General features: G+C 41.9%; 1 protein-coding gene and 1 pseudogene across 1 annotated transcript; one reads left to right on the top strand and one right to left on the bottom strand.

Annotated features, from left to right (window-relative positions):
* The first annotated feature begins 1,143 nt into the window (after positions 1–1,143).
* LOC118836163 (zinc finger protein 585B-like) lies at positions 1,144–24,753 on the top strand. The gene is made up of 6 exons (XM_036743526.1): positions 1,144–1,221; positions 1,332–1,400; positions 8,996–9,151; positions 13,653–13,779; positions 14,803–14,898; positions 21,669–24,753. Exons 1-6 carry the CDS (start codon positions 1,144–1,146, stop codon positions 23,915–23,917), a joined length of 2,775 nt encoding a protein of 924 aa, XP_036599421.1. The 3' UTR covers positions 23,918–24,753.
* A 6,928-nt stretch (positions 24,754–31,681) lies between these two features.
* LOC118836161 lies at positions 31,682–32,490 on the bottom strand (annotated as a pseudogene).
* Between the last annotated feature and the right edge of the window lie 28,458 nt (positions 32,491–60,948).

The raw sequence follows: 60,948 nt of genomic DNA, 5'->3' as shown, positions 1-60,948 counted from the left end.
TGCAGGTTCGTGCCTCCGGCCCCTCAGACTCTCCCGGCTCGGAAATTTGCCCCACGCAGACTGCTCGCGGTTTCTGACTCTCAGATCTGCTCAAATTCACTTTTTTATAGGAATCTGACAGACCTTGTGAGAGAGCTCCGGTAAGACGAGGCCTTCACGCGGCCATCTTGGCTCCGCCCCCGAAGAGGATTTTCCTTGATGGAATAGGGTTGTAAAGAATGTTGACAAAGGTCAGTTAATATTAAGCGAGGTTAGGGGTTAAGGGGGTTAGGGTCTCATCCTTTAATGGCTAACAGGGGTCAGAATGTCCTTAGGTCAGTCTAATCCGGTCTTGTTGACAGAGGTAAGCTTTGACAGAGCAAACTTTTAGAGAGAACAAAGAAGCCCAGGTCCTGGATCTTCATCCAGTTACTCATTAATTCAGGCTCTGGGTCTACTTGAAATTAAAGATGATATAAAATAGTTTAATATTTTCCACAGGGAGGAGGGAGGAAAGTGTGAGAAGCCTGGAAAGGAGCTTGGGGCTGGTCATGCAGCGTCTGCTGGGGGCAGGGAGCCCCAGACATATTGTCTTATTTGAGCCTGTTGTGACAATCGTCAGGGTCCTAGCTCAGGAGAGCCAGAATAAGGGAGCACAGGGTGTGTCTGAGGCCACATTTGAACACAGATCTTGGAGGTTCCAGGCCCTGATTCTGTCCCCTGAGTCACCAGACTCCTCCAAGTAGGAACAGGTTTTCCCCTCCTGGAGGGGGGGGGTCCCCCTGCTCCCCCAAAGGGGTCGCTGGAGTATTTTCCCAGGAGCCCAGAAGGAAAGAACTGATCCTATGCCTTCTGCCGGTCAGCTGCTAGCCTCTGCCTCAGTTTCCTTATCTTTAAGAATGGGATAACAGCAGCACCTCTCACTGTTGTTTGGGGGATCAATGGAGCAAGAACTTATTAGGCACCTGCTGTGTTCCATGCACCAGCTTGGGGAGTCAAACCCAGAAAGACAGGCCCTGCCCTCCAGGCGCTTACACTCTAAATAATGACCGCCCAGGACAAAAAGCAGAATAGGGGGTGGGGGAAGAACGCCCCTCCCCCACCCGGTCCCAGTCTCGGCCCCTCCTCCTCCTCTGCCCCCCCCAACCCCAGGGCATTCTGGGAATGTCGGGGTGCGCAGGCGCAGCTTCTCCGGCGGTTCCCGGTTGCCGGTTCGGCTCTTTGTTCTGGAGCCGCCTCTGGGTGAGTCGGGGGAGGGAAGGAGGGAGTGACTGCGCAGGCGCGGCCACAGGTCCCAGAGCGGCGCGGAGGTGCGGAGAGAGTGAGTGCGCACGCGCGGCCGCGGCTCCCAGCGTAGCTGGGGTGCCCCTCCTCCTCCTCTATACCGGGGTACCCCGAAGACACCCGCGGACCCGGCTCGGGTTAGTGGGTGTGGGAGCGGCCGGGCAAGCGTGGGCACGGCCTATAGTGTGGGAGTGGGTGTGCACGGGTGCCGTCGTGCTTGTCCTGGAGGGGGAGGGGCAGGGCCCGGGGGGGGGGTGGTGCTTGGGTGTAAGAGCCGGCTGAGGGGCTGTGGGCGGGTGAGCGCGTGCTTGTAACTGGGGCGGGGGGGAGTGCACGTGCGTGAGTGCGTGTGCTGCGGTGGGGGAGGGGCTGGGTCCGCAGCGGGGGGAGCTCCCCGTTTGCGTGGGCTTCTCCCTTGGGCCCCGGGCCGCCCCGTGCACCTGGGGGGAGGGGCGAGGATTCCGGGGAGCCCCTTCCTCGTAGCAGCTGCTTCTGGGGTGGGACAGGGTGGGCCTTTGGGGTGATTCCACTCCTTGGGGAGCCCCTTCCCGCCCCTGCCCCAGCCCCAGCTTTCTTTATCGTAAGAGGAGGGGGAGCAGCCCCCCTCCCCCCCGTGTTGTCCTGGGGTGTCCCAGGGCCCTGAAGTCCTGCTGGAGTCAGAAGACCTTGGGCCGGGGCCTCAGGCTTGTCCAGTGTGGCCCCTGGGGGAGGGGTCCCCAGGGCCCCCACTGCAGTCTGGGAGAGGGGGAGGGCTCAGGATGACGTCATTAGGACGCCTTTTCTGAGGGACCCTGGGGAGAGGCTTTCGTACTGGCAGAGAAATACAGTCACTTTGACATGGCTGCTGACCTCCAGAGGGCCGAAGGGAGTGGCTTTGACCTCAGTCTGAGCATTTATGAAGTGCCTACTGTGTGCCAGTCACTGTGCCAAGCACTAAGGATGCATACGCCAGGAAAAAGAAATGGACTCTCCTCACTTTGGTTTGTTTTTGAGTTGTTTTTCAGGCGTGTCTAGCTCTCTCTGACCCCCATTTGAGGGTTTTCTGGGCAAAGATACTGGAATGATTTGTCATTTCTGTCTCCAGCTCATTTTACAGATGAGGAAACTGAGGCAAAAGTGAAGTGACTTGCCCAGGGTCACAGCTAGTAAAGGTCTAAAGCCAGACTTGAATTTGGAAATGTGGTTCTTCCTCACTCCTGGCCTGGCACTTTATCTGCTGTGTCACCCTCTGTCCTCAAGGCACATGCCTTCTAAAGTGTGCAAGGGAGGGGAAGAGAACACCTGGAAGGACAGGTGAACAGGGGAAGACAAGGAAGAGCCCTTGTAAGGCCTGGTGGCTCTGGGGAATGAGGCCCTTCCCCAAATGAGAGAATGGGCCACCAGGACTGGGGTCAGGAGGCAGCTGAGGGGTGCAGATGTAGTCAGAGGAGGGCTGGGTTACGCCCTTCCCCAGAGTGGATGCTCGGGTCAGAAGCCACCAATGGGAGAAAGCAGCCACCTTGAGCAGTCAGGAGGCAGCTGTGGGACGCAAGTGAACACATACCTTGTCACTGGCTCAGATCTTGGGCACAAAAGAAAGGTGATCACACTTCCCCAACCCCAGCTTGATGCCTGTCTTCACCTCCAGATTCTCCTACCACCATTACCAGTGTACTCCTGGGAGTTGAATTCAGTCCACATTTTTTTGCCCAGTCCCATTTCTGGTAGCTGTGATCTGCTAACCTCAGTGGTATTCTCCTTTCTTTCTCAGTTACTTCAGTTCCAGGCCCAGAATCTTTCTCTGTACCCCAATTCTAGGTGGGAGAGCTGGATGAGGGTAGGATGAAACTTTGGGGCGGTAGGGTTGAGAGGACAGGAATGAGGAATCAGGTGTTGGGCGTGTGGAAAGGGGTTTGTACCTCTCCTCTTTCTGAATGGCAGTAATTTCTGACCTGTTTTCTTGTGCTGGAGGTTGGTGGAAAGGAAGACACAAATACCCAGGATACACAAATAGAGAAGTGAAGATATTCTCTGTGCTCCAGGACCTTACCTCCCAAAGAAGAATGTTGGGGAGGGGGCTTGGGGCAGAATGGTTACTGGTTTGGGGAGTAGGGCCTCAGGGCATAGATTGATGGGAGTCTTGGAGGAACAGGAACAAAGCTGACTTGCTCTTGGTTGTTGTAAGCTGAATTGGAGGTGGAAGGGTGAAGGTTTGGGGTGCCAAATGAAGCCGGAACAATGGGTGGTGAAAGTAGCAAAATGAATGTTACCTCGAGTTTCTTCTGAATGACTTTAACTGGTTTTGTGCTGTATTAATCCTATAATTGTGTAAGCTTTCAGTTACAGATCACTTGTTATCCTCCCCGAAAGGTATGTTGGCCATCCTTGCATGACCTTGGGTCTTACTTCCTTAACACTAGGTACCAGACCTGGGACCTGCTAACCCAACCAAGTCTGCAAGATGCTGATGGGTCGTATAAACCAGTGAACATTCCTTAACTGTCAGGGAGGGGTGGTCACTAGTCCCATGTGGGTGTGCTACCCTGCCTTCTTTAAAAAAAAAACCAGTCATATCTGTGTAACCAGTTGTATTGTCTTCCTTAACTATGCAACTCTGTATTCCCCCAAACCGCATTAAGGGTGGTGAGCCCTACATCAGGGTTTTTGGTCATTGAGAGAGACCATTGACCCAATTCATTGGTTACTGTTACTCTAATTAATAAATTGATCATGCTAATACAGTTGTCTCTCAGTTTACCTTAATGTTGAGACTTAACAGTGGTCAGGTCAGGTTAGGTTGGGTGGAAGAAGTCTCCTGAGTGCAAGGTGAAGTGATGCTTGGGGGCTGAGGCTTTCCCTCTACCAAAGGTCTACCAGGAGGAGCGTAGAGCCTCAAGGAGGGAAGGGCATGGGCAGGGCTTTACTCCACCTCTATTGGCTGGCCTCAGTCTCCTTTTGCAGCATGGTCCCTTCTGACTTCAGTTCCCAATGACCTTTCTCTTCACAGCTTTTAAGGACTCCATAAATGCTACTTATAACAAATGACAGGTTAACTCTGTGTGATACCACATAACACCATGTTGCATGAATTTTCCAGGTCCTTGGTAGCCACTGCATGACTAAGCTAGAACAGGTAAAAGATAGGTCCCCAGTGGTTTATTCACTCCACACTGTGACACGTCCTCAGTAGACGATGAACATGTGTGTCTTCCAATTCCACAAATGACAAAAAGACAGTCTTTCCTTCTGAGCTACATGACACAGAGTTAGGATAGGGTCTTGTAGGCAGGCTTACAAAGAAGTTTTGGGTAAGATCAGATTAGGGCACATAGATAACAAAAGAAAAGAGATGTGAATCTAGTGTTAGGGTTAGAAAGGTCTGTTACAAAGGACAGCTACTTACACCAGTCCAAAGAAAACAGTATCTGCATGCTTAGTTAATATTTGCTAAGCTTTTTGTACCTTATTAGACAGAATAACAGGATAATAAGTGAGTCATACGAGTTTTCTTAAAGTGATTGGGCGGGGGGTGGGGGAGGAAGGTTCTGAAGGGGACATTTAGTACGTTGATATAAGAATAGCCAGTATAGCATCAAATGGAGTCAGTTATTTTCTCAAAAATTCACTTTTGACAACCATTATCCACTTACTTTATGAGAGCCTCAGTGGTAACTTAGGAATATGGATGCAAAAGTTGTCATTGTGCTTCCCAGAGGAGGAAAAAGATTAGGAGGCAGTGGCATAAAGATGACCAGAAAGCGGCAGGCAGGGGATAAAGGTTGGGCTGGTTAAGGAGAACTGTCTCCAATCAGGAGACCAGGGCTTCTGGGTGAGAGCTAGAGAGCTGAATAAGGCAGGAAGCATGGCATGAAGGTGGCTCCAAAAACCACTTCTTGCTCTGAGAAGGCTAGTCAGTTAGAGTACAGGGAGGCCATCTAACCTCTGACTTCCTGGCTCAGACCTGCCTGAGATCTGCAAGCACACAATTTCTAGGAGATACTTCTCTTAACTAAAAGGGCTACTGCTTCTAGCCAGGGGGTCTGCCAGGAGGAGGAGTCCAAGGCAGAGTTTGTGTAGAAAGGTGGGCCATGTACAAAGCAGAAGAGGCTGTAGGAGCCTCAGTGGGCCAAGCCATTCCTGGAAGGGTCCATTGCCCTCTCTGCCTGTGACCTGAGGGCCCAGGATCTTGCTTTTCCTCTGTTCACACTCAGGGCCAGGAACTCAGGCCTATGTCTTTTTTCTCTGCCTCTGTTCCTGGCCCCCATCAGCCCAATGCTGTGGCCATGGGAATGGCCCCTCTTCTGCCTTGTCCTTGTCCTAACCCACCAACTTCCACCACAGGGCTTGAATTTCACATGAGCCACCACCCACCATGCTCCTTCTGCCTCACCTGTCCATTGCCTCCCACTCTCCCTCCTTCTTCCTGCCCTTGGCTTCAGGCCTTCCTCCTGAGCAGAAAGACTGCCACAGTAACATTTTGTCATTAGACTAACCCGAAGGAGTGGGCCCTAGAATTTGAGCTCCCGCCAGCAAATGGCCCTTGGGAAAATTGAGATTCTGTATGATATCATTTGTAAATGTAAATCCAGTTCTGATGAGACTGAGTTTGTTCTGAACTAAATTATAATGTGGTCTCATTTAAAATCTCATGTATTCTCCTCTTAGGACAATTGTGATATTTTATCCTTGCACCTTAACGTAAAATATGCTTAAAACTTGGCATTGAGGCTATATGTTTAGAAATTATAAAGATAGGAATTAAAAGCATCATTGGAGCAAAATGACTGTGCCCTGGTATCAGAATGCAACCAGTCTAGAATGTCAAATAATAAATGGATGAAGTGACTTTCCATGTAAGATAATTCAGAAATGCATAAGTTTTGTTTCAGATCTGTTTCATGAAATCATCAAGATTTTTTTTAAATCTGTAGCATTGTTTATATTACTATTATGTTTCTAATTTTTCTTTCTTTGTGATTTTTGAGAAACCATTGTATAAGAAGTGCTGTTCATTTGCAAAATAATTTCTAGAGGCTGGTCCAGTTGTTTCCTAAGAAATTAACTCTTCTTTTGACCTAAATAGTTCAGAGTGATGAATTAAGTTGTTAGAAAATGTAATAGCAATGTTTAAAGACTGTTATGTATTCAGTTAGGTTTGTTATGCTTTAAAAAGAATAACATTTGGGAAAAGTGCAGAAAACCTTGTAAATTCTACTTCTGTGGGAATGGCTTTGGAAGGACTTAAGCAGCTGCCTTTAGACCTCTCTGGGCACGGTCATAAAATCTTGTCATCTGGAGAAAGAGGTTGCTGAAAAAAAGCAGTGAAATGGTTTATGAAAATTATAAAACTCCACTTAGAATATCATGCACTTGAGTTATTTGTTTGAGCCAACTCAGTCTCAGCACACTCTGCCTTGATTTAAAATGGGACCCCTTTCTTGAATACGGTTGATAGTGTCAGATCTTGGAATGCAGAAAATAAGAGAATGGCTCCAGGCCCCAAGATCCGAAGACTCACTCATGGTAAGTCAACAAGCATTGATTATGTGCCAGGCACTGTGTTAAGTGCTGGGGGTACAAAGCAAGATGAAACAGCCCATGCTCCCAAGGAGCTCAGCGTTCCTATTTGTTTAGTCGAGTGAAAAAGTCAACATGCTTTTATTCTGGTATGGACCAAGCACTTTATTGGCTGTTGGGATACCAAGAATGGAAAAAGATAACAGTAGACAATTTGCAGATAACTACATACATACCTACACACACAGTCAGAAGCCAGGAGGTCCAGTGGTTAGAGTCCTGGGCCTGGATTCAGGAAAAGCTGAGTTCAGATCTGGCCTCAGATACTTCCTGGAGAGCTGGTCACAGTTTTCTGTACTATAAAATGGTGGTAGCAGGACCTACATGACAGTTATTGTTAGGACCTAATGAAATAGTATTTGCAAAGTGCTCGTAACAAGTGTTTGTTTCTTTGTTTCCTACATATCAAATATACATATGGTAAATCTCAGGAAATCAAACAGTGAAGGTAGGGAAGAAAGGTTTCTTGTAGAAGATGGGATTTTAGTCCAGACTTGAAGGAAACTAGTGAAACCAGTAGGCAGAGATGGGGGAGGGGGAGAAACAGTATTCATGGCATGGGATGAGTGGGAGGAGCCAGAGTCAGGAGGTGGGAAGTCACCTATGAAGAATAGCAAGGAGGCTAGTGTCCCTGGATCCTGAGAATGTGGAGGGGAATGAGAGGGGAGAGAGGGGGATAGTGGAGGAATGGGGGAGGAGGAGCTCTCAGGGGTGACTAGACTTGGGTAGCCCAGGTGTAATTCAAGTCTTGAGGTACAATTTGGAAGCTTGAGACGAGTCTAGGACAGAAGAGGCTTCGTTGCTGTGGCAATGGCCAGATGATGGCAGGCAGGCTTCGGGGAGAGAGGCAGTAAAAGGTCCTGAGGTCTTGGCCCCCTGTGCCATTGGAGGAAAGGAGGGCTTAGAGGCAGGGCAGGGTGTGGCTCTTAGCAGTAGGAGGACCCATCCAGAGCAGGCTGGTTCAAAACCAAAGCCCTTGGACCTGAGAGGCCTTAGCTTTCTTTGCTTGGAGTGGGGATTACTCTGCCTTCCCTCTCTCTCTCTGCCTTCTTTTGGAGCTGAGATCTCTCTCTTTCCTTGGACATGAGATTTCTGCCTTCTGGAAGCCAGCTCTGTATGTGCAGGTCCCAGGTAAATCTTAGCCAGGAGCCCTTCCTGCCCCCAGCCCCTGCTGACTGGGACTCAGTTTCTTTGTTAGACCTCTTGGTGAGTGCCCTCTGGGTATTGCAGGAGCAGGCTTCCCTCCCAGCTCCCTGGTCACATCCCAAAGGTCCTGGGCTCCTATCCCCACCTTTACCTTTGGGTGGCCATTAAGTGCCTTTTGTATCTCACCCTTAAGTTCAGATGGAGGGAGAGCTCTGATTTAGGAGTCCCTGAGGCTCTGACTGGTCTCATCCCTTCGGGGATCCCCAGTCCTTTCTGCCTGTTGGGTTTCTGTAAGAGGATGGGGGAGGGGAGCGGGACATAAGAGAAGGAGTTAGAGAGGGTGGAAAGTGGTTGGTGGTTGTCCTTTGTTCTTGAAGAGGACCAAAATGACATCACTATGCTAGTCAGGTTTCAGTGTGTTTGATTGTGGCTGATCAGACCAATACAAGCTCGGAATGCTCTGCCACAGGTCAGGCACAAATAGTCCGTGTGAACATTTGGGTTGGATACTCTAAATTTGAGCATCCTGCATTTCCTTGGAGCTGTTTCAATTCTGCTTTGGTCACAGAGCACAGCTCCTTGTCTGATGTGGGCATGCCATGGTGAGTGGTTATATGCTAGTGTCTCCCCTGTCACACAATCAGTTCCAAAGTTCGTAAGAGACACCTTATTTTGAGCCCTCCTAGGCCAGACCTGCCCAACTTGGCAGTAGGTAGGGACCAAATTTAAAATGGGATAAACTTCTTCGGCCTGCAGATAGGTTAGACTAGAGATAGACTGCCAATGGTTGGTTGCCTCGGGTCCTATGACAAAGAGGAGAGAGTGTGCAGTGGCAACCCTACATTTTTTGAGGGCAGCCCGAAATCCTTTGGCAGGCTACAGGTGGTCTGTGGGCTGTGTATTGTACTGACCTGTACTAGCCTGACCCTACCTGCTGCCTTCTTTTTTTTCTTTTGGTATCTATCTTCTGAGGACAAGGCCAGGGGCTTGGTAATTCCTCTCAGACCTCACTCTTTGTAAATCCTTGTAGGCCAGCCTCCTGCCTAGGAAGAGCAAAAAGAGACGTCTCCCTCTCCGTGATCTTTGTCCTGCCTCAGCCCAGCCTGCAGAGGATCAAGGCCTGGCCCAAGCAGGAAGCCTGGAGGCAGAGGAAATGGCCCCTGGGACCCAGAGACCCTCAGCCCAGGTGAGTGCAGCCCATCCCCAAACCTTACCAGCATCAGCCAGTGTGGCCAATTCTATCAACATGGAGGAATATCTTTGAGGCTGGCCATTTCTGTTACCTGTGGATCATTTCTTTACAAAAATTGCTATAAAATTGAATACAGTAGTAACCACACTGCTCTGCTGCTCTGCTGTCTTCTTCTCTATTTTAAAGTATATCAGTGGCATTAACCAGCCCCCCCCCCGCCCCAATTGCTGCCCTCTGTGTGTGTTTTTTACCTTCTCCCTCATTACAGCTGACTGACAAGGGCGACCACTTCACTCATTAGTCCCTTTCTGTAGGCATCATGTCTTTTCTCTTGCCCGCCTAGCCCACTCCCCCTACACACACATCCCCCCCCTCCTCTGCACCTTGTGGCCAAGCTCTCCCCTGTAGCAACTGAAGGTCAAGAAAAACCCCTTCACACTGAATCTTGTCCAGATAGGCCTGGTGCAGAGTCCTGAAGGCTTCCCCACCCTTGTCCTTGACTGCGTTGTCTTCAGAGCCAAAATTGTCCTCCTGGTCCTGGGCATAAACTCTGCCTCGGCTCACACAAGTCTTCCCAGGAATCTCTGAATCCCCCCATTTACCATTTCTTAGGTCAAGTCAATAAGCATTAGAAAGTGGCTCCTCTGTGCCTGGCCCTGTTCTACATCTTGAGAATCAGTCAGTGCCACAAGTCAAGGCTTGATTTTCTAGACAGAAGAAAGTGACGACCATGATGAACACAAACCTTAGACGTTTTATAGTTGTTTTATAGTTGTTTCTTCTCAGAAAGCTGGGTGTTCAGTCTTTACTAGCATACTGCTGCCTGGTTCCCTCCTACTTTGGAGGCACCTACCTTATGTTTGTGTGCTATAGGGATCCCAACAGACCCCCTTCCTCCCTCATGTGAGGGCATCAGGAAAGCTGTTCCTCTCTTGTGGAGATAGGAGGCGAAGCATGGAAGAAGTGGAGAGAAGGGGACTGGTAGCCCACTAGTGGAAACAAAAGGGGGAAGGGGCAAATGGCAGGGATGGGGGGGAGAGAGTGGCCACGTACAGATTTAGGCCCCAGGCCCAAGGTCAGCTTTGGAGAATAATTGAGAATGAAAAATGAGGAAAAGGTCTGATAAAATGACCCAGTCCATCATCCATTATATCTGATGGGACTCCTCTGTGCCAGCACCAGACTAGTTGTGAGGGAGAAAGCTACAGATAATGGAGGGGACTGCAAGTACCCTCAAAGATAGAGCACTCTCAGGAGAGTGAGGAGGAAAGCCAGTTTGTAAGGGGTTAAGGAGCAGATGCCAGACAGCAGTAGAGAGTTCAGACAGATTTTCAAGGAGTTCGGCCAAGACAAGGAGGTGAGATAGGATGATAGCTGGAGGGGTGCTGAGGGTTTAGGGAAGGTTTCCTTAAGAATGGGGGCATGGGTACGTTTGAAGTCAGTAGGAAGGGGACCAGGTGATAGAGAAAGGTCAAAAATTTGAGACAAGGTGAGGGGAGGTAGGGATGATTCAGGGTGCAGACTATTGGAGAAGACATCAAGGGGTGGAGACACCAAATGCCCTTGTAGATGGTTGGCCTTTATGATGACAAGACTCCCACTCTTACAGAATGGAGGAAAGAAGCCAGTATAAGGTCATATGAAGAGGTTTTGAGGAGAAAATGCCAGCTCTTATTCAATAAACACTTATTAAGTGCCTACTGTGTGCAGGGCACTGTGCTTAGTGGTGGGTGTGCAAAAAGAGGTAAACAGCAGTGTCTGCCCTCAAGGAGCTCACAGTCTATTGGGGGAGACAACAGGCACACAAATATGTACATATAAGCTATAGAGAGGTCAATGGGATAGAATTAATAGAATGATGTATCAGCAAGGCCATAATCGCAATATAGATGATAATTGTCATAATGCCTATGTGGTTCTGTATCACAAAAAATATGAGACTCCACATAGAAGGTAGAACAAGTAAACCATTTATTCAGAAACCAAATAACCGTATCCCATAATCAATAAGTTCAGTCCATTACAGCAGCAAAGAACTCCATACACAGTACCACAGCAGAGAATCATTCCATCCCAAAACCATCCGCCCCCTTGCTGGGACCTTCCCAAAAACTTACAGCCACCACATGTCTGCTCTCTTTCCCTCAGCTCTAACTGTCATAACTGCGCTCTCAGCATTTTCCGTGATGCCACTTCCTTTTCCTCTCAGCAAGCTCCTCCTACCATGTGTGACTTAGGCTTCCTGTGACATAAGCAGGTCATGTGGCCTGTTAATGGATGGGAAAGATCTTCAAGTCTAAATTGTTATTACAAAGGAAGGTACCTGAGGAAGAGGAGCTGGGAAGGGCTTCCTGTTGAAGGGAAGATTTTAGTTGAGACTTGAAGGACCCCAGGAGGCTGAAATGAGAAGGCAGAGAATTCCAGCCATTCTGGAGAGCCAGAGAAAATGCTCTGAGCTGGATATGTGGTGTCTTCTTGGCATAACGAGGCCTGTGTCGTTGGATCCAAGAATAGGTACTGGGAAGTAAGGTGTTCAGCCAGAAGACTGAAAAAGTAGATGATGTTTAGTTCATGGAGGGCTGTTAAAGTAAAATTAGAAGCAAGATACTCAGATGAGAGTGTTTGGGTAGTCAGTGGTCAACAAGTATTTATTATGCACCTACTATGTGCCCAGCACTGTGCTAAGACCTACTTGGAGGTTAGCATTTCTTGACCCTACAGTCTAACTGGAGCTCCAGAGGGTAGCGATGAGGTAGATACCAAGGCTGATGAGATGTTACATGTTTTTGAGGTTATTCCAGTAATAAGCTTCCTTTGGCATGGTAGAGAAGAGTGACAGAGACGTCCCAAAGTGGTGGAGCTGGGTAGCAAATCAGAAGATGTTTAAGCTGAACTCTCTCCTTAAATGGAGATTTGGAATACGTGACCTCACCCTATAGTGGTGAGTGAAGTATGTGGGATGATGGAGAAGGAAAGAGGTTTAGAAGAGCTTCTCTCCTAAACTAGTTCAGGACTCAGTTACAGATGATGATCCATAAAAAATCAGCCTTCCTATAGATATTACTCCCACTGAGTAGGTACAATGCAATGAAGAATCATGACTCAGGAGACTCTAGTGAAGAGGAAAGTTCCTTAAATCCTTGGGATTCTCAAAAAGTTAGTAAATAGTAATAAGTTCTTTTAATTGCTCAGAAAGTCAACAATACGAGTAAAGGAAGCCAATAGTGAAATTTGTATTGCAAGTAGAACGTAAATCAGATGTTTTATGGAACAAATCAAAATGATGAAAATGCAAAGGATTTTATCCACATGAAAGGGAATTACTCCAAAACAATAGAATGTCTGAAAAGGGAGTCATATTCTACTAGAAATGGAAGAAAATGAAATGAAAGAGCCTGAAATACCAAATGCATTGGCCAAACATGAGTTCTACATGTTGGCAAAATAGATGCCCGCCTCCAGGTATCAGGGTGTTTGCAGATCTCGCCACTCTCTTGTATGTTATCCATTAGTGTGCGTCTTAACTCATTCTCTTGACTTTTTTTTCCTTTAAATAAGTTTATTTTTATTGATATCTTGTTTCCACCATTCTCTTGATTGTTGATCCCCCATGCCCTAGGGTTTTGGGGTATGTTTATATAGTTTTTTTTCATAAATAATATCAATGTCTGTCTTACGAATCAGCTAAATCTCTAACCCCAGTTAATAAAAAATTACATTTTTCATAAATGAAGGAACCCTTTTCCTATCATAGTTACTCTTATTTCTATATAAATATGAAAATTAATTAACATATTCCATTAACAAGTGAGAACAATCATAAAGCTAAGATATAACATGGTTTGACTATGACAGAACGTACCCAGCATCATCCCCAGGCCTCAGTATAGCAATAGATAATTCTTCACTTTGCTGGAAACAGAGAACCATATCATTCAGTTCAGGCCAAATGGTGAGTAATGTCTCTCTTAAGAATTCTTTTCATGCTTTCATCTAGGTAAGACTTTATTTCAGTCTTTTAATGAATTAATCCTTTTTCTTCACTCTTTCTTCAGTGATAGCCAGTGATATTCGTTCCCCAGAAAACACCGTACCTGTCAGCTTCTCACAAACTCTTCATAGAATTTTCTTAACATATCACTTGTGATATTCTTGATGAGGAGGAATTTCACATCACCATTTCTCTATCTCCACAAGTGCTCATACATCAGTGACAGCACGTACCTTCTCCCCGATTTCATAGAGAGAAGCATTTCATAATAAGACATTTCTCCAACTTTTATATTCTCATTTCAAATAGAAAATTCTTTTCTCAACATTCCATTGGGCTGTTTTTGATTATGGTTCACATGTTGGCTCTAACACTCTTAAAACTTAGGAGTTTTGGACAAATCCCTTCTGTGCTTGAGTTTCTTCCTATAAGTTGATGAGGGTTGAGCTAGATGAATTCTGAAGTCTCTTTCAGCTCTGAATCATGTGACTTTTAATGGTTTAGGAGTCGGTGACATTCCAGGATGTGGCTGTGGATTTCACTCTGGAGGAGTGGGGCCTTTTGGACCATTCTCAGAAAGAACTGTACAAAGAGGTCATGCTGGAAACCTCCCAGAACCTGCTTTCCCTGGGTAAGGAGCATTTCCTCAGGTAACTGAATCTGCCATCAAAGGAATGTCTTCATTCCTTACCTATTGTGCAAGGTATGACCTTTATTAATTATTCAAAAGGCAAAAGTGCTGGTCTCTCCACAGGGTCCTCCTGGTGCCTGGTTTTCCTGTGAAAGGTCCTTGAGTTACATTATTGGAAGCTGGGAAAGTGACTCTTTCCTATTTTAGGGAACTTGAGGTCAAAACTCAAACCAATGTTACAGAACCTCAGACTTGGAGCAAATCTCAGAGGTTTCCTAGGCTGTCTTCTATTTGGATATGAATTTTGTCTTTGAAGATCACTCATGCAGCTTTTCCTTGACCTGGGCAGTGAAGGGAACCCTCTGCCTTTCAAAGCAACCCCTTTCTCTTTGGGATAGGTCTAGACTTTAGAACAGTCTTCTTGTTAACAGGCATCAATCTGTAGCTCCTTGCTGTCAATCCTGCCTGGTTCTTCCTTCATTGTTCCCTCAAACTCCAGCCCAGATGGTGGGAGACAAAGGGAAAGGAATCAGCATTTATATGTACATCCCAAACTGGGCAAAGTGCTTTATAATTATTATCATTTGATGCTCTGTGAGTTTGGTACTATTATTATCATCCCATTTCATAGTTGATGGAGCCGAGGCCAACAGAGGTTACATAGCCTTCCAGGGGCACACAGCTGCCATGTGGCTGAGGCTGGTTTGGACTCTTCCTTTTGATTCCAGGTTCAGACCTCTTAACACTGTAGTAAGAGCTGCCTCTAATTTCTAGATAATGGAAGCTATGGAATATGTCCATCCTTCTGCAAAAGGGGTGAATAAAGGTGGAATTTTCTGATTCCAAATAAGCTGCATGATCTGTGCCCCCTCCCAGGATCCCAATGATCAATACCATGGGAACCATCTTTGAGGTGTGCTGGGAATCATGTTGTGGTCCCTGCTTGCACATCTCCTTTCCCTAAAGAGGACTAAATCGTATATTTCTCTCTATTCTTATCTCTTTTTTATTCTATATTCTCAGGGCTTCCAGTTCTTAGAGAAGATCTGATCTCCCCTTTGCACCAAGGGGAAGCACCAGGGATGCCAGAGCAAAAAGGCCCGAGGAAGTCCTGGCCAGGTGAGTGAGATGAAGCAGGTGTATGAGAGCTGTTATCACAAGACACATCATTGTGTAGTAATGAAGGAAGTGCTAGGCTTGGGAGCAGGCAGACCTGACTTGGAATTTGTTTTTAGACACATTTCAGCAGTGGGATCCTAGGCAAGTAACTGAACCTGTGAGCCCCAGTTTCCTCATCTACAATAGAGGAGAGGGGGTCAGACTCCTCGGCCTTTCAGTTCCCTTCCAGTGATAAGTGTGTGATCTTCTAAGAAGTCATTGTTTAGAGCTTTGGGGCATGGTACTTTCCTGAAAGCATCTAAGAAGGGCTGAAGCTGAACTCTTTCCTAGGCTTTATTCAAATCATCAAATCAGTAAGGACTTATTAAGCACCTACCTGTGTTCCAGGTCCTGTGTTAAGCACTAGGAATACAAAGAAAGGCAGGAAAGAAGGCCTGCTCTCAAGGACTTCACAGTCTAGTGTGGAAGACAGCATGCAAACAGCTACATCGAGAATAAACTGGAGCTAATCAAGAGAGGGAAGACACTAAGACTAAGAAGGACTAGAAAAGGCTTATTGTAGAATGAGGGGTTTTAGGTGGGATGTCCGGGAAGCCGAGCGAGCAGGAGGGGCAGCCAGAGGAAACATGGAGTCAGGAGATGGAGTGTCCTGGTCAAGGAACAAAGAGGAGGCCTGAAGCACTGATTATTGCACGTGTGGAGAGGGAGGGAGTAAGGTGAAAGAAGACTGGGGAGGTGGGAGAGAGGCTGATGATGAAAGGCTTTAACAGCCAAGCAGAGGATTCTGTATTTGATCCTGGGAATAGGGAACCAAGGGAGTTGATTGAGTAGGAAGTGACATGAAGAGAAGAGCATTTTGGGAAGATGAATTTGACAGCTGGGTGGGGCATTGAATGAACTGGAAAGATACTTGACCACGCAGCAGGATCTAGTTGTGAGGTGCTTGGGGCCTGATAAGAAAAGTGGCAATGCATGGGAGAGATGTTAAAGAAGAATCAACATGACTTTCCACAATGTTGAATATGCATGGATGTGTGTGAGAGATGATGATGAGTGGATGACGCCTACATTATGAGCCTGGATGATTGGAGGGTGGTGTCTTGGATAACAAATAAGAATAAAAAGTAATACGCTTCTTACAAGCAATAAGACAAGCAATAAGAAAGTAAGATGATGGGAATTTTGGGAAAAGATAATAAGTTTAATTTTGGACCTTGTAGGAGGGGAACCAGGACTGAGTATTGCCACCAAAACCTAAAAAGAAATGTGTATCAAGCAACAGGGCACAACTATTTCGGAAGCTGCAGAGAGGTCAAGAAGTATGAAGATTGAGAAAAATCCAGTAACTTTTCTGAGAGCAGTTTCAGTTGAGCTGGTGTTGAAACCTGGAGTGCAGAGAGTTTTGAAGACAGGAAGATGAAAGGAGTGTGGAACAGTAATTGTAGGTGGCCCTCTCTAGGTATTTAGCCATGAAAGGAAGAAAGGATGCAGGTCAACGTTTGATGGGGATGAATGGTTCATATGAGTCTTTTTTCAGGGTTGGGGACACATCATTTTATTTCTGCCAAGAGGGCAGGGAAGAACCAGTATAAGGAGAGATTGAACATTTGTGACAAAATTGGGACGGTACAGGAGGTAATATACTGGCTGGGAGCTGAGATAGACTGGGATCATTTATGCATGTGATGGGGTTTGCCTTGGTAACCATGATAGCCACCTCTCCATGGGAGACAAAGGCAATGGAGGAACAAGAAGACACCTTATTTATTTGAGATGAGGATTTAAGAGAGCTTTTGGTAAGTGTACAATTTTTTTTTGTAAAATATGAGATAAGCCAAAGGTTCAGCTGAGAGTATTGGGGGAAGTAAATCAAATGAGAGAATTGAAGAGGAATGAAAAGATCTGGAAAAGCTGTGTGGTAAGTGGGATAGGGTGTCAGTCAGGGGGATGTCGGAGGACTGCTTTGACACACTGAGGGTCCAGCAACCTAAATTTGGAGTGGATGCAGACAGCCCAGTTTCACAATTTTCTGTCTCCCTGCAGTACCTTGTGGGAGGCAATAGGAGCTGCTGCCTCATTAGAAGTAGTGATCCAAGGCTGAGGCTTGCACAAGTTATCAACCTACAGTCCCTCTCCTGATCTTTCTGGTCCAATCTTTGTCTCCATTTTCAAAAAATTTTTTGCTATATTCCTGTGGGTGACCACTCTAAGGTTAGGCAGTCAGGAGGTAGATACTTCCAGGCATTCCATAGAAAGCAGACCCTCTGGGATCTTAGTACCCTTTGTGATCTCCAGTATTTGTTCTGGTCAGGACCCATTGGATTTAGAGCCAGACAAAGGTAACTCCTTGTTGGTGATAAGGGACAAGAAAGAGACACAAATAGAGTTGAGGCCAAAACCTGCATTCGAAGATGAAGAGAGAGATTAGAATCCAGGGAATGGGGTAGTGCCTGTGGCCTGGTATCAGCCCTGAGCCCAGTGTGTCAGTCAGTAAAAATTGATTAAGCACCTACTATGTATTAGGCACTTTACTGAGCCCTGGGCTAGAAAGGAAGGCCAAAGATAATCCCTGTTGTCCAGGAGCTCCCTTGTCTAGTCTACAGACATGGGAGGGCAGGTGAAGAAGCCACAGGTCATGAACTTCATTCTTGGCTGAACCAGGCAGGAGAGAGTGTCTTTGAATGGAAATAAAGTAAGTTCAAGAGGGAAATAAATAGGAGAGAGAAGAATAGCAGTTTAAGGAGAGTAGAGTTGGTGAGGAAATAGTCAGAAGTACAGTAATGATGGTCCTAATAACAGCTGATATTTCTGTAGGGCCTGCTGAGTGCCAAGTCTCATTTCATCCTCACGATGAGCCTAGGGGGTAGATGCCTCCTTTTATAGATAAGGCAACTGAGGCAGAAAGAGGAAATGTGACTTGCTGTGTGGATTTGAACTCAGGTCTTCCTGACTCTAGATGGAGTTGTCTGTCCATTGTGCCAGCTAGCTGTCTCACAGCGGAAAGTGACTTGGCACCATAGAGGAAGCTTCAGACGAGGGAGAAAAGAGGACAAGAGACTTAAGGTGGTGTTCCAGCCAGTCATTTGGGACTGGGATGGATGGAAGACAAGGTGGAGGGAGGAGTGGGGATCAGGCCAATTACATAGTCACTTGTATTGATCCCTTTCCCTCCCCACACCTACTTTTTTTTTTTTTAAAGGATTGAGGCAAAAGTAAAGAAGAAAAATAATTAGAGTATATCAGGGAGAAAGCATAATTAATTGTCATAACAAAATATGCTTGGGATGAATCTACTTACAAAAACAGAAGCGTAGCAGAACGCATCAGAAAGCAGACCAGGGAACGCCTCATGTATAAGAAAGAGGCTTGTCACAAAAACTCAACAAAGCTTTGCGATCAAAGGTTGGCTTTCTTCACTGCCTCTTGGTGCTACAGCCCATCTGCCCTTTGACTCGGTGATAACCACTAGATGTATAAAGAGGAAGCAAGACCCATTTATACAATGAAAAATTATAGCTGCTGTTTTTTGTTGTTGCAAAGATCTGGAAACAGAGGTGATGCTGCTATGTGGGGAAATGACTGAGCAAATAATATAGTGGAAGATAATGGCACCATAAGAAATGATAAAAGGCACAGTGTCAGAGAAACTTGGGAAGAGTTGTCTGAACTGATGCAGGGAGGAGTGAGCAGAATAGGGAGAAGTGTTTATGCCAAAGCCACATAGGTCAGTGTAATGAACAGCTGTGACTCCAGAGCACTCGTTCCCCAAAACTTTTGGTCTTAGATCTTGTTTCAGAAACACAAATAAAGTGTGTTGTGATGCTGCCCTCTCCCCCCGCAAGTGTTTATTCTGCTCATATAATATTTTAAATGTATATTTCAGATGCTTATTATAATATCTTGCCTGTCTTTTACCCCACAAAGATACAAATTAATACTTCCATTCCTCTTTGTAGTTATAAAATATAAAATTTGATTCTACTTTAAATTATGGAAATATACTGTGAGGTTTCCTGTAAGAATTTCTTTTTAAATCCTGTGAGACCTTGTGCCTGCTGTTATCTACAAGACTTCAATTCAAATTCATTTAACAGATTTTGTTGAATAGGAATAGCATTTTTAATCAAATGTTACCACTTGGAAGATATTGAACATAACGTAATATATGACATTAATTTCAAAGTTGCCCTTTTCTCTATGGCCAGAAGTTTGCAGTATTTGGTTCAACACCTGACAAAGCCAGTCTTCAGTTGGTTCTGCATCAGGTTAGTTAATAATAATAACAAAAAGGACGATTATAACTAACATTTACATAGTGCTGCTGGTTATTGTGCTAAGTGCTTTCCAGAGATGATCTCACTGGATCTTCACAGCTGTGTGGGGAGGTAGATGCTGTTATTTCTGTTTTACATTTGAGGAGATGGAGGCAGTTAAGTGACTTGCCCAGGGTCACAGTGCTGGTAGGTGTCTGAGGTGGGATTTGAACTCGACTTTTGCAGACTGCTCGGCCCAGGTCTGTGTCCACCATGTTACCAGATGCACAGATGGTCCTTGCTTTATGGAAATTCACATCATGCAAATTTGACTCCCATGGGGCTGCCTGGGCCCAGGCAGTAGCAACAAGGATCCTCTGCTCTAGGCCCTGGGGCCACAGAGTAGCAAGCCCCTCGGGGGAGGGGAAGGTCTGCTGAACAGTCCACTTATGTTAAGTGAGAACTGGCCGTATTTTGATTTATAACCTAATTATAGTGAAAATGTTCCTTTGTATGTACATGAGGTAGAAAATAGTTGGAGAATTTTATAAGCTCTCTTGTTAAGAGACAGAAATGCATTTTGTTTTGTTTTGTTTTTAGCCCCGAGTCAACAAAATGGTTGGCTCGTTACCATATCAGATAATTTTCTATTGGCTATTGACAAGTGGTAAATGTAGTTGAAACTGATTTTCATATATTGCTTTGGTTTTTGTTCGGTTGTTTCTGTCATGTCTGACTCTTCATGATGCCATTTAGCGTTTTCTTGGCAGAGATACTGGAGAGGTTTGCCATTTCCTTCTCCAGCTTATTTAACAGATGAGGAAACTGAGGCAAACAGGGTTAAGTGACTCACTTAGGGTCACACAGCTAGTAAGTGTCTGAGGACAGATTTGGACTCTTGAAGATGAGTCTTCCTGACTCCAGGCCTGACACTTTATCTACTGAGCCACCTAGATGCCTGTCGTTTTTCATTTTTTCTTTCCTACTTTTTTATATACCAGGTTTTTGTATCTTTCTTTCTATATACACACCCTTTGTTAGGAAAGAATTCTTCAGCCATAAATTTCTTCTTTCTACCACTGGCCCACTGACCACACTCTCACAGAAAGTCTATGGAGTGACTCGGTTGCCAAACCGTTCCCTTGAAAATCTGCCAGATAGAAGAACACCATAAGCAGGAGATAAGTTCAAATTCAGAAAGTAGCCTTAACCCTGCAATGAGAGGCAATGGAAGGAATGTTTCCGTAGAATGTGTATGATGGTCCGTGATGGTTTCAAGATGGTGTGTAATATGTAAGCTGCACTGGAAGAACGTAAACATTTGTTACCCCTTGATGTGGTGATTGCAGTGCTGATGAGATGAGATGACGAGGCAGCTTCTCAGGTACGATGTATAGAAAGCAAACGAGGGTATGTGCACACCTGTGACCATCCATTGGGAGCTGATTGGTGCTGGGATGTCAGACTTTGATGGCCGTGTAGAAACAATTTGAGGACAGGTTCAGAAACCAAAACAAGATACTGCACTTAGTCAGAAGTGGTCAGTGATTGATGGAATCAGTGCATGGACACCAGATTCATTTTATGCCCAGTCATGATGATTTGGAATCACTGCACAAAGAAACCTGATGCACGTGCTTATTGTCCCAGGGGAAAAATATATTGGTAACAAAAGTGGGCAGTTCTTTGCTGTGTAAGATGCCATCAGAGAGTTTTTTAGCTAAAACCCCTTGGACATCATCAGGAACCACTAAATGGGCCATGGTGCTAGAGGACCAGTAGTGAATCATGCTGTTTACTTCCTGACAGAAGGATAATGGACTCAAGATACAGTATGAGACATAACATATGATAGATAATGAACTAATACGAATATTTAGTATATGTGCAATAAATGGCATACTGTCTTTGGATCTGAATAGAAAAGAAGAAAAGTTGGACATAACACCGAAAATTATTACATGACATTTAAGAAGAGTAAAGTCAACTTAGCACATGAAATTTACCAAGAATGACCCAGTGATAGGGCATCTAGACTGGTCAGTACAAAATAGCAGGAAGATGACCCAAGATTGACAAAATAATAAGTATAATCAACAACGGCATTAGAAGAAAAGGTAGAAAGTGCATTGGAGAAAGGCCATCTACTACCATGGACGGGGCATGCTCAGTCACAAGGTTTGAATTCTAGTGTCAGCTGCAAGGATGTTCAGGTCAGTCAGCCATTATGAGCTCATGGCCTGAGTTGTGAAGGGTAATGAGAATGCTTGGCCTGCCTGTGTCACAGGTTTGTTGTAAGGATCCAGTGTTACTGTATGTGAAGATCTTTGCAGCCAAATGGCATTTCCAGCTATTAATTCTGCCCGTGTAAGTTTTAAAACTTTTTTTTTAACTAGGGAAATAGAATATAAATCGGTTTATTTTCTGCCATCAGAGAAAAGAACATATGATTGTGTGTGTGTGTGTTTGTGTGTGTGCGCGCGCCTTTCTGTATATATGATTGTTTGTTTTCTTTAGATGTAGAGACCAGGTTTGAAGTAAATGAGAAGACTCCAAAGCAGAGAATTTTTGTGGAAGAATCTGGCCAGCAAGGATTCATGACTGACGGTGCCTGTGACTTCAATTTGAGAGAAATCTGTGACTCTAGTATCATGGAAGATAAAAATCCAAAGAGTAACTGTGAAGTTGATGAAATTGGAAAGAAACTCAGACAGTCTTCAGTCTTAAATCACTCTAACAAAGTGACCTCAGGGAATGACGGTTTTCAGGATAGAGAATATAGCAAATGTTTTACTGAAGAGGTAGAGCTTTTTCATTCCCGTGAGAAACCTCCTGAAATGCAAATGAATCAAGGTAATCAAGAAGAAATGGCCATTACCTGGAGTTCAGACCTCATTAGACATCAGAAAAGTGTTACTGCAGAAATGCTTTATGTAGGTAATAAAGGTGGCAAGGCCTTCAAACCAAACTCTAAGCTCATTAATCATCAGAAAATTGACACTACAAAGGTGCCTTATGAAAATAATAAATGTGAAGCAACCTCATGCCATCACTCATCCCTTCCTTACCATCCTAGATTCCACCCTGGAATGCAAAGATGTGCATGTCCTCAGTGTGGGAAGGCCTGTGGTTGGAACTCAGATCTTATATGCCAGAAGATTCATCCTGGAGAAAAGTTTTATAAATGCAGTGAGTGTGGGAAGGGTTTCTGCTACAGATCACTTCTTACTGGCCATCAAAAAATTTACACTGAAGAGAAAGCTTTTGAATGTAACGAATATAGAAAGGATTCTGATTCAGCTTTCCATCAGAAAACCTACACTGGAGAGAAATCCTATAAATGTAATCAGTGTGGAAGAGCCTTCAGATACAGCTCCAGTCTTGTTTTACATGAGATAATCCATAATGGAGAGAAACCTTTTGAATATAATCAGCCTGGAAAGGCTATCACAGAGAGGGCCAATTTTGCTAAACATCAGAGAATCCACACTGGAGAGAAACCTTTTAAATGTAATCAGTGTGGAAATGCTTTCACACATAAGGGCCATCTTACTTTACATCAGAGAATCCACATTGGAGAGAAACCTTATGAACGTAATCAACTTGAAAAGATTTTCACACCGAGGGCTCATCATGCTTTACAAACAAGAAGCCACACTGGAGAGAAACTTTATGAATGTAAACAATGTGCAAAGGCTTTCAGATGCCGCTCCCGTCTTACTGATCATGAGAAAACCCACACTGGAGAGAAACCTTATGAATGTAATCAATGTGGAAAGGCTTTTACACAGAGCTCCAATCTTGCTGTACATCAGAGAATCCACACTGGAGAGAAACCTTTTGACTGTAAACAATGTGGAAAGGCTTTCAGATACAGCTCCAGTCTTGCTAAACATCAGGGAATCCATACTGGGGAGAAACCTCATGAATGTCATCAGTGTGGAAAGGCTTTCAGAATCAGCTCAAGTCTTGCTACCCATCAGAGAATCCACACTGGAGAGAAACCTTATGAATGTAATCATTGTGGAAAGGCTTTCAGAATTGGTTCCAGTCTTGCTAAGCATCAGAGAATCCATACTGGAGAGAAAGTTTATGAATGTAATCAGTGTGGAAAGGCTTTCACACAGAATTCACATCTTGCTGCACATCAGAGAATTCACACTGGAGAGAAACCTTATGAATGTAAACTATGTGGAAAGGCTTTCAGATCCAACTCCAGTCTTACTGATCACCAAAAAATCCATAATAGGGACAAACTTTTTGAATGTAATGAATGTGGAAAGCTTTTCACAAAGAGCTCCAGTCTTGCTGTACATCAGAGAATCCACACTGGAGAGAAACCTTATGAATGTAATCAGTGTGGAAAGGCTTTCACACAGAGGAACCATCTTTCTGTACATCAGAGAATCCACACTGGAGAGAAACCTTATGAATGTAATCAGTGTGGAAAGGCTTTCAGAATCAGCTGCAGTCTTGCTAAACATCAGAGGATCCATACTGGGGAGAAACCTTATGAATGCAGTCAGTGTGGAAAGGCTTTCACACAGAGGGCCAATTTTGCTAAACATCAGAGAATCCACACTGGAGAGAAACCTTATGAATGTAATCAGTGTGGGAAGGCTTTCACAAAGAGCTCCAGTCTAGCAATACATCAAATAATCCACACTGGGGAGAAACCCTATAAATGCGGTCTGTGTGGAAAGGCTTTCGCAAAGAACTCCAGTCTTGCTGCACATCAGAGAATCCACTCTGGACAGAAACCTTAGGAATACAATTAATGTGGTAATGTTTTCAGGCAACAATCATCTCGTTTCCCATTTGGAAGTTTATATTGGATAGAAATCTTATCAATGTCATGAATGAGGAATGGCACTCAAAGTTTGTTCAATATTAAATTCATTTCGATAAGCAGCTATGTATGGATTCCATGTGGGAAGACTTTCAGCCAGAGCATATCTCTATTTGTGTCATAGGATTGTGGAGAGAAGCCTTATGAATGTACTCAGGGGGATGTACATTTTTTTTCTGGAAGAGGGTGATCAGTAGACAATAACATGCAAAATGGAATGACAGCATATAAAAGCAGTAGTTATAAGAAGGGCTTCACCTAGTGGTCATACTTGAGTGTACTTTCTACAAATCATGCTAGATATAAAACTTCTGAATCTAATTAACAAGGGAAGGCCTCTTGCTGCAGAACAGACTTAGAATTCTCAACAGAAGAGACCTCATTAAACATAACAAATTTCATACTGTGTATAGAACCCTAAAAGTGCAATGAATTTTTCTCTAAAATCCTACTATTTGTCATCCCTTCTCAATGCTTCCTGGCTTTATGTACTATAATTTCTTTCTCCATTGCCCAGTAAATTGGTACTCACTTTGTTTCCTATTGTTTTCTGGCATGAAAAGTCCTTGTATGAATGTTTTGGTAACTGTTGGACATTTCTTTCTCTCATGCTTTCTTTAAGCAGCTAGGTGGCCCAGTGCATGAAATGCTGTGCTTTGAGCTACAAGACCTGTATTCCATTTTGTTCTCTGCACTTAGTAGTAGTAAGTCAAGTAACCTTTTCCTGCCTGAATTTCCCCATATGTAGAATAGGGATAATAAGAGCACCTGCCTCCCAGGGTTGAGGTGAGGATTAAATGATGCAATATTTCTAAATGTTTTGCAAGTATTAAATCACTATGGAAATAGTATTTTTATGATTATTATTCCTGGGATCATAAGTCTCATAGTAAAGTCAGTTAGCTGAAACATATGGACAGTTTAATCACTTTTAGTTCAAATTGACATTCAGAACAGAGTAGAAGAAGGCATTAATTGTAATGGATAGAGTATTTGGTTTAGAACTTGGGAAAATGACTTCAAATCCTGACCCAGATGCTCCCTGACTCTAACTCTGGGCAAGGAACAACCTCTCTGTGCCTCATTTTACTCATCTCTAAAGTGAGGAGGTTGGAGTCAGTAGTTTCTATGGTTCCTTCCAACTCTAAATATGTATTCTCATCAAAAGTACATTCCTATGTCTCTTTCCCACACCCTCTTCCAATATTCCAGGAAGGAATTCTAGCAGAACCAAATCTGAAACTATACCAAAGCAATAGTTATCAAAAATATTTTGTCCTACTTAAAAATAAAGGTCTTGAGAAACTGAAGTGATCAGGTATGTAATATATAAACAAAAATGAGTATAGTTAGCTTGTGTTCAGTCAATCCAAAGACCACTATAGGGCTAGTACTTACTAACCAGCATAGAATGGTAGTAGCACTGGAAGGTAATCTGGCAGAAAATAGATAGGGACCGGCATCTCACGCTAGACCAAGATTAGCTCCTCATGAATACCTGACTTAGATATAAAAAGTCACCTCAAACAAATTAGAGGAACCATGAAGAAGACACAGTTACGGAGAGTAGAAGAGTTCATCTCCAAACAAGGGACAGAGAGGATGACAGAAAATAAATGGGCAGTTTTTATCACATTAAAAAAAATGTATCAAAAATTTAAAAGGAGGCAGTGAACTGTGAAACATTCATAGGAAGTTTCCCTCATAAAGGCGTCATCTTCAAGGTATATAAAGAACAGGTAGTGATTATATATAGGCATATAAAGAAAAGATATAATAAACATTGGTTAGGTTGGTTAGTGGTTGTCCTGTGTTCTTGAAGAGGACCAAATGATAGCACTGTATTAGAATCGTTACAGTGGCTGATCAGACCAATATGAACTTGGAAAATGTACCATGGGTCAGGCACAAATAGACCATGTGAACATTGGGGGTGGATTCTCTAAATTTGTGTATGTGACGTATCTTTTGAGCTACTGCAGTTCTGCTTTGCTCATAGAGTACAGCATCTTTTCTGATGAGGGCACACCATGCTAAGTGGTCCTGTGCCAGTGTCTCCCATGTCACACAACTCCAAAGTTCTTTATAATAAATATATGGTCAAAAGCCATGAACAGATATTTTTCAAAGGAGGAAATACAAATTACCAACCACTATATGAAAAAAATTGTTCTCTATCTATAATCACTAATCCAGATCCCTAATAAGTAGAAAGATTTCAGGGCAGCTAGGTAATGAAGTGGGTAGAGCACTGGCCCTCGAGTCAGGAAGACCTGAGTTCAAATGAGGCCTCAGATACTTACTGGCTGTGTGGCCCCGGTGAGGAGTGGGGAGCCTATGGGCCTCAAGGCCACATGGTTGTGGCGTTTTGACTGAGTTCAAGTTATACAGAACAAATCCTTTTTATCAAGGGGATTTGTTCTGTGAAGTTTGGATTCAGGCAGAGGGCCACACTTCAGTACCTAGAGGGCCACATGTGATCTTGAGGTTGCAGGTTCCCCACCCCTGCAAATCACTTAACCCCAATTGGCTCAAAAAACACTGATTTTCAGATTGTTAAAAGTGATTAGAAAATAAGCATCAGAAATATTGTAGGAAATTTGGTTTCCTACAAGAGGCTTGTATTTTTTTCTTTTTCAACCGGGAGAGGACAGATCAGTGGGGGAGAAAACAAAATGTAATTTAAAAAATAAAACCAAGCGTAAGCAAAAATGCTCCAAATCCATAATTTAATAAATGCAAATTAAATCAAAGCTCAGGTTCCACCTCACCTGTATACAGTTGACTAATATGACAAGGAGAAAAAAATTAGAAGTTTTGGAAGGGCTGTGGGAAAATAAACACATTAATTTATTGTTAGTAAAGCAGTGAAGTCCCATCCCCCTACTCTCACCCCAACCCCAAATCATGAAATTGGATATGCTCTTTGACTCATTGACACCACTAGAGGGCACATTCCTTTAAAGAAAGGAAAAGGACTCCAGTGAAAATGTTGATACCAGCTCCTTTTGTTATGGCAGAGACCTGGAAAGTAAAATGTGACTTCCTGTAATAGGGCAACAGCTGAACAAATTTTGGCATGTGAATGTTACGGAGCAAATGCCCTAAAACCCAGGTAATTTCTGTGACAGCTAGGAAGATTAGCATGGATTAAGGCAGACTATCAGGAGTAATTGATAACAATAAATTCTGGAAGCTAACAGCTTGGCAAGATGTCACTCCTCTTATTACTGTATACTATACCAGGGGTTTATTGCGATGTGTGCAACCTGCCTCCTCACCAGGAGGGGATGGATACAAGATGTAGAATAAAAAATCTTGGGAAATGAACAGTGTGGGAATTTGTTTTCCTTCTCTATACAATTTCATTAGGAATATTTTAATTGTTGATTTTTTTTTTTTTGGTTTTGGTTAGAGGAGGATAGCAGTGAGAGGGGGACTAGGAATAGGATTGCCCTTCCTGCACCTTACACTCACCAAAATAATAAAGAAGGAAACTGATGGGTTGTAATAATACACACAGTAGAACACAAGGAAGTCCAGAAGAAATGAGAATTGATTTGGAAGTGTCACATTGAACTTTTTATTATTCAAAAATAAAGTCAAGCTATGCATCGTAGAACTTGCTTCATGTGCAATCTTCTTTTTTTTCTATTTTATGGTTTATATAAGATGGTCATTTTATGCCACATTCGTGAATTTGAAAATTTTTTCAAAAATCAAATATTGATGGTTTCCTTTTTTCATTTTCACCAATTTTGAAGGCATGACATGAAATAATGAAATTCTTTTCCTGTGACTTTTCTTTTTATCAGTGTTTTGGAACATTATTAAGACTTTGGAAAATGTCTAGCACTCATCTATCGCTGGTGGCTCTTGGCACACTTGAGTGTTGGTTTTCTCCATATCTTGAATATAAGTGACTTTTCTTGTTTATTTTTTATGTAATATTTTATATATTCCCTACTCTATAATTTCTTTTCTAATTTGACCCTCATTTATTTTATTCAAACATATACATTTTATGTAGTTCAAATTATCTGTTTTTTTTTAAAAAAATTTGTGTCTTGGATAGAAATTCTTCTAACCAGTTGTTAAAAGTACCTGAATGCTTTCTTCTTTTAAGAGTTTTTTTTTCATCAGGAAAAATTCCATGTGCCTCTCCCACCCACAGCTCCCATCACAAATTTCTATAATCAAGAATGACATTTCTGCATTTTCTTCTCCCAAAAATATATATATTCATAAAATTTCTATGTGGTGTTGAGAAATATGTATATTCTTGAGCAATTCCCATTTAGAAGATGACCTACGTCTTTTTGCTCTAATCATGCTGGCACATTGTTCAGGTCTAGTTTTCTTTGTGCTTATCTTTCTGTGAGACTTCTCTAAAATTGAGATAGGGACATTGAAATATTGTCATTTTGTTACTGAATCTTCTTGTAACACAGTTGACATTTCCTGTATAAGATGAAATGTTAAAAGACATTTTGGTAGTGCTATTGGTTGGCTGTCTGTAGTGACTTTCAGTATGGTGTAATTTTCTTGCTTATCTCTTTCTATGTTTTTAATGATTGTTTCTGTTTGGTCTGAAAGCATGATTGCAAGTCCTGTGTTTTTGGATTCACCTAACTAGTAGTAAACTTCTTCCTCACCCTCCTCCTCCCTGACCATCATTTTTATTCTGTCTTTAAAAAAAGTTTCACGTAAGCAACAGACTATAGGGTTTTGTTTTCTTATTTAATCTGTTACTGTTTTTGTTTTATTTGACTTTCATTTAAAGTTTTGAGTTAGGTTTTTATTTCTCTCCCATACCCACATGTTAAACCTTTCCCTAGATTCTGATTTTTGCTAATTCATCCTTTTTTATTGTTTATTCTTATATAGGTATTTAATTCTTCCCCTTTTGTTCTTAGTTAATTATCAAGTAGAATCTCCTCCCTTCAGATGACTGTTTTTAAAATTATTTTCATTTTCTGTGCATTTTCCTTGAAAGAATTTCCTCCTATTTCTCTTATTTATTTTTCTGACTATTCTACCCTTTTGTTTTTGGATTCATGACACTTACACCAAGTTGATCCTTCCTTATTTTCTTTATTCCTTATGGCACTAATAATTTTGAGGTATCTGTTTGGGCTTCCCTCTTCTAAAGAGATTTTGCTACTGCCTTGGAGATTTTTTCCTTTGCCCCCTTTTTTTCTGTTATGTCTCACTCTGAGAAATAGGAATTATAGATGAGAAGATACTTCCCAATTGTAGGGATCTTCCTATGCCTTAATTGTTCAGTATTGACCATTTCCCTGCTTGTGGTCATCTTTCCCATTTGCCTTGACAACTCTTCCTTGGGTCCATGCCCTTCCACTCTTTTGGGGGGTCACTTGCTCCCAGAAGGTCTTCGCCTTAGACAAGATGAGTGACCTCTCTAAGCAGCAAATCCCTGAGGAGAATAGCTATTATAAGTTTAGAAGAGATCGTTTGTCCCATAGGTGCATTTATCATTGATTCCCCCTCTAAACACTGAAACAAGATTTCCCCCTTATCTTTCTTCCATTTTCAGTCCCTCCCCTTTTCCTCTTGAGCCATTCTCCTGTAGGCTCCCTTATTCCTAGGAGACTGCAGGAGCAAATTTGCATTCATCATTAGTCTTTGACTTAATTAAGGCACATCACACATTCCTCTTTATGAATTTCTTTCCCTTCTCTCATTCTGTCATCTGAAGGATGGTGTGAGGTAGTCCTTGATCTTTCAAGCCTGTTTTTTTCCACTATCACTTCTTTCTAATTTTTGTTTTCACCTTTGTCTCCATATGTACAATTTTCTAATCATTTGTTCAGTCACGTCTAGCTCTTGGTCCAACTCTTTGTAATCCCATTTGGGGTTTTCTTGGCAGAGACACTGGAGTGGTTTGCCATTTCCTTCTCCAGCTCATGTATAGATGAGGAAACTGAGGCAGAGTGAAGTGACTTGCCCAGGGTCACACAGCTAGTAAGCATCTGCTGCTGGATTTGGACTTGAGGCCTAGCACTCTGTACTATGGCTCCACCTAGTTGCTCTCTAATCATTACCTTCTTGTTACTTTGTTGTTTTTGTTGTCCTTGGTTGCTTTGTGTGGTGCGACTCTGTTACCTCAGTGGTTTGAGAATCAAATAATTTCTCTAAGTCTGGTTTTTTTAGAAATGTTTCCTAATGCCCCTTTCGTACTGAATGTCCATCTTTTTTCATTTGTAATTAGGCCACATGGGTCATCTTGGAATTCATCTGGAGCTCTTTTTCTCTCTTTTTAAAAATATTTAGATTTTGTTTATTCTTTTGATTTGCCATTGAGTAAAGAAAAAAAAACCTATAGGGTATTAATTACTTGTCCTGAAGTACAAGTATTTTAAGGGAGCTCTGGTGTCATTGGTGTGAGTATACTGTATTCTACCAAAGCATTTTCCACCCCTTTTCATCCTGTGAATTTTTTATCCAAGTCTTTGAATAAATCCTCTACAGAGAATCTGCCCAGTTGGAAGATTTTAATAGTTCATGGATATCAGTGAACTGAAACTATACATGGCCTGCTTCACTATCCAGTTGTACATATCCTTAATGATTCCTATATTAAAGAGCGTTAAAATGGAAATTTGTCGATACAATTTTACTTTGCTGCTCAAAATGAAGCTTTCTTTGTGTAGAGTAGAATACATTTTACATTTCTAAGAATAAAAGAAAGGGTCCTTCAGATATCTTGAATTGCTGTCAGTCTGTTCTAATTTACATGTCTTGACATTCTTAAGTCTTTTTCTGTTTTAGTCTGAAGTAGATTATTTCTTTTTATTTTTAGTTTTAAGTCACTTTGGACTCCAGAAATTTACCGTATCTTCAAAGTAGTATTTTCTTGTTGGTCAAAATAATACTTTTTAAATTCCTGGCAAATTCCAGAAATATTAAAAAATTTTATACACATGTGCGTGCATGTGTGTGAAGCTGAAGACATGATAATTCTCTGTGAGGATGTGACTTTTTTTTTTTTTAACTTAAAGGTTCAGGCAACAGGAAAGATGTGCTTGGAGCTTCTGTTAGAGCAAAGCCATGATTTGTTTCAGACTGCTGGGAAGTGATATAATCCAGCCAATTAAAATATCAAGTGAGAAATATGGAAAAATGATGATGTTTATTCCAGATGGAGAAAATTTTGAATAATTGCTTTATCTTTTATTCCTTCTTTTTTATACCCAAACTTCTGTTTACTTGAAGGCTTTTGACTCTAAAAGTTGGTTTTAGGTATTAAAAGAAAACTGATTTCTAACAGGTTTATTAAAAGTTTTATGGATAATGAATGGATTGTGTATATTTTAAGTTTAAAACCTGAAATTTGAGACAAAGAGGTTGTACCCATTCTTTGTATTTTGTACTTTTGCTTTTTTTTTTTTTGATGATTCTTTGTTTTATTCTGTGGTTAGTTAAAATCTATGGAAACTTTTTAGTCATTTTCAGTTTTTCTCTCATCAGTAGAAAATATTTGTGATTTAGTTCCTTTGGGTTACCTTACAAAATTTGACATGTTTTGGACTTTTTGTCATCATCCAAATCTTCAGATTTGAAAGGTGTGGATGACCATTGTTAATAGGCTATTTTCAACATTTTCCCCTTTGGGCCGTGTTGGTTTCTTGCTGCCTTTTCTTCTCTTCTTCCATCAACTTCATCCTTGCATCATATTCATCAGATGGGGATTTCTCCTCCTCCCTGTTGTTTGAAAACCACCCAACATTGGTGCAATTTATTTGTGAAACCAGGAGAATTCATTGTTTACAAAAGTACACACAAAATCAATGAACCAACTTGGAGCTTGGGGAGTTCATCTTTTTGTCTGTCCGTGACAGAAATTGATTGTTGTTGCAATACTGTTCTCCCCAGGTCTCCTTGTTCCCAAAATTCATTTGCAACCATGAGGGCTACTTGGCTTTGAATTTTTCAAGGCTAAGAGATGTCATACCCTGTCACCGTCTTTGCTATGATTGCTTGTTTATTGGTTGGCCAATGGATATATGCTTGATGACTTCCTCTTCAGTTTCTTTTTTTTTTCCTACAAGTGTCAATGATCTTCTGAAATATGGTTCTTTTTTTTTTTTTTTTTTGAAATATAAAGCCAGGTCAGTTGCTATTATTGCTCTTTCAAACAAGCAAATAACAGTCTCAAACTGGTGCTTATTTAGGTTGTGGAAGATACTTAAACTTTCACCATGTAGCAGAGTTACTGAACTCCAGGAGGAGTCTGTTTAAACTGGAAGCTAAAGGAGATGCCGATGTTATCTGATATAAATTGTTGCTGCCTTTGTGATCGCTTTCATGGCAGAAAGCAGCTGCAGTCATAGCAAAGACTTCCAGATCATTAAAATATTTCTTCAGGCCTCCTGTCATTAGCCAGGTAAACATTGTCTGACCCACATTGAATATATGGTGCCAGTTGTGGTAGGTAATAGATTGGTAGCCTTTTCTCACTGGGTACATCTGTCTAGTAAAGGATAGATCTCAAACATTCCTAGGGTGGTGGAGGGCTGATCAATGGGAGTCCCATTCAGCTATAGAATGGAGAGTGGACCTTCCATCACAATGTCTGGAACCACTCCTTTTATCTTTAGAACACATTTTATTCCCTCTTGTGGTTTCTGTTGGGTAGGAAATAAGCTTGTATTATTTGAGTTTCTTTTCCTTTATATTTAATGGTATTTATCCTGGTCACTTGCAGAATTTGTTTCTTGTCAGTGGAATTGTTAACATTAAACCAATATGTGAAGTTTTGAAGTTTACAGTCTGTGCAGTTTTTTCCCTAAGAATTTTGAGATCTGAATTCTCTTACTGCCTGCCATCCTGCTCCCACCCATTGATAAAGCAAGGTGTGTGTTATCAGTTATAAATGTGAAATCATGCAAAATATATTTCCATATTAGCCATGTTACAAAAAACAAAGTAAGGAAAAGAAAGAAAGTAAAAGAAATTATACTTCAATCTGTACTTATAGTCTGCCAGTTCTCTCTTGGGAGGTGGCTAGTGTATTTCATCATAAGTTCTTTGGACTTACCTTGGATCATTATATTGATGAAAATCGCCAAGTCCTTCACAGTTGAACATCATTCAGTGTTGCTATTGCTGTGTACTGTGTTTTTTCTGCTTTTGCTTACTTCACTTTGTGTCGTTTCATGTGTCTTCTGGGTTTTGTTGAAGTGCACCTGCTTATCATTTCTTACAGCACAATAGTATTCCATTACAATCATATCCCACAACTTGTTCAGCCATTTGCCAGTTGATGGGCATCCCCTCAATTTCCAATTCTTTGCCACTACAAAAAGAGCAGCTATAAATATTTGTACACATAGGCCCTTTTCCTTTTTCTTTGATTTCTTTGGGATATAGGCTTAGTAATTTTATTGCTGGATGAAAGGGTGTGCACAGTTTGATAGCCCTTTGGGCATGCTTTCAAATTGCTCTCCAAAGTGATTGGATCAATTCACAACACCACCAACAGTACATTAGTGTTCCATTTTTTTCCATATTCCCTCCAACATTTGTTGTTTTCCTTTTCTGTTAGCCAATCTAATGGTTCTGGGGTGGTACCTTGAGTTGTTTTAATTTGCATTTCCCCAATTAATTGTGATTTTTAGAGCATTTTTTTCATGACTCTAGATAGCTTTGATTTCTTCATCTGAAAACTGTTCATGTCCTCTGACCATTTATTAATCGAAGAATGACTCGTATTTTGATGCAGTTCCTTACGTATTTAAGAAATGAAGCCTTTATCAGAGAAACATGTAAACTTTCCCCTCAGTTTACTGCTTTTTTTTTTCCTAATTTTGGCTGCATTGGTTTTGTTTTTGCAAAATCAAAATTATCCATTTTACTTCCTGTGATCCTCTCTATCTCTATGGTCATAGATTCTTTATTGTCCACAGACAGGTAAAAGTTTCCATGCTCTTCTAATTTACTTGGGGCATTACCATTTGGTATATGGTTTGAAATATACCAAGTTTCTGCCAAACTGCTTTCCAGTAATTTTTTTTTTCAGATAATGAGTTTTTGTCCCAAAAGCTTTTTGAATCTTTTGGTTTTTAAAACACTAGATTACTATGGCCATTTACTACTGTGTATTGTGTACCAGATCCATCCCTCTGATCCACCCTCTATTTCTTCTTAGTACCAGATTGTTATGATGATTACTGCTTTGCAATATAGTTTGAAATCTGATACTGCTTAGCCACATTCCTTTACATTTTTTCACTGATTCCCTTAATATTCTTGATGTTCTGTTCTTCTAGATGAATTTTGTTATGATTTTTTTTTAACTTGACAAAATAATTTTTTGGTAATTTTGATTGATATGGAATACCTGATTCATTATTGTGATCCACTTGCTTGTATTTTTTAAATTTTATTTTATTCTGAACTTAAGAAATGACACATGCTTTACCATAATGTAGTAGAATAGAAATAAAAGATGATTGCACATGAAGCTACAAATCCATTATGTACAACTTGCTATTCCCCCCTTTTCTTCTTCTATATGCCTTCCCCCCAACCCCACCCCATGGCTACCATTATACACAGATAGGTATATGTAAGTAAAATCTTTGTAGACATGCTTCTATTGGTCAGTTCTTTCTCTGGATGCAGATGGCATCTTTCTTCAAAACATTATTGCTGTTACTGTATACAAAGTCCTCTTGGTTCTGCTCATTTTGCTCTTCATTATTTCATGTAAATCTATCCATGTTTTTCTAAGATTGAGCTCATCATTTCTTATAGCACAGTAGTATTCCATCACAAACATATGCCAGAACTTGTTCAGCCATTCCCCAATTGATGGGCATCCCCACAATTTCCAATATTTTACTTAAAATTTTTGTATCTATATTAATTAGGGAAATTAGTCTATAGTTTTATTTTTCTATTTTTGCTCTTCCTGGTTTAGGTATCAAAACCATGTTTGTACTATAAAAGGAATTTGGTAGGACCCCTTTCCCTATTTTCCCAAATAGTTTAGGTAGTATTGGAATTAATTATACTTTAAATGTTTGGTTGAATTCACTTGTGAATCCATCTGGGCCTGGAGATTTCTTTTTTTCCTTAGGGAGCTCATTTATGGCATGTTCAATTTCTTTTTCTAAGACAAGATCATTTAAGAATTCTGTTAACTCTTTTGTTAATCTAGGCAATAAATATTTTTGTAAATATTCATCCATTTTACTTAGATTGTCAGATTTATTGCATGTAATGGGGCAAAAATAGCTCCTAAAAAGTGCTTTAATTTCATCTTCATTGGTGGTACATTCACCCTTTTCCTTTTTGATATTGGTAATTTGGTTTTCTTTTTAAAAACAAAATTAATGAATGATGTACATATTTTACTGTTTTTTTTCATAAGGCCAGCTCCTAGTTTTATTTATTACTAAAGTGATTTTTTTAAACTTTTAATTTTATTCATCTCTTTTGATTTTCAGAGTTTTTATTTTGGTATTTAATTGAGGATTTAAAAATTATTACTCTGGTTTCATTTAGAGATACACATTTCCCATTAAATACTGCTTTGGCTGCATCCTACAGAGTTTGGTATGTTGTCCCATTGTTGTCTTTATCTTTAATGAAATTATTGACTATGACATATTCTTTTGGCAGACTTGTAATTTTTACTTTTCTTTTTCTCAAAGACTTCCTCTCTACAAGATCAATATATTCTACTTGTATGTAGATTGGACTTTCTTTTAATTCTGTTATTTCTTGCCTCTGTTCTCCAGATGGGTCTTCACATCTGTGTATTTGCATTCCCAATTATTTATCCTTGGCTTTTTGGTGAGACTTGCCATAATGGGTATTTTTTTTTCCTTTTTTGCTGGTTATTTCTGCTGTGTAATCCTTAAGTTTTGCTTTCGTGATTTTTGTTTATCTTTTAAATCATTCAGGAATATCCTGCTGCTAGTCTATCCTTTCTTCAGAATTCATAAGACACTGTGGCTAATCAGGTATTGATTCAGTTTCCTTAGTCTTGCAGTACTTAAGAGATGCCAGAATTCTTTCCCCTTTTCTAGAGGTTATTTTCATTTGTTATTAAACCTTTCCTGTTGCTTTATTTTCTGATGCTCCAGATCTTCAATTTAGTTCTCCTCTTCCATAGATCTTTAGTAAATGCAGTCTTTTTTCCTGATTTTCCCCTATGGCTGCTGCCAGCAGCTGTGGCGTTGAAATGGCTGGAGATGGCTGAATGCTGCTGAGAGTGAAAAGAAAAACACAAAACATGGGCCAGACGGGAGAGTGAAGGACAGCTCCGTTTATTATGCAGAGGAACAGGGCTTATATACCCTTTTAGGCAAGCAGAATCAACAAATCCATGTGCGAGGCATTTGCATAATACGTGACTTCCTCGTTCTTAGTTCTCCTTTTGCCTAAACAATATTGTGTTAATAGCCCACAGGTGGTATTTAGCATGTGTGTGCCGTGGGGGTTTTGGAGAGAGCACGTGTACTGAGGAGGCTTGAAGAGCCTTCATCCTGAGCAGCATGTGTATGCTGAGGGAGGGATGGAGAGCCCACATGCCGAGTTATCAGCCCAAGGGCAAGAACAGGCTTATGGCCTATATCTTATCGCCAAATGGACTTTCTCAGAGCTGGCCCTCTACATCTCCCCCCTTTTAATTAAGATGGAGCTTAAGCTAATGATGAGTCAAATAATGACTTGTAGAAAACGGCTTTACCAGATACAATAGTGTCAGGGAGGCAAACAAGGGAAGAAAGTGGCAACAAATGTTGCTTAATGGGTTGACTTGTTTTAGGAGTTGCAATAACTCACTGGTAATGCCTTCAGGATCAATTCCTGGGGCTTTGCTGTGTTCAATTAGGCGGGCGATAAATTCTAAGTCACTTATATCTTGTGTCACATTGTGATTATGCCATAAATTTGTAGACACAAAGAAATAGGGATATGAGAGACAGGCTTGTGTATAGTAAGCCCCTTTTAAGTAAATATGGAAGGATTGATCGGCGCATTGACAATTCAAAGGGGGCAGTCCCCTTTATGAATATAGATACAGAAAGTCAAAAAGCAATTATCTCTTTAAGACTCACTTATACAGCTGTCTGGCAAGGAACATTGTCAGTGAAATCCTCTGGTCCTTAGCATCTGTTCCAGCCATCTTCAGCACTGCATCCCAGCATCCTCTTCTTCTTTTCTTCAGCACTGCATCCCAGCATCCTCTTCTTCTTTTCTAACTACTGTAGGAACTAGCTTTCTGTCCATTTTCCTATGACAGTGGTCTTAGCACAATGTATAACATTCTCATATTGCTTAAGGAGTATTTACAAAGCGAGCCATAAGTGGCTCGCATGCATTTCTACTGTTGTTTATAAAGCTTTACTAAGTTGGTAATAACAAAGTTTCTAGTTACTGCGGAATTCCTAGATGTCACAAAGTTTCCTAGTCAAAAAGGTGTTGTAATAGAATCTCACATTGATAACAGTTGAACATCTTAAGGTGAGTCTTAGGTAGGTTGTATAATATTTTGCACATGTTCTAGTTCTAGATATTGCCCAGTAAGATAACACAAAAAAGCTTATCAGACCTCCACCTGTTAACAGTACAGGATCACATTCCCTCTGAGTAGCTTGTGGCATTTCTCTCAGATACTGATTATTGCAGAGCAAAATTAGTTATGGTCCCAAGTGCCTTTTGCCCTAAACAGCAAGTTTCACTGATCATAGACTTTCAATAAGCAATAAAGATTTGCCAGGACTCATATACATATAAGGGATTTAATTAAACATCTTTCCTTCTCAAATTTAAACTTGTCCTGGTGCAAAAGCCAATCAGAATATTTTCTATCTATTGTACATAAACCTGCAATTTCTCAGCAAGCCAAATTCATTGTTAGAATTTACATAACTCAAACAAGTTCTTTTCCCGGGGCTGATGACTTTGCCTGTGCAGATAGTTTCCAGGGGCCTTGGCAATTAACATGCCCTTTGCCTGCTGCTCTCCATACAGGAGGACTGTTCTGAATGGGCAGAACCAACCTCCTTCTTATCCTTTTTTCCTGCCCTCCTCCCCCCTTTTTTTTGTTTTGTTTTTCTAACAGAATTTTAATGTCCTTGTTACGTCTTTCTTCTTAATATGTTGGATTACATAGACAGCATATTTGCGATCAGATATAATGTTAAGTGGTTACCTTGATACATCATTAGAAAAACTTTCCAGTCAAAGTCATTAGCTAGTAAAAGTTCGACCTGTTCTTTAGTATATGGCTGATGAACAGCATGTGGCCTGTTTCCTGTCAGCAATGTGACTCTTTTTTATGCTTTTCTGAAAGAGTTGAACAACCATTTGAGGGTGAGGAGAAATGCTTCTTGAGGCTTGAAATGGCAAATAAATCCATTCTATGATGTCATTTTGTTGGTGTAAAGCCCCAAAAAGAATTTTCGGTGTAGGAAGGATAGTAACTTCTAGCAGGTGCTTGGGATCAATCCTATATGTTTGACACTTTTGGAGAGCCTCCTCAACTCTTGTCAGTTCCTGTGAGGCTTGTGGGGTCAATTGTTGAGGAGAACTAGGGTGTGGATCTCCCCTTAAGATCTTGAATAGTTCTCTCAACTCTTGGGTACTTATTTGTAGGTGAGGACGAACCCAATTAATATCCCCAAGCAGCTTTTGAAAATCAACGAGTGTCTTAAGCTCTTGTCTACGAATTTTTGTAGGTGTTACTGATGTGGGACTCAGTGTCTGCCCTAAATATAGCAAGTTGTATTTTGTCTGGGGCAATGACAAGTCCGTAATTTTTAAATTGTGCCTCAGGTTCCTGAAAAATGAGGTTCAAAATCTCTGCCTGTGGATATGAGCATAGTGTGTCATACATGTAATGAATGAGATAAGCTTTGGGATATTTCTGTCTTATAGGTTGTAAAGCTTGTACAACATGTTGACACATGGTGGGACTATTTTTCATCCCTTGTGGCAGGTGAGGTTCCTTGAGATTAAACAGAATCTGTGGGATATAATGGAATAGTATAGAAACAATCTTTTAAATCTATGATCCATAAGGGCCAGTCCCTAGGTATCATATTAGGTATGGGGAGTCCTGGTTGAAGATTTCCGATAGTTTCCGTTCTATCATTAATTTTTCTCAAATCGGTAAGCATTCTCCATTTTCCAGATTTCTTTCTTATAGCGAAAATAGGAGAATTCCAAGGACTGTTGGAGTTTTCAGTGTGCCCTGCCTTTACCTGTTCATTAACAAGGGCCTGCAGTTTTTCTGATGTTAAAAGCCATTGTTCAACCCGTACTGGGAGCCCATCCTTCCAGGTTATCTTAGGCGTCCGAGTCTTGGAATTTATGACAGTGGCCCTTCCTAAAAATTCTGGTGGAGTGAGGGGTAAGATTGTATAGTGACCTTCATATATCCCAAAGTCTCTCCCCCATAGACTTATAGGTAGATGTGATAAAACATATAGTCTGAGTTTTCCTTTGTTTCTCTATCTCCCTGCTTAACCATCTTGCACTTTGTTTTGGGATGGTGACCATCCCTACTCCTTTCAGTGACATGTCCCTTGTTACTAGTGGTCAGGCTTTTCACCAGAGTCGGTCTGTGATGATTGATTTGTCTGCTCCAGTATCTATCAATCCTCCAAATTCTGTGCCTTCTGTTTTTTTATTTTCAAAGTTGGTCTTTTTTCTGTAATATCTTGTACCCAGAAAGCCTCTCTTCCTGTGCTTCCAAATCCTAGTGAGCCCTGAACCTTCTGAAAATAATTCCCCTGTGGTTTCATATTTATCTATTCTCTCCCCCTATCCTATATGTAAGAAAATTTTGATTTCTCCCATGTAATCTGAATCTACTAACCCAGGGACTATAATGAGCTCTCTGAGGGAGGAGCTACTACGTCCTATAAGGAGTCCCGTTGGTAGGGTAGGCAGTGGGCCATATAAACTCCGGCAGATGGAGATAGTGTAGTCATTTGTGCACTGCCTGGGGTAGCATGAAGGAGGTCTTTTATGGTGAGGGGTAAAGTGTGTTCGTAGTTGGAACCTTCTGAGGGGGAACTAGGGAAAGGGTGGCCCCTATTGTTTGCCGGGGCAAATTCTCACTTCACTGTCAGCATACTTCTTTTACCCAACCTGAACTGCCCACTCTTTTTTTTTTCTTTTTTGGCTTCATTTGTCTTCGCAAACCTTTTTCACTTTCCTCTGCAGTTAAGCTAACAACAGCTAAGTGCAAATCAATGTGTTTGTCAGTCTGTGTCCTGAGGCCCCATTCCCTGGCCAAGTAACTTTTCCAGCCAAAAGACCCCTCAGTGCGCACTGTTCTCCTTTGGAAGGTAAGCTCCAGGAATACAGGGAGTGTCTCTAGTTTTGTGCTTATGTGCCATGGATATTTCTATCTTGCTTACCACTGGGCTAGGCACAAGGAAGCATTTCATCAATGATTTCCATTCAGAAAAGAAGAGATCTAACTCTATCCTAGATTCCAACCCTCTAGAATCTGATTCCCCCTTTCTATCCCTTCCCCTTCCTGGCACAGCCTCCCTGCCCACCCTTTCCAGTACTGGCTGCTCCCTCACTCATTCTCAGCTCACTGGTCTCATTGGACTACCCTTTGTTTCCCATTGACACCTCAGGTTCTCCCCCTTCCTCCATCACTCAATAATATTATGAATATTTAGTATATGTGCAGCAAATGGCATTATATCTTTGGATCCAAAAAGAAAAGTGAAACAGTAAGGCAATAAATAAAACATCAACAATAATCATGCATATGCCTATGTAGTTCTGTATTGCCAAGTATGAGAGACTCTCCATAAAGAAGGTAAAAGAAGTACAACATTTATTCAGACACCAGAAAATCATATCCCATTACCAAATGTTCAGCTCCCAGAGCCAGTCAGTCCACTTTATCATAACAGCAAGGAACTTAAAACACCATATCACAGCCTGGAGCCTCACCATCCCAAAACCTCTCTGAGCCCCTGCTGGGGTCTTCCCCAAAACAAACTCACAGTACAGTTAAGTCAGCCTGTTCAGTTCTAACAATTATGAGGGCTGCCACTAGCAGCCACCAAGCTTGTTGTCCTTCTCTCTCTCTCTCTCTCTCTCTCTCTCTCTCTCTCTCTCCTTTAGCATTTTCTGTGACATAACTTCCTTTTCCTGTCAGGAAGCTCCTCCCACCATGTAACTTAGGCTTCCTGTAATGTAAGGTCACATGGCCTATTAATGGGTGGGAAATGGGTGGGAAAGATCTTCAAATCAAAATTGCTAATATATTTGGCCCCAAGATTTTTCATGTCCATTACATAGGGCAATGGGAGTTCTGGGATAACTGGTATCAACAGAACTTTAGACAACGCTATAACAAGGATAATACAAGATAAGTATGTAAAACAATGTCATCATTCCCCCTTCGAACGAATGGGGCTCAAAATCTTGGGGTAAGAGGTGAAGATCTCATCCTCCAAAGCTTCTTCCTGCTGAAATTGGATGTAGAGCTGTCCATGCCCCAAAAGATAAAGAGTCCTATTTGAGAGGTCAGTTCATTAACAAGCTGGCATCTGGAACTCAGTTGACGCTAGGTCCAGAGGTCCTAGGTCCAAACTCAGAGGACGCTAGGTCCAAACACATCAGAGAGTGACATCTGGCTTAAGCATCAGGCATCTGCAGGTAGATGGTACTAAGCCTGTAGGAAACAAATCTCACAAACAAATTTGATAGACAAAAGCCAAAAAAAAAAAAAAAGAGAGAGAGACTTTCATAGCCTCATTCAGGATAGACTACATGAGTCAAAGATACAGTTTCATAACCCTTTGTTCCTGGGTAAACTACTGTTACAGTGTTATCTTTACCATGTCCTCTACTTTCAGCAGCCTTTGGGACATCGTCTAGCTTCCATTTTACCCAGACTTTAGCTCCTAATTTTATTCTTTCAGTAGAACCAATTCCTTCCTTTTCTCTGATAGTTATTTCAGAAGGACGGTCAGTTTTCACAAGAGGTATTATTTCACAAGGAATAATAATCAATTGAACTATTCTGTCATTTTTACACAACTGTATAGGTTCTTCATGTAAATTCTGGAGTGTCACAATAATTTCCCCTTGATAATTAGAATCTATTGCTCCAGCTATATATGTATTCCCTGAGCTGCTAATCCTGGTTTAGGTAATATCTGTCCAAAATGATTCTTAGGGATTCTCATACATATCCCAGTAGAGATTTTTCTTATCTCTTTTCTGTCTAAGCCAAAGTTCTCTAAACAATGCAAATCATATCCTGCTGAACCAGGTATTCCTGGATACGGTGGTGGGATATCTTCACTCACAGTCTAATAGTCAGTATTTTGGATCTTATGTGTTTGCTGTTTTCTGATTTGCAGATTCAGGGTCATCATTCTAGCCAGAGGTGTACTTCCTCCTAATGGTCTGTTACTCAAATTACATAAAGCAGTGAACAAATTATCCTTTCAGTATTGATACGAATTATTAGAACTTAATTTTCTTAACCGTTCTTTCAACAATCCATTTATTCTTTCTATCAGTCCAGATGCTTGTGGATAATATGGAGTATGATATATCCACTCTATATTGTTCAATACACAATATCTCTTCATCTCGTTACCTTTGAAATGTCACCTGTTGTCACTCTGAATCTGCTTTGGGGTTCCATAACATAAACTTATAATATCTAGAGTTTTACAAGTGTTTTTCTGGGTTGCATTCTTATAAGGACAAGCCACTAGTACACCTGAATAGGTGTCAACCCAAGTACATATAAATTTGCATCCTTTCTCTTGACATAGTGGTCCAATATAATCTATCTGCCAGATATGGGCTGGAACTTTTCCCCTTGCTATTTCTCCAGTTACTACCTGAGGAACAGTTCGTTCCATTTGACATGTATGACATTTCCTCTGTTACCTGCTTTAACAATGAATAAGAGATAACTAATACCTCAATTTTGTGCCCACCACTATGTGGCCTGGACCCTAAACATCCAGTCATTTGGTAGACCCATTTTGCTATTACTGGATCATCAGTTGGTGTCAGAGTAGGGATAGTGTGTTCAGTAGCAATCTTTGCTAGTCGATCAGCATGTGCATTGTACTCACGTTCTGGTGTAGTGAGGGACACATGAGCATGTACATGAAAAACTGACAAATTAGTAACCAGTCATGTCCCATATATCTTCCCATAGTTTTTTGCCCCAAACTTGTTTACCATGAATTACCCAATTTTGGTTTTTCCACATTAGCATCCATGTAGCTAACCCATTAGCCACTGCCCATGAATCAGTGAATATATGACACTGTCCTCCTTTCTCTGTTTTAATGGTTTGATGTACTGCCATAAGTTCAGCATATTGATTACTTCCACCTATCCCAGTATTTTCCAAAGTTCTCTTAGTACATGGGTTATAGGCTACTGCTTTCCAGTGTCTCTTATGTCCCAAATATTTTGCTGTCTCATCAGTAAACCATGCATGTTTCTTCTGTTCTTCCATCAGTCAGTCCATCATATCCTTCATTGCATTTTACCAAGGACTGTACCAACTGTTGCCTTGGTTCAGGTGCTTTTTCATATCCATAACTGTCAATGCTTGCAGTGGATTCATGTAGAGCAGAAACTCCACTTTTGCCTGTCTTCGATCTATTTTGCATATACTATTTCCATTTAATTATGCTAGCTTCTTGTGCGTGTCCAATTCTATGAAATGCTGAGGTACTCATTACCCAAGTCATAATCAGGATTCCAGGCCTTAATATCACTTCATGGCCCAGAGTCAGTTGTTTAGTCTCTACCAAAGCCCAATATGCAGTTAACAACTGCTTTTCAAAAGGTGTATATTGTAATCCAGATGAAAGAAGTTTCCTTGACCAAAATCTTAAGGGTACATTTCTGCTTTGTTGTTTCTGCCATAAACTCCAATTCACATAGTCATCTTGTACAGTCACTTGTAATTCCACCGGTCCACTTTGCATAGGCCATAAATCCAGAGCCAGTTGTATAGCAGCTTTGGCTTCTTCAAAAGCTTTACTCTCTTTAAGTCCCCAATCAAATTCATATTTTTTCCTGGTAACTTTATATAAGGGTTTCAAAATTTGTCCAAGATGTGGAATGTGATGTCGCCAATATCCAAACAGTCCTGTGAACTTTCGTGCCTCTTTCTTATTGGTGGAGGTAGGAAAATTTTGAATCTTCTGTCAGGCTTGTGGGAGAATTTCTCACAGTCCTTTATTCCACGATATACCCAAAAACTTTACAGTTTGAGCTGGTCCTTGAACTTTGCAGGGTTGATGTCCCATCCTTTGCTTTTCATTTGCTCAATTAAAAAGCATCAAACTCTTCTCCACTTCTTTTACAATTCTTCTCTGTATCAAAATATCATCCATGTAATGGGTAAGATGTACACCAGGTAACTTCAATTCATCCAAATATTCATCCACAATCCTATGACAAATAGTTGGACTATGCAGATATACTTGTGGCAATCAGGTAAAAGTATATTGTCGGTCCTGCCACATGAAAGCAAACTGATCCCAATGTTTGGAGTCTATTGGGATCATAAAAAAAGCATTGGCCAAATCAATAACTGTGTACCAAGTCCCATCATATTTCTGGATCCTTTCTATTAAGGTAACAGTATCTGGAACAGCAGCATACAAGGGAGGAGTCACTTTATTCAGTTGTCTGTAATACACTGTCATTCTCCACGTTCCATCTGGCTTTTGTACTGTGTTACTGTGTTTGAAGCTCTTTGGAAATGAAATCATCCTAGGATTTGAGTGGGCAGGCAGGTGACACAAGTAGTTAGAGTGCTCAGTCTGGAGTTAGGAAGATGTGAGCTCAAATCCAGCCTTAGACAGTAGCTGGATGACCCTGGACAAGGTCCGTCACCCTGTTTGCTTCAGTTTCCTCATCTGTAAAATGAGCTGGAGAATGAAATGGCAAACCACTCAGTATCTTTGCCAAGAAAACCTCAAAAGGGGTCGTGTAGATTTCGGACACAACTGAACAACAATGAAGGATCTGAGCTTCATATGCAAAGTACCCTCTTGATGAAAGAGACTTTGATTGAACTGCTGAGACAAAATTGATTTATGGTGAAAATACATGAACTGATGTAACAACAATGTGATTTGCGGCTGCCGTGGGGGTGTAGACCGATAATGCCAGCACACAGGAGGGCTGCTAGCACAGATTCTTTGATCGGCTTTTCTAAAGGAAAGCAACTTTAAAGGGGTCAACAGTCTTACTTTAATCAAACATTTATCTATCTATTTATATATATTTATATCTATATCTATACATATCTATATCTATCCGTATCTATCTATCTATTTATCTATCTATCATTCACTTAGTTCAGGTGAAAAGTCAGGACCCTGGACTTCAGAGAAAATACAAACAGAAATTACAAGCAGAAATTATATAAACAGAGAAATAAAGACCAACAGACAGGGCTTCTAACTGTCTGACCATAGTAGTATATACATAGTTACCAGAGAGAAGCACCAACACCTGGGTTTTTTAAAGCCAGGGGGCTCCTTAATGGCTACCCAGAATTTCATCTGGCTATATCACATGAATACTTTTCCCGTGAATGAGCCCCAAAGCAAAATGCTAACCTCAGAGTATAAGTACACTTCTTCAGGGTCAGAGGGCATCACAACTCTCATGACCCGGGCTTATGTGACTTAGGCTTACATGTGATTCAGGTTCCATGTGAATCAGGCTCAAAGCAGGTCACATGGGCCTATTAATGGCTGGGAAAGATCTTCCCATTAAGCAAAAATACATTAGCAATACAACAGATGATCCATCGAGGGTAAGATAATACAAGATGCTCGGGAATGATCTGCTTTGGCTTGTCTCAAGTTGGTGAGCATCATTGACTCTCTGCATCATCACATTGGGAATAGTCATCCTTTGCCAGGGGAAGCTTGGAAGTGGAGGGACCATAGCCCAGGAGCCTGTTGGTAGGATGAGAATTCCTCCTTGGAGAAATGCTCAGAGATGAGTGGCAGCAAGTACAAAGATAAGAGTCAGCTGGATTGCTAGTCATGAGACTGGCCTTTGTTCCAGGAAGTGGGGGTCCAGGAAAAAAGGTGGGCCTGGCAGGCTCTGTGAATGGAATGAGGTAGAATCTATAAATGACGGAGTTTGGGGGGACATTGTAAAAGAGGAGAGTGCCAAGAGTGTATTCCAGATATACCCCAACCTGGAGCAAAGAGCCTTCCCCTTGATGGTTTGGAAGCAGTGGTTGTCTGCCTTCTTCACGCAGTGAAGCAGTAACACAGAGGTGCATGAGTCTGAGTTCCTCCTCCTCGAGTGTGGGGTTTGGACCCCAAGTATTCACTGAGGTACTTGTGTCACATCTATCTCCCAGCAGCATCTGTCTGAGCCAAAGTGTTGCCCAGTGAAAACCCAATGGCAAGCAGAGTCCTCAGGATGGTTGGGCTCCACCTGCCGGCTTTCATCAGCCCTTGTACTCCTCAGATCCTCAGAAATAGGCACATGGAAACTGACAGCTTCAGAATCCACGCCAATGTCCACTGTGGAGAGAGGAAGTGAGTTAGGTGGAGGGCCTGAAGGGAGGCAAAGTCCCCTTCTCTGCACTCCTTGCTTTGCAAGGCCTGCCTCTCAACAGCTAGGCCACCTCTGATATCTGGCTTAAATTGCAGCCCACTGCCCTGTCCTAAGGCTGCATCTCCAGGCCAGGCACCAGCTGAAGAAGGCTCCAGTTTAACTCATTTACTGATTGATGCAGCCTCTTCCTTCCACCAATAATGTGTCCCAGCAGTCAATCAGTAATCAAACATGTTAAGCACTTAATATATGTCAAGCACAGTGCTAAGTGCTGGAGCTTAGTATAAAGGAGGCCAGATGGTCTTTGTTTTCAATTGGACTGTGATACTTATTCAGCAGAGAAAATTAAGAATCAAGAAGCAACAACAAAAAGGCAGAAAAGCAAGGAATCTCTGGTTGTAGGCTCAATTGAGGTAGGGAGGAGTTTCAGAGGCATCCTAGATAGGCAATGTTCTAAGCTCATTGTCAGTGTTGTTTCCTAAAGAGAGGGCAAAATCTGCCCTTCAGAGTCTGTTCTGAGAAGAAAATGGCCAAAATGTGGGATCCTGGGCATGGGAGCCTGGGACAGTTACCCTGTGTAATTTGTCGGGACTGGGGGATAACTCAAGTTTACAGTGAGGATGGAGAACTGTCCCTTCTAATGCCTCCACTGGTTGGAATTTCGAATCTCTGAAAGCATCAAAGAGTTGCTTTCAATTCAGTCTGTTTCCTGGGGTCCTCTTAAGATTCCTAGAGTCCCAGATTCCATCATTCTTGAGTTGTGAACCCCAGTATTGCTCATGAGACCAAGTCAAGCCTGTTGGAAACATTATTTTTTTGTCATTCAGTCATTTAGGAGCTAGATTTTGAAGGTATTGGGAATTTTGCCTGAAGTCAAAGTCAAGGTCCCTGGCTTAGAATTGGCAGATTCCATTCTCTTCCATTTTTGGGTAGCCATGACTTGGGTCTTTTTCCAGTCTTTTGGGACCTCTCCTCATCTGCTCATTGTTCAGTGATCATGGATACAGTACTTTAAACCTGGAAGTGCTATGCTATATAACATTCATATAGCATATTTAGGTTTGCAGCATGCTTTATATCTGTCCTCCGAGGCATCTAGGTGCATGTTGGACTTGGGAGTCAGGAAGTCCTGAGTTCAAATCTGGCCTCAGACACTTAATAGCTGCATGATCCTGGGTAATTCATTCCACCTCCATCTGGCTGTTTCCTTAACTATAAAATCTGTAAAAATGAAGGTGGTACTAATCCCACCTCCCAGGATTCTTGTGAGGACCAAATGATAATTCTAAGGCATTTTGCAAGCCCTTCAGTGTGATGCAAATGCTGTCATTATTAGTTATTATCATGCTCATGTGATCCTCACTACAACCCTTCCCAGTGAAATGAAGTCAGTGTGAGTTGCTGGTATCTGTAAGTCAACAAGCATTTAAGTGCCTAGCTCCTTTGTGCCGGCACTGTGAGTGCTGAGTAAAAGTGAAAAGAGGCCTTGCTTGTAAGGACCACTGGGCTCCTGGGAAAGTCTTCCTGCAGAAAGGGCCTTGAGCTTAGAATTGAAGGAAGCACAAGAACCCCAGTGGTGGAACTGAGGAGATGGACTGTCCTGTGTGAAAACAGGAAATAGGTTAATGTAGGGTCTAATTAGTAGATTTGCAACTTAATGTGCAATCATCTTTTTTCATTGTACTATGTCATGGAAATGCTTGTTGTATTCCACAAATTAAAAATAAAAAAAAAGGAGAAGTGGAACACTTGTGGGTGATAGCGAGATCAAGGTCATGAACATATTTCTGAGTAGCTTTGGTGAAGTGGGTGGAGGGGCGGGTGATGGGAAGTGAGGAGAATGTGGACCTGGAAAGTTAGCATCCTGGAGGGAGCATCTCTGTGTGTGTTGAGGTTCAGAAAAAGACTCTGGGCCCAGCACTGAAGTAATTGAGAAAGAAAGGAGACTACTGCCACCAACAGCTACCAGAAATGGGCCTGGGTAAAAAATGTGGACTGGATGAAACTCCCAGGAGTGCTCTGGTAATGGTGGTAGAAGGAGAATGTGGAGTTGGAGATGGGTGTCAAGCTGCTGTTGGGGGAACATGCGATGACATTTTTTTTGTGATAAAAGAAAAGTATAGTAAGAACTTAACAGAAATAGGAGAGATCAAAAAGAAGTGACAAGAATATACCCGAAGTACTGTACAAGAAATATCTTAATGTCAGTGATAACCATGGTGGTATAATTACAAACTGAGAGCCAGACGCCCTGGAGAACAAAGTCAGACGGGCCTTAGGACGCAATGCCAACAGTAAAGCTGGTGGAGGGGGTGGAATTCCAGCCGAGGTATTTAAAATCCTAAAAGATGCAGCTGCTAAAGGGCTGAACTCAGTATTTTCAGCAAATTTTGAAAAGGCAGCAGTGGCCACTGACTTGAGAAAGATCAGAAAGGCAATGCCAAGGAATGTTCAAATTACCGAGCAATTGTGCTCATTTCACATGCCAGGAAGGTTATGTATGAGATTCTGGAAGCTAGGCTGCAGCAATATGTGAACCAAGAATTACCAGAAGAGTAGGTTGGTTTGAGGCAGAGGAACTAGAGACCAAATCAGTCAATATTTAAAGAAATTAATTCAGGCTATTCACTGGAAGGTAAAATACTGAAGCTTAAATACTTTGGCAGCATAATAAGAAGGCAGGACTCATTGGAAAAGCCTGTGATGTTGGGAAAAAATTGAAGGCAAAAGGAAAAGCTGATGGCAGAGAATTAGATGGATAGATTTTGTCATGGAAGCAAATGAACATGACCTTGGATAGGCTTTGGGAGATAGTGGAGGATAGAAGGGCCTGGCATGCCATGGACATGGGGTCAGGAAGAGTCGAATAGGACTGAATGACTGAACAACAACAAGAAGGCGCTTGAACAGTGGAAGTATCCCCAAACTCCTTTGTACTCTCTCTGGGTCAGGGAACTCAGGAGGAATGAATAAACTTGCATACACATACATACATAAATACATATGTAATCTTTGGAATTAAAGGACTGAAGTATCCATCACCTACTGATGATGTGGGTCATGCTCTTGAGTGGCTAAAAAAAAAAAAAAACACTGTCATGTACCTGTCTGGCTGTAACCTGTGCTGCCTTATTCAGACTGTCCCTAGCAGGGACCCTGACAATTCTCACAACAGTTTCAAATGAGACAGTCTTTATCAGGCTTGGGGTGCACAGCAGAACTCAAATGACCAGCCCCAAGCCCCTTTCCACCTTGCTTCCATCTACTCTCTGATCCAGGGACACCGGCCTCCTGACTGATCCTTGACCAAGACCCTCCATCCCCTGACCCTGTGCCTTCCCAGTGGCTGTCTCTCATGCTTGGAATGTCCTCTACCTCACCTGGGCCTCCTGGCTTCCTTCAAATTTCCGCTAACATCACACCTGAAAATGAGATTTTCCTGGTACCTGCCAAAACCTTCTCTCTCTGGGTGCTTCCCATCCATTTTGTACAGAGCTCTTTTGGACACACATGTTTTCTCCCCATTCGAATGTGATCTCCTTGAGGGCAGGAACTGATCACTCCCCATTTCCTTTGCATCTCCATTAGGTTAGCACAGTGCCTGACACAGAGTAACCATTCCCTAAATGCTTATTGACTTGACCTAAAAAATGGTAAATGAGAGGGATTCAGAGAGACCTGGGAAGACTAGTGTGGTCTGAAGCAGGAGGAAATGAGCAGAACCAGGAGGACAATTTCTGCTCTGCTGACAGCACTGCAAAGGACAACCTACGTCTAACAAGATGAAGCTTCCTTGGCTCTCTTGGATTCCAAGTTTGCTGATGCTGGTCAGGTCTGCGGATGGACTGCACTCACCTAGGATGAGGAGGGTCTCTGGGTGCCAGGGGCATTCCCTCTGGTTCTAGACTCTCTTTGGGTCAGGCTTTGGTCCTCTGGAGGCTGAACTGAGGAGAGAGAAGGATGGTAGAACTTGGGGGGAGACTTTGTCTTTGCCTTCTCTCTTTAGGCTAAATGTTGGTTGACACGGAGTTACAAGGGGTGAGGTCTTGGAAGAGCTACAAAGCTCCTGCCCCTGCCCTAAGAGGATAGATTCCAACCAAAAGAGGAGGGCAGCAGGTAGGGTCAGGCTCAGAAAAGAAGTTTTGTACTTTTATAGAAATACAATGATTTTTTTTACATGCCTGCAAATTTCCAAATGAATAACTATAATATGGGGAGGACAAAAGGAAGTGACTTTTACCTCAGTTAGTGAGCATTTATTAAGTGCTTACTGTGTGCCAGTCACTGTGCTAAGAACTAGGGATGCATATGCAAGGTAAAAGAAGTACGGTCTCTATCCTTCTAGAACAGACATTCCAAAGTATATGTATGTTTATGGAAAGAGAACATGTAAGTGGACAGGTGAAAAGGGGAAGACAAGAAAGAAACCTTGAAAGGCCTGGTGACTCTGCTGGGGAATGGGGGATTGCTGGGCTCGGCCCTTCCCCAAATGAGAGAATGGGCCAGCAGGACTGGGGTCAGGAGGCAGCTGAGGGGTGCAGATGTAATCAGAGGAGGGCTAGGCCGGGCCCTTCCCTAGAGTGGATGCTCAGGTCAGAAGCCACCAATGGGAGAAGCATCCACTATGAGCAGTCAGGAAGCAGCTGAGGGATGAGTGTGAACACATATCTTGTCACTAGCTCAGATCTTGGGCACAGAAGAAATGCTACCACATTTTTTCCCAGCACCAGCTTGATGCCCATCTCCACCTCCAGATTCTCCTACCACCATTACCAGTGCACTCCTTCTGGGAGTTTCATTCAGTCCACATTTTTTGCCCAGTCCCATTTCTGGTAGCTGTGATCTGCTAACCTCAGTGGTATTCTCCTTTCTTTCTCAATTATGTCAGTGGCAGGCCCAGAGTCTTTCTCTGTACTTCAACATACATAGAGATTCTCCTTCCAGCACTCTAACTTTCCAGGTCCACATTTTCCTTGCTTTCCATCACCTGCTCCTCTGTTTCATAAAAGCTACTCAGGAAAATGTTCATGCCCTTGAACTTGCTACTGCTCACATTCCTTTTCTCTTTTTAAAATTTGATTTTTAATTTATTGAATAAAACAAGCATTTCTATTACATAGTACAATGAAAAAGATGATTGCACATGAAATTGCAAATCTGCTATTCCTTTCAAATATATAACAAAATTATCATGTAATTTTTTTCTCTCCTCTCCCCCTGCCCCAGAGATGGCTACCATTCAACCCAAATAGGTGCTTGTGTATCCATACATATGTACGTACACATAGATACACATATATGCGTACTTCTATTTGTCAGTTCTTTCTCTGGCTACAGAAGGCATCTTTCTTCATATGTCCTTTTAGGTAATTTGGGTATTTATAATATTCAAAATAACTTATTCTCTCAAAGTTGGTCCTAAAACAGTATTGCTGTTACTGTATACAAAGTTCTTTTGGTTATACTTGTTTTACTCTTCATTATTCATATACATCTTTCCATGTTTTTCTAAAATCATTGAGCTTGTCATTTTGTATAGCACAGTAGTATTCCATCACGGTCATAGCCTGCAATTTCTAGTTCTTTGCCACAAGAAAGAGAGCTGCTCTAAATATTTGAGAATACATAGGTTCTTTACCATTTTCCCTAATCATCTTGGGAAATACACCTAGTAGTGGTATTGCTGGGTCAAAGGCTATAGACAGTATAGTAAGTCTTTGGGCAGAATTCCAGATTGCTCCCCCAAATGGTTGGATAAGTTAAAAATTCCACCAGCAATGAATTAGAGTCCCAATTTTTCCACATCCCCTCCATCACATATCACTTTCCCCCTCTATAATTTTTGCCAGTCTGGTAGGTGTCAAATGATATTTCAAGGTTGTTTGAATTTCTCTAATCAATAATGATTTAGAGCATTTTTTCATATGACTATAAATTGTTTTGATTTCTTTATCAGAAAAGTGCCTCTTTGTATCTTTAGCTTATCGATTGGAGAATGACTCATATTCTTATAGATTTGACAAACTTCTTATATCTAAAATATATATTAATCTCATGTAATTGAAATTATCCATTTTGTAACTAACTTTGCTATTTCTTATTTCTTGTTTATTCATAAATTGTTCACCTATCCATAAGTCTGATAAGTAATATGTTCCATTTTCTTCTAATTTTCTTGTAAAATCTCTTTATATCCAGGTCATGTATTCATTTTGGCCTTTTCTTCATAAATGGTGTAAGATATTGGTCGATGCCTAATTATTTTTTCTCTCTGTTTTCCTTCACAGCGTCTCTTTTCATCCTATCCCTGTTACCTTGTCATCTCCCCTTACCCTTTTATTCCTTATTTTACCCACCCCTGTGAAAGTACCTCCCTTATCTATTATTATCTATTCACCCCACCCTCCTAATCATAATCTATATCCCTTCTAAAATTCTCTCCTCTATCCTACCCCCCAGTTCATCTGAACATCTCTAGAAGTTCGGAAGACTTCTAAACCTCTTCAGATGTATACATTTTTTCCTCTTCAACCCAGAGGAGAATAAGTTTCCAGTGTTACCAGCCTTTCACCCCTACCTGCTTCCTCTGTATTAGTTCTTCCATTCGTGCTCCATTTTCATGAGATAATTTCTCCTTTTAACCTTTTCCTACCCAATTTATTTTTTAGAATCACTTCATCATACACAACTGAGCCCCAAACCTTTCTTTCAAACTACCTTAGTAATGATAAGTTTTAAGAATACTATTACTACTAATAATTACTAATGTTAATAACCTTTTCATATATAAGTAAACAGTTTGACTTTAATCATTGCCTTACAATTAGTCTTTAATGATTTTCTTATATTCTTCGGTATCTTTTATGTTGAATTTTTCCATTGAGTTCTGCTCTTTTTGTTACAGATACCTTAAAGCTTTTCAGTTCATCGAATATCCATTTTTTTTTATTCAGGATTACACTCAAAAGTGTTCCATTTCATTCTTCCTGGACTCCAGCATTTCTTTGCCTAACTATAATCTTTTATAATTTCTCATTTCTCTCTTCCTTATAACCCATAACCATGTTCTTAGTCTTTACCCAAACCTGACACCTTTCATTACATTCCATGTCCATCCTTTCCTTTTCTTGACCTCATGGCCAGTCATTTCAAATATATATTAGTATCTGTATTCTGGTTCCTTGTTCAGTTGTCCAGTCATGACTTGCGAGTCCCCAAACTTGGATTACTCTCATGATCTACCATCTTGTCTCCTATTCACATGCAACAGAATGGTGCTGTAGAATGTCAGAAGAGTTTAGGTCAACTATAAATTTAGGTTACACAATCTCAACTGGGTTGTCACTGAAACAAGGTAAGTAATTATACTTCCACTATTGCACTTCTATTCCAAAAACTTCCATTCCTCCTTAGAATTATATAGCACATAGTTGTCACACCTTCTCAATCGAGCAACTTGTCTCAGTCTTCAAAAAAATTGAAACTATTGACCGAGGGCTCCCTCTGCTCTCTACACCCTCATCTCATATCACTCAGCAGCCTCCAAATATATCCTCTTTTATCCCTGCCCTACAGGAAAAAGTAGCTCTCCCCCTTGCCAAGGCAAACCTCTCTAGATGCACAAATAATCTTGTTCTATCTTGTCTTCTCCAGCAGATTCCCACATCTTTCATCACCTTGTCACTAATCTTTAGTCTCTCCCATCTACCGGCTCCTTCTTACTATATAGCTTTACATTACGTAATTGGTTGTTTTTGTCCTTTCTGGAAGAGGACCAGAATGACATCACTATGTTGGAGTCAAGGAACAGTGTCTCTGACTGTGGCTGATTAGACCAGTAGGAGCTTGGAACGCTGTATCATAGTGCGCTTGAACATTGGGGGTAGAGATATCTTTAAATTTGCTCATTGCATTTCTTCTGACCTGATGCAGTTCTGCTTTCCTCATAAAGTACAGCGCCTTCTTTGATGCAGACATGGCATACTAGATGATCCTGTGCCAGTGTTTCCCATGTCACAGATTAATTCCAAAAGTTTTCAGAGAGACCTTGACAGTGTCCTTGTATCGCTTCCTCTGACCACTATGTGAGCTCTTGCCCTGTGTGAGTTCTCCATAAAATAGTCTTTTTGGCAAATGTATGTTTGGCATTTGAATACTGTGGCCAAGTCATCAGAGCTGCAGTCTCTACAGGAGAGTTTGAATGCTTGGCAGTTCAGCTTGAGAAAGGTGATCTTCAGAATCTTCCTTAGACAATTCAAATGGAAGCAATTCAGTTTCCTGGCATGGTGCTCATAGGCATACAACAATGAGGTCAGCACAATGGCTCTGTAGACCTTCAGTTTGGTATCAGTCTCTTCCCTCCCATACTTTCCTTTGGAGCCTCCCAAACACTGAGCTAGGTCTGGCAATCCATGCATCAGCCTTATCATCTATGTGGACATATCTGGAAAATATATTGCCACGGTAAGTGAACTTATCTACAGCATTCAGTATTTCTCCATTTGCTGTAACCACACGTGGCTGGTGTGGTGCTCGCTGGTGAAGCACCTGTGTTTTCTTGGTGGTGGTAGGCCAAAATTAACCTAAGTAGCAGAGAATCTGTACTCTGTTCCATCTCTGCCTCAGAGGTTGCATTGAGTGCGCAGTCATCTGTAAATGAAAGTCATGCACTGATACTGCCTCTCTTTTAGTCTTGGCTTGTGTCGTTTTCAAGTTAAACGAATTACTATCTGTGCAGTAGCTGACCTTGAAGCCCTTTTCATTCTTTTCATCCTGAAAAGAGTGTGTGAACACTGGGGAAGGACATTGCTGAGCATTCCAGTTCATGGAGAGGCTGTTCAGCAAGCCCATGGGGGTCCCAGCTCCAGCATAGAAGGGGCTTCACTAGCTAAGTTGTAGGAAGAAGTAGCGCCTGGCAGCTATGGCACTTACCTCCCAATTTGGTGCTGTACATCCAGGGAAGACTGAGGAGGGGACCTTCTTTAGAGGTGGCCATTACGGGTTGTGAGGGGCAGGGGTTGGGCGCTAGACCAGGTAGTAAAAACTTTCCATTTTCTTTTCTGTGAACCTCTCTGTCCCTTGTTTGTTGATGAACTCTTCCACTACTCAGAAATATCTCTTTTTCATGGTTCTTTACTTTATTTGAGGGAACCTTTCATATCTAAGTAATGAATTCATTAGATTCATAAGGTTTCTTTCAAATGGGAATTTTCTGATGGCTAATGACCTTAGAATTTTGGCTGAAGGTGTTTCTTCCTTTGTTACATATATGAAGCTTTTTGCCAGTGTAGCATTTCTTATGTCTAATGAACTCTGAACTCAGGCTGAAGGCCTTTTCCAGTTGACTGCTTTGATACTTTTACATCTCAGGAGGCTTCTCATGGGCCCGAGTAAGCGCTGCCTATTCAGTAGATTTATTGTACTTATTGATAACAGTCATTCCATGGGGTCATGGCCTTACAGTGATTCAGCCCTCAATATTATATCAGGTTCTTTCCAACTTTGTCAAATTCACAGGGATTCTTTGGATTTTTATCTACTTTGGCATCAGTCACAGATTTCTCTAAAGTTGAAGTCACAGGGACATTATACTCTTAGATCATCATTCTTATGGCAGTTCTGAATACTCTGAGAGTATTATCCTTGCAACAAAAACAGCAACTACAATTTTGTGTCCTTTCCCCCTTTATGCAGTCCCTTTAGTCTGCAGGTCTAGTGGTTCTCGTGCAGTGAGTTTGGGGGTTAGAATGTCATCCTTTCATTGTAATGCTTTTTGGTGTGTCTTTGTGTCATAGGTGTTTCTTACATGCAGTATGCCGTGTGGCTCTGCTTTCTAATGCATTCTGCTACTGCCTCCTCTGTTTTTACAGGTGAATTTATCCCATGCCTATTTTGTTATGACAATTAATGTGATTTTCTTTATAATATCCTCTGACCTTTCCTCTTTGCCCCTGCCTCAGTTCTTAGAAACAAAAAGCAGGTGGGGGAAGGGAGTGGAATCAACACCAGCAGTTGATCGTTGACGTGGCCTGATCCGCACTCCTCACCCACCTTGTCTTCTGTCCGTTCCAGTCCCAGGTGATTGGCTGAAACACTATCTTGAAAGTCTTTTATCCATTTCTCTCCCCTATTTGAAGCTTCCTCTGTGGTGCAAACTTATTTTCCATCATGAGGCAACCAAGTGGCACAGTGGACAGAATACTGTGCCTAGAGTCAGGAAGACTTGAGTTCAAATCCTGACTCAGACACTTGTTACCTGTGGGACACTGAGCAAGTCACAGTACCTCTGTTTGCCTCAGTTTCCTTATCTGTAAAATGAGGATAGTAATAGCAACCTACCTTCCAGGGTTTTTGTGAAGAGCAAATGAGATAATATTTGTAAATTGCTTGGAACGTAGTAGGCTGTATGTGTATGTTAGCTGTTATTATCGTGATTTTGAGCATTTCTTCACCGACTCTACTGTCCCCCTTGGTGTCTCTGCAGCCTTTGACACAGTCAGTCACCCCCTGTTCCTTGATACTCTCTTCTCTCCAGGTTTTGTTGACAGCGCTTTTTTCTGGTTCTCCTCTTACAATGTCCAAACCTAAACTCACTATCTTTCCCTCAACCTTGCCCTCATCTTACTTTTCTATTACTATCCAAGGCACCAGCCTCCCATTGTCCAGGCTCGTAACATAGAAGCCATCTACTCCTCATCATCTCTCCTACGCTCACACCCCACACCCCCAATTCAACCTTCTGGAAAGTCCTATTGATTCTGCCTTTGTAACATCTCTCACCTACATCCTCTTGTCTCCCACTTTCTTGAATCAGGCTCCAGTCACCTCACACTTGGGGTATTAATGCACGAGTCTTCTGCTTGGCCTCACTCCCCAGTCCACTCAGTCCTCCACCCAGCTGTCAAATTCAGTTTCTTAAAATGCATTTCTCTTCATGTGACTTTCTACTTGATACCCTACTCCATAGGATAACCATCACCAGGATCAAATACGGAATCCTCTGCTTGACTGTTAAAGCCCTTAATCATCAGCCTCTCTCTTGCCTCACTGGTCTCTTCACTTTACTCCCCCTCCACACGTGCAACAATCAGTGGCCTTCTCTTTGTTCCTTGACCAAGACACTCCATCTCCTGACTCCACGTTTTCTCTGGCTGCCCCTCCTGCTTGCTCTGGCTTCCCTGACGTCCCACCTAAAAGCCTCATTCTACAATAAATCGTCTCCAGCCTTCCCTCTCTTCAGTAACTCCAGTTTATCTTGGAAATAGTAGGTTTCTACAGAGTTGTTTGCCTGTTGTCTTGCCCGTTAGACTGAAGTACTTGAGAGCAGGGCTTGTCCCCTGCTTTCCTTTGTATCCCTGTTGCTCAGCACAGGGTCTGGAATGTAGTAGGTGCTTAATAAATGCTTGCTAACTTGAAGAAAATCTAGTAAAGTGTTCATACTGGAGAGCCTCAGCCCTTTCTGGATGATTTCAGGAGAGTTCTATGTCCAAAGTTCCAAACAATGACTTCTCATAGGATCATAGACTTATCACTGGAAGAAAACTGAAAGGCCATGGAGTCCATTTTACAGATAGGGGAACTGAGGCTCAGAGCTTCAGTGACTTGTCCAGGATCACATTGCTTAAACGTATCTAAAAAGGAATTGTAATTCAGATCTTCCTGTCCCCCAGGCTAGCTCTCCCTTTACCACCACACATCAATGCGCTGTGATAACAGTCCCCCCATACATCTGCCTTTGGCTCCAGAATCCACGGTGCTTCCCCTCTCTAGAAATAGGAGATCAGATCTTCCCTGGTAGCTGGAAGCCCTGGGCATGGGGAATATGAAAAGCACGAGAATGGAGAGAAATTCATAATTCAGTCTTCTTTAGGGAATGGGGACATTCAAGCAAGGCCACAGGAGGGTCTTGGGACTTAGCAAGGATGGTTTCCATGGTACGGATTTTTGGGATCTTTGGTGGGGGTATTGTGGGATCACGTGGCCAACTGGGAATCAGAAAGTTCCATCTTTGTTCACCCCTTTCACAGAAGGATGGGCACACTCCATTGCTTCCATTATTTGGAAATTAGAGGGTGTTGGCAGTGCTGTGGTCCTTGTCCTGGACCCAGAGTCAGGAAGGCTTGATTCCAAATCCAGCCTCAGACACTTAGTAGCTATGTGGCCCAGGCAAGCGACTTCACTCTTGTTTCCTTCAGTTTCCTGAGCTAAGGACAATGATAGTACCAAACTCACAGAGACGTTCTGAGGATCAAATGAGAAAATATTTATAAGTTACTTAGCACAGTGCCTGACACATAGTAGGTATGTACAAATGCTTATTGCCTTCCCTTCTATTTCCACTGGCTGTGCTGGAATTTGAGCAAAGAATGAAGAATAAGGGTATACTTGCTCTACTAGTAAGACCAAATTGATTCAGAATCATTTATTTCTTTATCCTATTTAAAGTTAATTGATTTGTCGTGTGAATGTTTTTGTCCTGTAATTGCTTAATGGTCATTCTTTCTCTCTGAACTTAGTTCAGGATTCACCTGGTCTGTAATGGGTTAGCTTTAAAAACCCAGCTCTCCAGCTAGTCACGGATCCATCTTGCCTCCAGGAATCTAGCTGTTCATGAGGGACTCGCATGAAGACCAGGGTTTGGGGCCTAATCTCTTTGGGGCACCAAGCCCTCCTTCCAGGATGTCCAGAATGTGTCATCTGTTATCTCTAAGATCTTGCATGTGCTTCAAAACAAGGAGCACTTGATAGTCACAGGGAGGAACGAGGGGAGTGTTGCTAGCCCTTTATTACCAGACTTCCAATCAATCACATTATTCCGTCTGCCTCAGCTCTGTGCCCAGTCAGGTGGTTCTCACTCGCACAATGTCATCTCCCTGTCCCATTCTTTGTTCTATATTTCCCAAAACCTACAAAAGGGGAGCTGCTCGGGAACTTTGGCCAGTGGCAGAGCCATGGACCCTTTTGTGGGCAGGTGGCATGCCCCTGCTAACATATGTTATCTTGCTCAGATAATTGCCTCAGTTTACCTTATTGTTGAATTTCATACACAACCCGGACAGGATTAGGAACAACGAGCTACCCTTTCACATTTGTTCATGAGAAGACTTTTTTTCATTCCAGGCCCGTCCCAAAGAGGAAGGGCTTGCCTTGGCAGGTAGAGGTTTCCCTTCACTGCCCGTTTTCAAGGAAAAGCTACAAGAGCAGTTTTCAGAGATTTTGTAGATGAAATCCACACCCAGTTAGAGGTTAGACTGGATATAATCTCTAAGATTAGCTCTCAGTCTGAAATTCTCTAATACTGGGTTGATTTTTGACCTGAAGCTACATATAATAAAAAAGAGACAATTTCAGGAGCAACAAAGGAAAGTCCCAGCTTCCCATCACATAATGTAAAGACCTTTCAAAGGAAAACCAGGGAGAAGGAGGACCCTGTGGAGAGACCAGCACTTTTGCCTTTTGAATAACTGATAAATGCTCAAACCCTGCACACCTTTGATGGAAGATTTAATGTTACCAGAGGACATGGTCCTTACCCAGGGACAGCAGGTTTTGGGCATTCTCCAGTATGACCTTGTACAGTTCTTTCTGAGAATGGTCCCAGAGGCCCCACTCCTCCTGGGTGAAGTCCCCAGCCACATCCCTCAATGTCACCAACTCCTAAACCATCAAAAGTCACATGATTTAGAGCTGAGACTCCAGAATTCATCAAGTCCAACCCTCGTCTACTTAGAGGAGGAAACAGAAGCACAGAAGGGATTTGCCCAAAACTCATAACCTTTATGAGGGTCAGAGCCAATACATGAAATCAGTCATTAAGGGTCTAATGCAAGGTTGAGAAAAGCATTTTATATTTGAAGCAAAAAGTGTATTGGAGTAATAAAACTTGAAGAAATGTATTACTACAGAATGTTTCTCCCTATGGACATCATGGAGAAGGTGTGCTCTCCCTTACTGAGGTATGAAAGTCTGTGGAGGAGAAAGAAGGTGGCATGAAATTCCTCCTCATCAGAAGTGTCATAAGAGGTACGTTAAGAAGATTCTGTAAAGAGTTTGTGAGGGGCAGCCAGGTGGCGCAGTGAGTAGAGCACTGGCCCTGGAGTCAGGAGGACCTGAGTTCAAATTCTGCCTCAGATACTTGACACTAGCTGTGTGATCTTGGGCAAGTCACTTAACCCCACTTTTTTAAAAAAAAAAGATTGTGAGAAGCTGGCAAAGAAAAGGTCGTTATCTAGCTAATTTCCTAAAAGGCTGAAATAAAGTCTTGTCTAGAAGAAAGGATGAAGAGAATTCTTAAAAGATAGTGCTCTCACAGTCTTGGCTGAACTGAGTGGGATGGAACTTTTTCCAGCCTGAGGGCTTGAG

Source organism: Trichosurus vulpecula, chromosome 2 (assembly GCF_011100635.1).
Source record: "Trichosurus vulpecula isolate mTriVul1 chromosome 2, mTriVul1.pri, whole genome shotgun sequence".
Lineage (NCBI taxonomy): Eukaryota > Metazoa > Chordata > Mammalia > Diprotodontia > Phalangeridae > Trichosurus > Trichosurus vulpecula.
Note: the sequence above shows the minus strand (reverse complement) of the source record. Positions and strands in the feature narration are given on the sequence as shown.

Bases quoted from the DNA above. Each gene is read 5' to 3' on its own strand.
- LOC118836163 (XM_036743526.1), top strand. From the start codon at position 1,144: ATGTCGGGGTGCGCAGGCGCAGCTTCTCCGGCGGTTCCCGGTTGCCGG. The intron at 1,222-1,331 runs GTGAGTCGGGGG...CGCGGCTCCCAG, and splicing joins TGTTCTGGAGCCGCCTCTGG to CGTAGCTGGGGTGCCCCTCC. The intron at 13,780-14,802 runs GTAAGGAGCATT...CTATATTCTCAG, and splicing joins CCAGAACCTGCTTTCCCTGG to GGCTTCCAGTTCTTAGAGAA.